Source organism: Cryptomeria japonica, chromosome 2 (genome assembly GCF_030272615.1).
Source record: "Cryptomeria japonica chromosome 2, Sugi_1.0, whole genome shotgun sequence".
In the NCBI taxonomy this organism is placed as follows: Eukaryota; Viridiplantae; Streptophyta; class Pinopsida; order Cupressales; family Cupressaceae; genus Cryptomeria; species Cryptomeria japonica.
Genome location: NC_081406.1, coordinates 660,968,269 through 661,040,357, shown reverse-complemented (window position 1 = coordinate 661,040,357; position 72,089 = coordinate 660,968,269). Strand labels below are relative to the sequence as shown.

Sequence of the window (72,089 nt, the reverse complement as noted above, 5' to 3'; positions counted from 1 at the left end):
GGTGTTAAGGCATATAGATTGATGGATCCTGAGACACATGAGGTGTTCATTGAGAGCAGTGTTCACTTTGAGGAAAACTGTCCTAGCTTAGCCTCTCTACCTCCTCCACCTTCCTCCATTGTGGATAGTGATGCTAGTGATTCATATGATGAGACTCCTTCAACTTCGACTCGCAGGGTTACACCTCCATAGGGTCCACTTGTAGTTGAGGAGCCTTGTTCTCCACCTCCACCTAGACTTCGTTGGGCTCGACAGACACTTGGGTCTGCGGGTTCTCTTGTTGGGGATCCTTCCGATACATAGAGAACTTGATCACAACATTAGGATCTTCCACATGCATTCATTGCTACCGCTTCTGATCCATAGACATTTCAGGAAGCATCAGGGGTTCCTGAGTGGGACCAAGCTATGTAGGAAGAGTATAGTTCCTTGATGAGGAACAACACATGGGATTTAGTCCATCTCCCTAAGGGGAGAAAGATGGTTTGATGTAAGTGGATCTATCGAACCAAGTATACAGCGGATGGTAGTGTGGAGAAGTATAAGGCTCATCTTGTTGTGAAAGGTTTCTCTCAGGTTGCAGGTGTTGACTATACTGAGACCTTTGCACCCATAGCCAAGATGAACTCCATTCGCTTAACACTTGCTATTGCTGTAGCTCATGGTTGGGCTGTACATCAGATGGATGTGAAGAGTGCTTTTCTTCATGGTGATCTTGATGATGAGATTTATATGGAGCAGCCACAAGGTTTCATCGAGGATACTTCCTTGGTTTGTAGACTACTAAAATCTCTCTATGGCCTTAAGCAGGCCCCCAGGGCTTGGTATGCCAAGATGGATTCCTTTCTTCTCTCAGCAAGGTTCACTAGGTATCATTCTTATCTGAATGTCTACATTTTGTGACAGGATGACTCTCACTTGATATTTGTGCTCTATGTTGATGATTTGATCATTACAGTGAGTACCACATCCATCATTAGTAGGGTCAAATCTGCTTTGCATGATAGATTTGCTATGGCTGACTTGGGTCTTTTGCACTACTTTCTCAGGATAGAGATTTCACAGTCACCTTTCGGTATTACACTATTGCAGTCCAGGTATGCTCTTGACCTACTTGCACGCTTTCATATGGCTGATTGTAAGCTTGCACCAACTCCCTTTCTTTTCAGAGTTAAGCTTGAGGCTCAATGTTCTTCTCCACTAGTTGATGCCACATTGTATTGTCAGCTTGTGGGTAGTCTCATCTACTTGACTCATACACATCCTAATATTTCATTTGTGGTTGGCATGGTTTCCTGCTTCATGCAAGAACCACATGAGCTTCATTGGAAAGCCGCCAAATGCATCCTTCATTACATCCAGGGTACACATCACTATGGGATTCACTATGTAGCAGGCATAGGACTTCACTTGGTTGGTTACATAGACTCCGATTGGGCTGGCGATCTTGATGACCGTAAGTCTACTTTAGGTTACAGTTTTCACCTTGGTTTGGGCCCTATTTGTTGGCAGAGCAAGAAGCAACATGCTATTGCTCTCTCTTTGACTGAGGCTGAGTATCGAGGTGTTGTTAACGCAACGACTAAGACCATTTGGCTTCAACAGATTCTCTCAGAGATTGTGGGTTCACCACTCCACGGATGATAGTTCTACATTACGACAATTAGAGTGCTATTGCTATCTCGAAGAACCCGATCCCGCACCAGCGAACCAAAAACATCGAGATTCATATGCACTATATCCGAGAGGTGATTCAGGAGTAGGTCATTGTTTTGCAGTATTGTCCTGCATATTCACCAAACCTTTCATCGAGAGTAAGTTCCGATAGTTGCAATCTCTCTTGGGGGTGTGAGATGTGTCATTAGGGGGGTCAGGTGACTTCTCATTCCTCTCTTATGGGGGGGACTTTTTCCTCTTTGAGGTTTTGTCCTTCTTCTTTGAGAGTCTTTTGTACTTTCATCTCTCTTTTGGGGGGGAGTTTTTTCCCACAGGGTTTTCTCCCTTTCTCTGTTTGTGAGAGATTGCATTGCATAGTTTTTCTTGCATTTGCATGTTGTACATGGGTACCTATCATGGTCTAGTAGTCAGGACTCATCTTGCATTGTTGACTTGAGTCTTCATTCCTCAAAGTTTCACTTAAGGGGGGTGTTGGTGTAAATAAATATTCATTATGGATATTATTAAACTTTACTTAAGTTAACTTAGGATAATGCATCTCTTCATAGTTTGGATTTGAGACACTTAGGGAAGTGTGCACATAGGGATAGAGCTTGTAGGAGAAATTCCACCTTTTGTGGTCTTGTTTTGTTGTTACACTCCACATTCGGTGGGTCATCCACCTCTTGTGGAATATTATATTATTTCTCCTACCTACCCCTAGTATTTCTTACCTACCCTTGTTTCTCATTGAGCCACATGTCATGATTGTGTGCTTGTACATCCATATGGACTTGCCTATATAAGCAGGCCTATATTCATTGTATTGGTGAATCCAGTTGATCATTTGCTTATTGATGAGAATACAGTTTGTTCTTGTCATTCTTTTGCCTCTATTTTATACTTTTCATTGTGCCCTTGATCTTAGCAAAATCTGACACATAGAGCATTTGAATGCGGGTTTGTTATACACAACACTGGAAGATAACCTCAAAGGAGTCAAGGAGTTTTTCCTGAATCCTCTGTGAATCAGAATCCAAACCGGTATAATGCCTATGACCAACAGTCAGGTGGTGGTGGCTATCAAGGAGCAATCGGTTGGAGAGAAACCTATTTGATTTGCCATGGAAGCGGTCACATTGCTGCAACATGCAGGAGGAAGAATGGTAGAATGAACAATAGACCATGGAGAACACCTGGAATGGTATGATATCATTGTAACAAACTGAGACACCCTGCCAGAACTTGTAGAATGAGAAAGAACATATCAGATGATATACCGGTCACTCCAGAAGGAAATATTGATGTCGAAACTGTTCAAGTAGATATGAAGACAACATTAAATAAGAAACCTGAAGAAGTGTCACAAGAAAAACTGGTTTCCGCACCTAGTGCGGGAGTCGCTGAACTGGTAAACTAAGCTTTAGAAAAGCTTAGGGAGAACAAATTGGTGAAATGTTACGAACCCCCAATTAACATCGGTAAAAGACCTTAACCAGTATGTGTTACCTATCAATTGGTAGAAGACCAGAAACGGTAAAAGGAAAAATTAGGGTTTATAATCTAATGGTGGAGCATTTATTATGATAGGTGAAGAATTTGTTTAAAAGGGATTTTCAAGTCATTTTCACTTATCAATTTGCAAGCGAAGAAATTCTCAAGTGCAAAGCGACTAAAGGTGATTTGTTTTAAGATTCAGAGAGATTTCAAAAACTTTGAAGTAGAATCCAGAGATAGTATCAATCAGTCAAGTGAAGAACACTAAGTGGTGTTCCAAGAAACCGAAGTGGTGTGTTGCTAGCTACAGTATCAAAGCCCTAAATCTTGATTCACGAAGGTATTTTTTGAGCTTCTTTTTATCATGGCTTCTGCATCGCACTCCAGTTCAAGTGCACCCAGTGATTCAACAGATTTCATACAAAGGAAGAAATACAATGCCCTATCCCAGATACCTGCTGGTGTTATAGTTGAGGAAGGTATTTCAAATTATATTGATTGCAAAATAGAAGACCTAGGATCCCTAGTGATCCATTCTCAGTGAATTTTATTCTGCGGGAATGACAAGAAGATCAAACCAAAATACAACATCCTGGAAAGAAAGAAACTTCACAATGCGGTCTATTTTCTCGAAGAATTTACAGAAGATCACATCCACATCATCCTAAGAAGAGTGCATGGTGAAAAAATGTATCTTGAGAGGACACATGACATCACACCAAAAGCGATTCATGCTATCACTGGCTTTTGTAAATTTGGAGAAGTACCAACCCTAAGGAAAGTCATTAAGACAGAAATGACCAAGCTCACTGGTTCTGTGAACGACCGTTAACACCATCAAGGATGATTTGGTCAAGTATTCTTGCATGGTGATCGGATACCAGACATTCTATGCTAGCAGAATAAACTCTGTCTTTGTAGTTGCGATGAATGCAGCCTATAGAATGATCATGGAAGATGCATCATTTGATCTATGCACCTGTATGCAGAGGCAACTTCTGGTAAACCTGAAATCTATCAAATAGGATAATGCCTTAAGATTTAAAATTGTACAACTATTAGTAGGTTTGTTTTTCTATTTTCAAGGCTATTTTCTAGGAGTCGGTGATATACAATGGTCTGCTGACCAACCGGTTACCAACAAAATAAGAGAAAGTCTTCAAGCATTAGGAACCGGTTATCCTGAAGTCCTAAACAAATACTTTGATGAATTCAAATGCAAGATGAGCCAGTGGATGACAATATCTAGCAATATTGTCAAGAAGTATGAAGAGGACATCTTCTTTATCATCAGAGTAGATGAGTGCATAATGGAGGTGGTTGAGCCTAGAAAGGAAGAAGTGGAGCCCATGGGATATGAGGTGATGTATGACATGCTCGATGGGTATGCCTCTACCCTACTTGCCTTGCCTCTTGATCCAAAGAAGAAGAGAACTGGAACCTACTTTGAAAGGGTAACAATGGTTGAAGAACCTTCAGTGAAGAAAGGAAAGGCAATGACATCAGTATCGACACCGTTTACTTCAGCAAGTCCTAAAGTGACCAAGCGGTCACCGGCCAAGAAGAAATTGAAAGTTGCACCTGCCAAGGTCTTTGAAAGAAAGCGGAAAACTAAGAACACCTCACTAGATTCTGAGGATAAAGAAACTGAGGAACAACCTAAAAAGACTAGGCAAATGAGGAAGAAGACAAAGATAGCCAACAATGAACCGACATCATCAACACCGGTAAATATAGACATTTCCTCTTACAAACCATTGACACATTGTCAAAGAACTATCAAGAATATTAGGAGAAAAGTGATAAGTGATTTAATAGATCATTTTCATGATTTTAATGACAATGAAAAGGAGGAAGGTGAATAGGAAGTTATTCAATATTTATGTATTAATGATCGGTCGCCATCAGAAATTAGATCTGTAACACCGGATTCTTTATATAATTCTTTAGATAACAAATGGCGCATTGCCATAAAAAAGGAATAGGAAATAAGAGAGGAAATTTTGGCACAATATTTTCCTGATGTGTCAAATTCAGAGCTATATGAAGTTATGGATAAATACAAAGGCCTCTTCTTCATGAGAAGAAGAAGACTCTTGTTACTAGAAGGCAAAGTCCCTAAGGTGGTGAAAGATACACACTCACATGCCAAAGATGCTCTGAGGTTGCACCAAGTGTTTGAAGCCAACAAGAAGGCTGAGCAAGAACCGAAAATTGAAAAATCGAATGAGGTATATGATAGTGAAGGAGAACCAGTCATTGAATAGATGGACACAATTGACATTGATGCTTTGGATGGTGAAAATGTCACTCCGGATACAACAAAAGAAAAGGCTGATAAAGTGAAAGAAGAGAAAGATAAAAAGAATCAAGAGGAAGAGAAGAGGAAACAAGCAAAAGAGGAGAAGAAGAAAAAGGAAGAGGAGAAAAAGAAACAAGTAGAAGAGGAGAAGAATAAAAAGGAAGAGGATAAAAAGAAACAAGAAGAGGAGGAGAAGAGAAAACAAGAAGAGAAAAGGAAATAGGAAGAGGAGAAGAGGAAACATGAAGAGGAGATGAAGAAAAAGGAAGAGGAGAAGAGGAAACAGGAAGAGGAGAAGAAGAAAGAAGAAGAGAAGTAGAAGGAAGAAGAAAGGAAGAAGGATGAAGAGAAGAAAAAGAAAGAAGCAGAGGAACAAAAGAAGACAGAAGAGGAAAAGCAAAAAGATGAAGCGAAGAAGGAAGTGGCAAAGAGCACACATGTGGAGACACCAAAGGCAACCAATAGTCAAGCCAAATTAGCTGACATTACCAGTCCCATTGACCTCCAATCTGCAAATGAATCAGAGCTTCTCCAAAGCATTAAGCTTTCTTAAGAGCGACTGGAAGCTTTAAGGAGGAAAAAGGAGCAAGACGTTATTCAAACTATGGTGGATACACTTACTAGTTTGATTCCCGATACCAACCTCCCCAGTACCGATTCCTCTTTGGCCCAGCTAAAACTTCTATGCACAGTTGTGGAGGACTAGGTACAAAGCCTGGAAGAGGTTGCTGAAGCTAATGCACAGAAGAAGCATCAAAAGGCACTAAACACTGCCTTAGTGAAGAAATTGAACGAGCTCTGGTGCGAACTTTAGAAAGAGCAGAAAGACATAAGAGATGCTATGGATGAGAGGAAATTACTACTCAGTAAGATAAGTCAACCCCATCTATTCTGTCATGATGTGCTTGCTTAGAAGGAAAAACTACAATATGATTTTTAGGCATTTATAAGCACCTTCAAGACGCCCTATGATTCCTTTACTACATATGAGCAAACTGTTCACCGGTTTCAGCTCCAGTCTACCAGAATTGAGTTAGAGATCAACAAACAAACCAGAGATTTGCCAGAAATTCAACTGGTTCTACTACCCAGACTGTAAATACTTCATAAATGCTATCTCAATCTGGATGCCTTAACGGTCACTCAAGAGATGAGCACAATAGATTCCATGGAGGAACAAGTATCCTAGATGCAAACAAAAAGTGAGGTGGCTACCTCATTAGTTGAGTCATGGTCTTTATCCATGAAGACCTTAATGCAGAACTTTAAATCGATTTTTGATAAGTTTCACTCATTATTGTCATAAACTTATATTATATTAATGATAATGAGAAACATGGGTTATTCTGCAATACTTTGTCATTGTTGGCAAAGGGTGAGTAGTATTTTGTATTTTAAAATTTTGATGCATGTATACTTTCATGTTATCTCGTTAAGGGAGTAGTATACATTGTATTTTCTGCAAAAAAAGATAGTGTATATGCTTAGGGGGAGTAATTTTGATTATGGCATATTTTTGTTTTAAAACACTTAGATGTCAAAACTTTTCCTAAGGGTTGCCATCAATGCCAAAGGGGGAGATTATTGGCAAATTTTTGATGATGATGTTGTGATTGTCATTGATGGACACGCACTTGCTTCAAGATCAATTTTTGCATGTATGAGTTATGCTCAACTGGCATTTGTTCCAACCGGTATCATGTATTATAGTCTCTAGACTATCGGTGTTTTGCAGAAAGTGTTTACTGATCTCAAGCGGTATGAAGACCCAAAGCGGTTCGAGAGACCCAAAGCGGTTCGAGGATCCCAAAGCGGTACGAAGGATCAAAGCGGTTGTTATCATTTTTCCTAGTCTTCATTTTGACAAACCAGTAATTAGTACAATATGTGAACCGGTAATCGGTTAAATGTATGAACCGGTATTACTCTGTGATGAGTTACCAACCAGTATTATTTTTGTGATGAGTTATCATCCATCGACACTTTGGTGGTGATTCTGTGTCGTGTTACCAAATGTGTCCAGATGCACTGAACCTAGGAACTTGCAATGTAATCCTATTGGACCGACATGAAATCTGATTCCTTTATAAGGACATCATGTCTAGGGTTTTAGGTGTTGTTAGGGTTTAAGGTGATTGATGAGGTTTTTGTATGAGCGATCATAGAAGAGAAGATTAGGTCTATGTGAAGAAACAAAGTGTGGATATATTGAAGACTGAAGTAATGTTGAAATGCATTAACAATGACCTATCAAGGATCTAACCAAGCATACTGTGCTAGTATTTAGATCACTCACTTGTTTATTACTCACATCTTCGACAAGTCTGAAACCCTTAACCGGGTAGGCATGGCAAAGCCTTTGTAAATCCTCTAATAAGGTGGTTCACAACTATGGATCTAAAATCCTCTCACAAGGTAGTCTTTAATCGGACTTATCTCCTAACAGAGATCGAGATTCCTAACAGGATCTATTCTGGTGAAGAACATTGTATGACCTTAACCGGTCTGAACTTAACCGGTTTGGTTTCTATTCTGCAGATAGTTACTTGTGAGTTTCATCTCACCGTGGTTTTTCCCATTTGGGTTTCCACGTCAAAACCTCTTATGTTATGGCGATTGTGCTCTTGTGGGTGAATGCCTTATTTGTTGTTTGGTTTGCATTTGTTTTAATCTGTTTGTTAGTAAATGTGTTATACCGGTTTACTACTAAATTGTTTAAGTGTTTGAGTTCAGCAAAGTGCTATCATTAGATGAGTATTGCTTACCTAGTATATTATTACTAGATTAATCAAGTGATACTTGATAAATATAAAGTACTTGAATTCCATTTTATTGACACTTGATAAATGTATGATTCTAGAGGTAGTGTATCTATACCATTTTAACCAACTTAACCCTTAGACTCAAAGGCATATTTTTATTCAAGATAGGTGGGGTTTTTGATAGGTCCCTAACCATGTTATAGTATAAGAAGAACAAAAATACAAATCAAAATAATCAAGCACCCAAAAAAAGAAACATGATATCAAGTCAAACCAATGCTTGATCTAGACCTACACAACTCTGCATCCAAAGGCTTGGCATATGAGAGAGAATCCAACTTAGGAAGACCTTTCATCCTCCTTTGAACAATTATTCAAGAATATTTATCATCCAAATCTGAATACTTAGGACAAGAGGGGAGAGAAACACATTTAGAAGGCGTAAATAATTGCATAGCACCATTTGAAGAACTATGACGAGAAGATGAAATAATATTATAGGAACTTTGGTATCTAAACGTAATTAAATTTTGAGCATCAATATTCTTCTAGTAAAATAAACACGAGGAACTCACCATGTACAATATGAAGATTTTATAGAATGGGAAAGGATGGCTCCAAATATTTTGAATCAACAATCAAATCTTCAAGATACATTGCAAGATAGTTAGGAAGAGCATTTTTCCACAATTGCAAAAGACAACTTGTAAGAGCCACTAGAACAAGTAGAGGCCAAGTGTCTAGTAGAAAAATGAAATCTACATTGAAAAGGAATTGTTTCATAATCAATAATTTGAAATGAAGACTAGTCATTTACTTCTCTTTACAAACCTCACCAAGAAAAGATTTTGATAAATCAACTTCCATAAAAATGTGAGTGAGAGAAGTATGGGCAATTTATTTTGAAGCAATGTCCACCTTTTGGAAATGATCAAGAGAATTACCAATGGCCTCATGGGAAGAAGTACACCAAAACTACAAGGGAGGATAAGGTAATTTCACCCAAACAAATACAATAACAATAGACTCCTTTAAAGGATTGAAGTAAACCAAGGTCATATCAAAAGAGGATGAATATCTCACATCTAGATATCACCATCAAACATAACCTATATATCTTCAAGAGAATAAAAAAGCCTTAAAAAAACCTCTAGCATAAAGATAAATCTCTATCCTACCCTCAACCAAAGGAGTCCAATTTCAAAAAATTCAATGTATAGGTTTGAGAGAATAAAAATGATGGAAAATCCTACAAATAAAACCCTTAATTTTAAAGTAATTCTTGTAGTCAATAACGTATCCCACTCTAGAGACAACATAGGAGAAACAATATGGGAAGAGACAAAAATTGTTATCTTTGATCATGCCAGGTTGAGATTCACATTTTTTTACTAGGGTTATAATAGGTTTTGTAGGAACCTGAAACCCTATACAAACAAATTTTGTCAAGATCCAAAACCCACTTACAAAACCTTGCTAGTAGATAACACATAAGAAAATTGCAACCAACCAATAGTAGAAAACAATCCGCCCATAAGATAAAAAACTAAGTAACTAATTGTTATAACATCAATTCTTTGCAATTAGATGAGTTTTGTTTGATAGAAGATCACATTCTCTGCAATTAGATGAGTTTTGTTTGTGAGCAAATAGTGTCATAATTTGTAAAAGAAAAAATTATAGCTAAAATATATTTTCAATTTGAAAATAATTAGGTTCATATACCACCAATATTTAACTCAAATAATAGATATCTCTCATTGTTCCTTGATCAACATTTTGATTTAGAAAGGCTAATAATGATTTCCCCAAACTAGGTGTAACTAATACTAGAGGATTCAAAATATATTGTTTCACTCAAAATGTTTTTGATAGTCTTTCTTCAATGAAGTACAATGTCTTTCTTGAATATATTTGTCAAAAATTGATATTTATCTACAAGATATGAGATAAATCTAACAATTTCTTTGATTTCTCTCTAAAATATAAAGTTTCAGATTTTTTTTATAATTCCAATTTTAAGTGGATCTACTTCAATACATCATATAGACAGAATAGATCCTAATAATTTTCTCGTGATAAGATCAATGAAACATTTTTAGATATAAAAGAACTTTATATTCTTTTAAGTCTTTCCAACTTATGAATAGTAATACAAGAAAGTCTAATAGAACTATCAGCAAATAGATAACCCTGACCGTGAGTCCTAGTGCGTGGAAAATCGATGTGCTTCACCGTTGAAAAGTCAACAGTCTAAATTAGTGGGAAATCGATGAAATTCATCGTTGAAAAGTCAAAAGCCTCTTGAATCGTTAGTGCTACAAAAATCGTTGAACTTCAGCCATGGGAGGAAGAGATTCCAAATTCAAGTGTGACGTCACAATCTAACATGGTGTAACATATGCTGCATGAACATGTTTCTAAAAATGCTGTCATGAGGAAATAAATAAATTACATTTAGGGAAGGTCATTATCCTTATGTTTTTTATTTGAAACTACTAATTTTTTTTGAAAATGATGGAGATTAAGGGTTTCAAAAAGGGGGCCACAAAAAGTGGTTCTATTTTAATGCAAAAAACATAACATAGCATTTGTTGTGGCCCCCCTAAAATGTTAACTTTTTAAAAAAATTTTTAAAATCGCTTCAGTGAGAAATTAGCTAACACTTTGTAGTTTACACCAGATTTTTCAGCTAATTTTTTAATGAGTATATGATTTTTTACTAATTTTCAAAGTGGACACATCCTGAAAAACATAAATTTGAGCATGCTCCCCCCTAAAATCATTAAAAACAAATCAAAAATCATTTTTTTTTTAATTGTGTATAATGGAGTCTAGTTTCTAAAAATGTAAGCTTTTTCAAAATCTGATGAACATGTAAAAATCTATACCCAAAATAGTGCATCTTGGTTTTTGACAAAAAACGGACACACTAACAAAATAAATTATAGATGAAAGACTTAACGAAATCAAAATTTGAAATAAATTGCATTGTTGGATAGCTAATAGGGAGCTCAAGTTTACCACGGTATTTTTTTTAACTTAATTGAAACACGTGCAAACCTGATGGAGAGCACGACCAAAAATATGTCAAAATTTTCAATGTTCGGATAAAAACATGTCTCTAGCTTGAAATGGTCGTCCAAACCTCTGGGTTGGATGCCCAAGGAAAATCCAAACCATAGGTTGGTATTTCCCAAAGCGGGCCATTTGGCGCACACCAAATATGGCACTCGCCCTATTTGGCGTGTGCCAAATGTGATGAATGGATATTCCATTTGGCGTGTGCCAAATAAGGATGAAGAGGGAGATAGCTCGAGGGATAGGAGAATAATAGAATTGTGAGAGCTAGAGAGGGGAGGGACAAAGAAGAGTATGTATCTATAAGAATGAAGAGCCCGAGAAGAGGTAAGGGGAGAGAGAGAATATGAGATCTAGCTCATAGAGAGAGATGGAACTATGAGGGAAGGGAGATAAAGAAGGAAGAGGTGAGATGGGGGTTTCTATGTACACATTTGGTGCTCTCCCTATTTGGCTCACACCAAATGTGGAATATGGACCACATTTGACCTCTTAGGACACCACAAGACCTCTTAAGACACCATACGACCCATAACGACACCATATTGTGTCCTAAGGGGTCATATGGTGTCTTAAGGGGTCATAACACACCATAGGACCCGTTAAGACACAATATGATCCCTAACGACACCTAATATGGTGTCCTATGGCTCCATAGGACACCATATGAACCCTTAGGTGTCCATATGACCCATAATGACACCATATTGTGTCCTAAGGGGTCATATGGTGTCTTAAGGGGTCATAACACACCATATGACCCGTTAAGACATAATATGATCATTCCTATAAGTTATTCCTTCTAGAGGCTTTGTCTTCTTCCTCACGACCTTAAGCACTAACGCATCTACTATATCCCATTCAGGGAGAATCAAAACTCCTACTTCTGTAATCATTTTCCTCCCTTGTTCTGGGGTGATTCTCCCAAATTCTATCAACATTTCTTTCTTAATGTCCGCTTCAAGTGCAGATGCATCTTTGTGAGGATTCTCATTTATTCTTTTCTCACATCTTGCCTTGAATTGGCCTATGTTTCTCCTCCAAACAAACTGCAAGAAGGACCCTATTTTGATGAAGCTATCATTTTCCAAAAAATCTTCACTGGCTGGCTTAATGACAGAGTCCAGTTCTTTTCCTATGAAGTCTTCTGTAGTTAGGTCCATTTGGGCACTTGCCGGCTCCTCAGGAATTCCTTCTTGCAACTCCTCATAAGTGAGGGCAATTTCCCCAAGGCTTTCTTATTTCAGTAGTTGTTCTGCTACTACATGTTCATCCCCTACATGGACCGGGGATTGAGATGGAGAATACAAAGGCTCATTTTTTTGTACCTATTTCCTTGCCCTTTGCCTTTTAGCAGAGTCTTGAATCTCAACTATATGTTCCAATGCCCTTTTATCTTTTTAAGTAGAAGGCTCTTCCCTTATTGGCATCTGTACACTATACTTTGACCTTTTTTGTATTGTGTATTTTCCTAGGGATATCACCTTGGATAAGGAAGGGTTAGCTAAAGCCAATTTGGCTTTTTCAGGGTTGGCTTTCACCACAACCTCCTTTTCCTTCAGGGTTTGCATTAGATCCTCAAATTAATCTATCAAAAATTTAATCTTTTCTTGAAAATGATGAAAACTGACAAGGAGATCATAACCACTATCAAAATAATGAATGAAATCCAAAATTTTCCTGAAAGCTAACCATTTTTCTTTCCTAACTTCTTGCTCAGCAAGATTGAACTCATTCCTTATTAAATCCTTCAGGAAATGGAAATGGTGTGTCTTACCTCGGCATACGACTCTCTTCTTAAACATACCATTAAAGAAGTCTTCAAGGTCAGCAAACCTTGCCACTATAGCAGACAACCTGTATGGCCGAAAGAAATCATCAAAATGTGTCCAACCACCCTTGGTGATTACAAATTGATGTGCTACGGTGACAGTTGGGAAGATTGTTCCTTTTCCTCTATTTGTCAATTTTGCTTCTTGCAAACCTCCAACTTGCCTTAGGACGTCTGCAATTCCTATCTTCAATGGGACTTGATAGGGGAGCAAATATGGAGTTCCTCTGAAACCAAACACTCTAACCACAGTGGATACAAGGTACAGATATATGTCACCCCAATTATGCACAATTTTTATATCTCTAGCAAATTCCTTAGGCCTAAGGAATTCAAGGAGAGCTTTACGAATTCTAGAGTTCTGTGGGCATGAAATGATTCTAAGCCTAGATGCAAAGCATCTATAAAAATTTAAGAAACTTGCATCTTCTTTGTTCCAAGACAAACTTGTGCTCCACAACTGAGCTGGCATCTCCTCGCCATCATTTTCCTTGATTAGGTCCATTTCATTAGCAAAATATTCAGCACCCTTAAATAAAAACACGTTCATGACGAGGGAGTACCATCCAAAAGGTCTTTCCACCTTAGCATTTTTTATCCTTATCAATCCCTCATGAATGGAATTAGTGAGGTAAGGTGCAAAATCAAAAGTCACTGCCAGAGATGCGTTCAAAATTTGTGCTATCATGAGCATGTAGTGGGTTGGCATAGTGGTTTCTTCATCCTCCCCAAAAATATGACATAAGGACCAATACATCCCTTTATCCCTCAAAGTGAATAAGTTTAATGAAAATAGTTCCATGGTGCTAGGGCCTACAACTGTTAATCCTCCTATTTTGGCGAAGAATTCCTTCAAGGGGCCATTTCTGAGGTGGTCTCTTTGTGCACTATATACCTGTGCAAGTGTTTCAAAATTGATGGGCTCTAAATAATTTGACACCTCACTAAGTCTGAACACTTTCCTGAACTCATCATCATTTATCTCAATTAGAGACTTGCCATTTACATTCTTTATTGTCTGGGTATTGGGGTCATAATTATTTGCAATTTGGGTTAATAAGTCCACGCCCATGAAAACACCAGGGACTATGAGCTTCCCAACATCTAGTTCCCATATACTGTTCATAGGAGCAAGGGAATTTCTCTAGCCAAAACCCACTTTGAAAAGTCCCAAACCTGATATTTGTATCTGGGGATCCCTCAACCAGCTCCCTTTATCATATAGGCCATCGCCAATTCTCAGGTGGGCAACTTTAGGGACCAATTCTTTCATTTTACTTGGAGCATTAGTAGACCTAGTCAACTATTCTAAAAGGTCATCACAAATGGCTCTCTCCTGATAATTTACCTTCCTTGTGAAATCTCTTCGTGGTGCTATCTCAGAATTACAGTTGTTTCAATTAAAACTTAGACAAACTTATGAGAAATCAAGCACCCAATGATACCAATTTTAACTATAACTGTCAAGCAATACGCAGAAACTTACTTGTTGCTTGAAGAAATTCGCTCTATGCACTGTTTCCTCTGCAAGACTCTTCAAAATGACGCCAAAGTTTCAGCTGATGTGAAGCTTATTATGGCAACTGAGCATTGACTAGAAACATTTAAGCCACATGCTTTAGCAATCAATTTGTAATTGAATTCGAAAAATGGCTCCAACGGACCACAAAGAATTTTCTAAGTGTCTTGCCTTTTCGTTGCTTCACGAAAGATAAAAACCTCGCATCTTTTCATTGTGAAATAGTGCCATCCATCAGATCCTGAAAAATCTGCACGTTCTTTACCTTACCTGAGTCATCCTGCTTAGGAATGGGTCGTGCCTTCCTTTCATTGCTTTGCGAAGGATAAAAAATCTTGCATCTTTTCCATGCAAAACAATGCTAACCGTTGGATCATCCACTATTTTCTCAACTGTTATCCTCCACAGCGACTGCTTGTCTATTCAACGAACCATGACCGCCACTGCTAGTGGTTCTTTGCTGTTTCGCGAAAGGTAACCATCTCGCATCTTCACCATGTGAAATAGAACGAGACATTCAATCAACTTGAAGTTGATCGGTCTTTAGTCTTCGAAGTGGGCCCTCTTAGCAAACTCACTCATCTACAAAGCCCCTTTAAGTATCTTCCACGTGGCTCTCACTAATTTGTCCAAGCGATCTGACAGTCACCACATCCGAACTGCCATGTGTTTCACTGTATCATGCACTTTATCAACACCACGACTTTTTGAAACAAACTGATCCTGAAGATCTAGTTGGAGCCACATGTCCCATTGACTAATCACCTTTTAAAATAGTCATGCCTCCAACTATATCACCACCTAACCCACCACATCAGAGCCAACTCCTTTTTGCTGCTTCACGAAGAGTAAATTTCCTATTACTTCGGGCTGTGAAACAATGCACACTGTTGGATCTCCTCAGACATGCACATTCTTTAACTTGCAAAACACCCTTTCATTGGGCCCACTGCCTTTTCGCTTTTTCACGAAGAGTAAATAGCACATATCTTTACCATGCAAAATAGCACCGACCGCTAGATCTTTTCGAAGATGTTCAGTCTTTAACCAAGGGATCCGCTTACTTTCGGGGACCACCTTCCTTTCGCTGCTTCACGAAGGATAAAATTTGCTCGTCTTTTCATCGTGAAATAATGCGGACTGTTGGATCATACCAGATGTGCACTCTCTTTACGAAACTCAACGGGTAAAGATAAAACGAAATAAAATTTAGGAACGGGGCTTAAAATTAAAAGAAATTTATATCCCGGCTAGGCAAGAAAACTAAAAGGAACCCCTCTCTAACGATGGACCGACCCTTCCATTTAAGTGGAAAAAGGTAATAGGAAAATAGAACGCAAGATTTTCAAGATGGACACAAAAAGGTAATATTGTAAGAACCCTAAACACTTCAACAAAAAACCCTCAGAGGCAAAATGAAGAAACTAAGCCCAATTTTTCATATTTTAGCGGATTAAAGAACAAAAATCACCCAATAATCAAAATAGTGATAACAACAGCTCTGGTTGGGGATGGTTGGACATGAGATCAACACAAGAACACAAACAACTTTGGAGAACAGACGAAAAAACAAGCCCAAAAGAAACCAACAGAAGCAATCCTAATTATATACAAACTACAACCTATTGTGCATGGACTTCTGAAACTTAAGAGAAGTAATGCTTCAGGAATTGTCTATGCACTGGGAATTCTTGTACCTCACCATTCATTGTCTGCAAGAAGTATGAGTCTTTTCCATTAAGATCATAAACAATAGAAGGGCCCATCCATAATGACTCAAATTTTTTGTGCTTGCCCTTATCTTCTCCTCTTGCATTCCATTGAAGAACCATGTCACTGATTTGAAACTTCCTTAATGTGGTTCTTTTGTCAAAAAGATACGGATTGCAATTGAATCCTCAAATTTCTTTTATGAGCCATAGTCCTGATTTCTTCCACTTCCACCATCTGAACCATTCTGTCTTCCACGGGTTCTGACAACTCCAACTCCTCAGCTTGTAGGAACTTATATACAGGAAGAAGGTTATTGACTGGAACCCTAGATTGTGTGCCATAAACCAATTGAAATGGTGATACACCAATTGCTTTCTTAACCTGTCTGCCCATAAGGCCAATTTTAGTTTTTGATCCCAAGACCTTTTGTTCTCCTGAAGAATTTTCTTAATAATATTCAAAAGGCTTTTATTGTTGGATTTTGCTTGGTCATTGCCTTGTGGGTGGTATGGTGAAGAGTAAGACATGATTATTCCAAGGCTGGTACAAAATTCAGTGAATTCTTCTGATCTAAAGCTCATGGCATTATCCATTATCAATTTCACAGGAACACCAAATCGTGTTATGACATTATCCATTGGAAATTCAATGACAACTTTACTTGTGGCTCTCTTAGTAGGTATAACTTCAATCCACTTAGTAAAGTAATCAGTGGCCACTATGATCCATCTGTGACCTCTTCCTGACTTCTCAACTATCTCTTCAATAAAATCAATGCCCCATTGAACAAAAGGGGCTTCCACTGTAACTGGGTTAAGGGGCAAAGCTCCTTCATACTTTAACTTGGAAGAATTTTTTTGGCATGGGTCACACCTTTGGACATGCTCATGGGCATCCTTGAACAAAGTAGGCCAATAGTATCTAGCCCAAACTACCTTGCTAGCTGTGGTTTTGGCAAGGTAGTGGCCTCCACATACTCCATTATGCATTTCAGTTAGCATCCTTCTAGCTTGGGATTTATCTAAGCACATCAACAATGCTCCATTTCTATTTCCCCAATATAAATCACCCTGAATAAGGACATACTTTTGAGACTTCAATTTCAATGTCCTTCTCTAGTTAGGGGTCATCCCCTCTGAGTATGTTGCATCCCTCAGAAAATGTACTACTTCTGAATACTAGGGTTGTGTTTCAATACTTGTGACCATGACATTCTCAATTTCTACATTGTTAACTCCAACATCAAGGAAATTTGATTCGGCCATCAACTTAGCAAGACCTAACCCTCTTACCAATTTTGTAATTTTGATTTCTAAATCACTCTTGAATTCTGGTTATCCACCTACACCTCTTGCCAGTGACCTCAGACTGAGATAAGATGTCCTTAACAGCCGCATGTGGGACATAAGCAACAATTTGTGCATTTACAAGATATGGCCTAAATGCTTTTATAACTTTCACTGAGACATATGCTTGCTTTTCCATGATTTCATATTTCAGCTCTACAGCTTGTAGAGATTTTCTATAAAAAGCAATAGGTGTTAGTGTAGGTTTTTATTTTCCTAGTTGGGTTTATTATTTTTCCCTTTTCGTAGGTTTTTCCTACACTTTAATTAAGCTTCCTTAGGTTAATAAAGCATGTTTACTTAAGAAAAGTGGGTATTGAGGTGTCAATATGCTATGAGGAGGTGCATTTACTATGTTTAGACCATCATGGTGGTCTCTCCTCATTGGCCGATATTGCCACCTCCACCCCTCTCTTGAGTCTATATAAGCATTCTACCTTGCTTGTATTTACACATAGTTGGAGATAGTAATCTGATGCTATTTTGCCTTGGAGCACTTCACATCACTTTTCTCTCAGTATCACTATTATGCTGTTTATTTCATTTGCATTTACAGTTTATTTGATCTATCTCTTTCAATTCAATTCTGGGTTGTAATTTGTTTCTCAGATTTTAACACGGTATCAGAGCCTGTTTTGAAAGATTAGATTATTGTAGAGATCTTGTAAAATCTTGTTGTGTTTTATTTTGCATTTTGCATGATCTGAAAAACTAGCAAAAGTTTACGAAGATCTGGTAATATTATTTTACATGTACATTTTTTTGTAAAACAAAGTTTTTGAAGCTTAGATTTGTGAAGAAACTTTCAAATAGTGTGTTTTCAGGCCTAACCAACATTTCCTTTGTGTTTGGAAGGCCCAAAAACCTCTATTTTCATATAAATTTTGTGCAGATCGGACACTAGAAGCTTGCATGTCATTTTTTCCTTGTTGAAGGCATTTTTTTAACATTGTGGCCCCATCTTTGGAAAGTGATAAAGAAAAATGCTTTCTGTGTTTGTTTTGCTGCTGAAAAAAACCATCTGGGTCATTGTCAGATTTGTTATTGGCTCAACAAATATTTTAAAAATCGCGTCGGAAAGCTTCAGCCAGACCCCTCACCATTGCAGTTTTCAATTTTGCATCTGATCTTCAAATGAAGTTTTCTCAGTCATACGGAGGTATTTTTCAGTGCAAGTTTTTTTGAAATGGGGTATTGTTTCGTGCTCTTTGCAGTGGTGCAATTAATTCTTTCTTATAAGTTACCAATTTTCCAGAAATTAAGTTTTATCAGCATATCTGAAGGGCAGTCCCCATTTTATGAACTTCAAACCACTATAACTTTCACATATGATCTCAGATTCAGGTCATTTGTTTTTTGAAAGTGGATATTTTTTCAATTAAAATATATTGATGTTGGTTTTATGCTCATATTCTGAGATATTATTTTTACCTTAAGTATTTGTGTCCATTTTTAGGACTTTGTGAAACTCTAGAAAATAACTCCAGCATTGTAAATGCACTAAATTATAAAGTTCCACCTTATAATATCTGGAGGGGGGTGATTTGTGATCTAGTACAAAGCGAGGGTGGTACAGTGTGTTATCTCTAAAGTTTTTCGTCTCTCTTTCCTACATAAGCAATCTTACTTTCTGCATTAAAATGGATCAAAGTACAGTACCAATACTCACACCTTACAACTAATATGAATGGAAATAAAAAATTACAATATATCTTAAGAAGTTGGGGTTGTTTAGAGTAACTATGAGACTTGAAACTGAACCAACACGAATTGCAAAAAAACCAAAATAGTTTAACAAATGTGATGAAGCTTATGGTACTCTATGTATGTCTGTATCTTTTGATCTTCTTTTTCATGTTGAATCTGTTACAACTCCAAATGATGTATGGACAACATTAGAAGGGTTTTTTGGTAAAGAAGATGAGTTAAGGGGACACTAATTGGAGAATGAGCTAATAGGGATAAATCCATGTAATTTTGATATAATTCAAGACTTCTTCACAAAAATAAAGGCTGTAAGATTGCAATTGAAGGCATGTGGGATAGATAAGAAAGATTCACAATTGATTCTAAGCATTCTTTCCAAACTTGGTCCAAACTATTCAATTTTTGTGTCTACTTTCTATGCTACAAAAATTGCCTTAGGAACCAGCTTTAAAATGCCTTCTCTTGATGATTTTGTAAAAGAACTCACACAAGAACAAGATAAGCTGATTCAAATGGGCACAAGTAAGCCCTCTAAATCTCATGCCTTGGTTGCCAACCAAGCTATAAAAGATCAAAATGGGCTTTCTAAGCAAGAAAAGAAACAAAAGAACCAAGGAGAAAAGAAGCAAGAACAAAAGCCAATTACTTCAAAAGCAACTAATGATACATCTTCTTCAAAGGGTGACAAGCCCAAGAAGGAGAAAACTAAGTGTTCCTATTGTAAGAAACCTAGTCATGCTGAACATAAATGTCTAAAGAAGAAAATTGATAATTTGACTCATCTTCTAGAAAAGAACAACATCAAGATGCTTGATTCTGTCAAACTGGGTTCATCTTAGGAATCTTCAAAGGACACAAGTAAGGGGAAAGGAAAGGACAAGGCCCTTGTTTTTGTTGCTTCCCAGCCTAATTCCTGGATTATTGACTTGGGTGGTTTGCATCACATGGCTTCATCAAAGGATAGTTTTTCCTCCTTGGAGTCATGTTCTATGCCATCTATTATGTTGGGTGATGATACTCCTGCTGAAGTGCATGGGAGAGGGTCTGTTGATGTGGACGAAGGAAAATTTCAAGATGTCCTTTGTGTTCCATCTTTGTCAACTAATCTCCTATTTGTCTATCAGATCATTCACACTAGCTTTGGCAAGCAGGCTGAGTTTACTCTAGACACAGTGGTAATTAGTGAGATGCATAATGGGTCTACAATTGCAGTGGGAAAGGAAGATCATCAGTCCAGACTGTATCACTTTTCTCACTTTGTTCCTGATTCTCCTTCACTTGCATTGCTTACTCACTCAGATGAGGTGAGTCATTTATGGCATCAGTGGTTTGGCCACTTGAACTACCACTACTTGCAGCAGCTCAATCAACATGACATGGTTATAGGGTTGCCTTCTATTCAATTTCTTGATGGAGTTTGTCAAGGATGCATTCTTGGCAAGCAACCTGAAGAAAAATTTGATAAAGGCAAAGCATGGAGAGCCACACAACTTTTGGAGCTATTTCATAGTGATTTAGCAGGACCATTTCCAAATCCTTCTTTTATCAGGGCCAAATATGTCTTGATATTCATTGATGATCTTTCTCAATACACCTTTTTATATTTTCTCAAACAAAAGTCTGAGGTCTTTGAGTCTTTTCAAGAATTCAAAGCCTTTGCAGAGAAGCAATCAGGGAAAACCATCAAGGTTTTGCACATTGATAATGGGGGGGAATATGTCAACCTAAGGTTTGAGTAGATTTGTATCTTAGAAGGCATTGATCTTCAACACACAATTCCCTATACTCCACAACAAAATGGAGTTGTAGAATGTAAGAATAGGTCCTTGAAGGAAATAGCTAATTGTATTACCCACTCCAGATCATTGGCACCTCAGTATTGGGCAAAGGCCATCAACTATGCATGTTATATCCAGAATTGAGTTCCTCATCGAGCTGTGAAGGGGGTAACTCCTTTTCAAGTTTGTACTGGTCGGAAACCCACAGTCAAACACTTTTGAGTGTTTGGGTCTTCTGCATGGGCCCACATTCCAGCAGAGAAATGCAAGGCTATGGATCCGCAAAGAAAGCCTTGCATATTTGTTGGGTATCCAGATGGTGTTAAAGGCTACAGGCTTCTCTATCCTACCACACATGATCTTCTCATTGAGAGGAGTGTTTGTTTTGAGGAGGACACTTCCAGTTCTTCTTCTACCACTTCTCCATCTTTCATTCCTATGGAGACATTGCAACTTCAGAATGACAGTTCTTTTGAGGATTTTAATCCTCCTGATCCTTCTGAGGAGTCTTCTTCCCCCACTTCAGATGATGATGGCGAGAATTCATCTTCCTCTTCTCTTAGTCATCCTTCAGAGGGTGATGATTCTCCTCTAGATTCTCCTCATTCTCCAGCTACTGGGCCTCTTTGGGCTCATTAGACATTGGAGTCAGCAAGTGATTGGGTTGGTGATCTTTCAGATGTGAGAATAAAATGCTCACAATTTAACCATGCTCCACATCTCTTCTTTGCTACAACTTCCGATCCACAGACCTTTCAGGAAGCTTCAGGTGTCCCCAAGTGGGATGCAGCTATGCAAAAGGAGTTCAATTCCTTGGAGAGGAACCATACTTGGGATTTAGTCCCTCTTCCTAAGGGAAGGAAACTTGTTTGGTGCAAGTGGATCTACCAAACAAAATTTATTGTAGATGGGTCAGTTGATAAGTATAAGGCTTGCCTGGTCGCTAAAGGATTCTCTTAGGTTGCTGGGATTGACTACTCTGAGACTTTTGCGCCAGTTACCAAGATGAATTCTATCTGACTTGTCCTTACTATTGCTGCAACCCATCATTGGTAAGTTCATCAGATGAATGTGAAGAGTGCCTTTCTTCATGGTGACCTTTAGGAGGAGATATATATGGAGCAGCCACAGGGGTTCATCCAGGATCCTTCACTTGTTTGTCGCCTTCAGAAGTCTCTCTATGGCCTTAAACAGGCGCCTCGTGCCTGGTATGCCAAGATGAACTTCTTCCTTCTGCTAGTTGGGTTCACTCGGTGCCATTTCGATCCAAACGTCTACATTTTACAGCAGGATGATACTCTCACCTTCCTTGTTCTCTATGTTGATGACTTGTTGATCACTGGGAGTCACTCATCTCGTATCAAGGCAGTCAAAACTACCCTTCATGATCGCTTCTTGATTTCTGACCTAGGCCTACTCCATTACTTCTTAGGGATTGAGATCACTCAGTCGCCTTTTGGTATCTTCATTGGACAGCCTAAGTACGCTCTTGATATGGTCTCAAGATTTTGTATGGCTGACTGTAAGCCCACACCGACTCCATTTCTGTTAGGAGTCAAACTTGAGGCTTCTTGTTCCTCACCCTTGGCAGATGCTACCTTATATCGTCAATTAGTTGGAAGCCTCATATATTTGACTCACATAAGGCCTGATATTTCATATGCAGTGGGCCTGGTCTCTAGGTTCATCCTGCAGCCACATTAGCTACATTGGAAAGTAGCTAAGTGGATTCTTCACTATGTATAGGGTAATCACAGTTATGGGACTCATTATACAATGGGCATGGATATTCACTTGGTGGGATATACAGATTCAGATTGGGTAGGTGATTCTCAGGATCGCAAGTCCACTTCAGGGTATTGCTTCTCTCTTGGTTCTGGTCCAGTTTCTTGGTTGAGCAAGAAACAATCTTCTATTTCTCTTTCATCTACTAAGGTTGAGTATCGAGGACCAGTTAATGCTGCTACTAAGGCCATTTGGCTTCAAAACATTCTCACTAAGTTTGGCATTTCCTTTCGAAAGCCTACAATTATCTTTTGTGACAACCAGAGTGCTATTCAGATTTCTTGCAATCTGGTCCATCATCAATGGACCAAGCACATTGAGATTCACATGCAATATATTCGAGAGCTGATTCATGAGCATGTTCTTGATCTGCAGTACTATTCGACATCAGATCAAACTGCAAACATCTTCACCAAACCCTTCACTGAAAGCAAGTTCATTCATTTGAGATCTTTTCTTGGGGTGTGACAGGTGTTTTCTTTTGTTGGTGGGGCTTCTTAATTTGTTTTTCCTCTCTCTCTCTCTATTCTGAGGGGGTGTACTCTCCTTTGTTGGGGGGAGTTTCTTCTTTGTTGCGGGGGAGGACTATGTACATGGGTACCTTATCAGGCTTCATTTGCCGGGACCCATATTTTCACCCACCTAAGCTATGCTTAAGGGGGGGTGTTAGTGTAGGTTTTTATTTTCCTAGTTGGGTTTATTATTTTCCCCTTTTCCTAGCTTTTTCTTACACTTTAATTAAGCTTGCTTAGGTTAATAAAGCATGTTTACTTAAGACAAGTGGGTATTGAGGTGTCGAAATGCTATGAGGAGGTGCATTTACTATGTTTAGACCATCATGGTGGTCTCTCCTCATTGGCCGATATTGCCACCTCCACCCCTCTCTTGAGTCTATATAAGCATGCTACCTTCTTGTATTTACACATAGTTGGAGATAGTAATCTGATGCTATTTTGCCTTGGAGCACTTCACATCAGTTTTCTCTCGGTATCACTATTATGCTGTTTATTTCATTTGCATTTACAGTTTATTTGATCTATCTATTTCAATTCAATTCTGGGTTGTAATCTGTTTCTCAGATTTTAACAATAGGGTGTTCATATCCCTCGACATCCTTTTGAAGAAGGACTGTTGCCACTATGTGATAAGAGGCAAAAGAGAAAAATGAAAAGGGCTTATTGTAATCAGGGGACTTTAACACTGGTGCCTCCTGAATAGCCTTTTTAATTTTATCAAAAGACCTTGTAGCTTCTTCATCCCAAGAAAACTTTGCATCTTTCTTAAGCAACTTAACAATAGGTTTGACTATCTTAGCAAAGTTAGCAATGAATCATCTGACAAAATTTACCTTGCTTGAGAAAGATTGAATACCTTTAACATTCCTTGGCTCAGGTACATTGTTTATGGCTTTGATCCTTTCAGGGTCTATTCTAACCCCTTCCTCGGAGACAATATGTCCAAGCAATTTCCCTTCAGTGACTTCAAAATGACACTTTTTTGGGTTTAGGGAAACAACAAATTCTAGAGCTTTGCTGAAAACTTTTTCCAAATGACCGCAATGGTCATCTGCCCTTTTGGAAAAACATGTTAAATCATCTTGGTACACAACCATAATGATGTTGATAAATTCCTTGAAAGCTACATCCATTTCCCTCTGAAACGTAGCTCCAACATTTTTAAAACCAAACGGCATTCTCACATATACATACGTCCTCCAAGGGGTAGTAAAAGAAGTCTTAAACTGTTCAGGCTCTTTTACCAAAACCTGATTGTACCCTGAGAATCCATCCATCATGGACAATAATTCACAGCCAGTTACTCTTTGTAACATTGCCTCCATATTGGGGGAAGAATAGTTGTCCTTCAAAGAAGCAACATTCAAGTTTCTAAAATCAACACAAAGCCTTATGTCCCCATTCTTTTTTCTAACACAGACTAAATTGGAGACCCATTAAGAATGTCTTATAGGCTCAATAATCTCTCCCTCTCTCAACTTGATCAATTTTTGTTGCATCTTAGTCTCTAAAAGAGGGTTAATAGGTCTTTTCTTCTGTTGAAAAGGCTTGGCATCTGAATGCAGAGGAATTTCATGTTGAAATAGGTCCTGTCTATATGCCTTTAGGTCCTCATAAGACCAAGAAAAAACATGTTTGTATTTTCTTAGTAGATTAATAAGGTTGGTCTTAATATGGGGAGAAAAGCTCTTCCCAATATATACCAACTTAGGGAGTGATTGAGTCCCCAAGTTCACCTCCTCCAATTATTCTAACTTGGTGGTTGACTGTTGATGCAAATGACTATCACTGTGACTGAACATACTTTCCAATTCTACCAGTCCTTTGGGGATTTCGTTGGTTTCCAACTAGACCATGTCATTTCCAAACATAGTTTCTCTATCATCCACCACTTCTACCAATGCATTGCAATCAATTTTCCATCCATCATAATCATCAATGCACTGTATGAATCTAAGAATATCTTCATCATCCGCAAACACTTGCTAGTTATATACATTATAAGGGATAGCAAGCCTAGCTTTTATCTCAACAGTAGACACACCAGTCAATGTTACATCATCATTCTTTAATGCAACATTAGCTAAGAAATCAGCCATGATCTTCTTCAATCTTTCTATCCAATTAATAGAAAATGCACAAAAATGCTCAATCACATCCCAAACAACATGTTTATATCTTTTCAAATGATCATTTTTGGATGCATATTTAGACCTTACCTGAGAGACAAAAGATTATGAATCCCCAAGTACTTTTAACAACCGAATGCCATGCTTCTTAGCGATCTCCAGTCCTAATAACAAGGCCTTGTATTCAGTTGTATTGTTTGTACATTTGAAAGCCAGTAGGAAAGAGTACTTGAAAGTTATACCTGATGGAGATACAAAAAACACTCCTGCTCTAGACCCTTCCTTCGAGAAAGCTCCATCAAAATACATATGCCATAAGCCTTCTTGTTGAGATTCCAATTCATTGACAATGGGATCCATATTTCTCAATTGAGGTTGAATTGGTTGTACTCTGAAATTGTCAAGATCGACATCAACCATACAATTCAACATATCAGGGTCTATCTTCTCAATTACCTTACGAGCACGTGGTTCTCTATATAACTTAGTTTGGCTTCCATTTATTGGGATTGTTGCATATGAAAGATCTAATTACACGTTTCCTCCAATTGCTATAGCCCATTGTTTGGATAATAGCATGCCATAATGGGGTTTTATGTCAGTTACTATGACATCCATTTTATAGGTTACTTCAGGAAATGATGCTATCTTTACCTCCACATCCTTCATTGTACCTATCACATGTACTTCTCTATTGTCCATAGAATAACATTTCCCATACACATTACTTACTGATAGCCCCAATTATTTCATGACACCATATGGCATCACATTTGCAGCAACACCAGAGTCTATCATACAATTCTTGATTATCCTAATATTGACTAATAAGGTCACATAAAACAGATCCACCTGGGAAGATTCTTGAGTGATTGTTGTTCTGACATATACTTCTGGAGTCTGAAGCTCATGTTACTTTTCATCTTTTATGGTGTCTGTAGGTAAAGTTACACTATTATTTGATATATTAGAAAATAAAGAGAGAGCAACTTCTCTATGTTCCTTTATTTTCAATAGTTCTACTAATGGGATTGTAACCTTCATTTGGGTCAAAGCTTGAGTCATATCAAAAGTGGAACTAATAATTGACTTAGTATTAATTTTAACCTTTTTTGTTTTTTATTAGCTTGCCCTTTTAGCTATAGCAGTCCCTTGTAAATTGTCAGTAGTGTTTTTATCAACACTTCTTGTCACATCTTTGGATTGATCACCTTTTGCATGACCATATTGAGGCAAAGTACTATTACTTGTTGTATGTTTCTGAGATATTTCTTTCATGAACATGGAGCAAGGTTCACCCTGATCTCCATCCCGTTTACTACTTCTTAGATTGTAATTATGCTTGGCTTTGGCTATGGCAGCCTTAGTAAGTTTTTTGACCTCTTCATCACTAGGTCTTCTAAGATGAACTTATTCATCTTCAATGGTTACCACATTTAAAGTAGGATGCCAATCAATTTTTAACTGCCCTTGGTAACATTCATTATAACTTAGTGCATCATACCCACTGGATTCACTTTGTGAAGACTCATTATCACTTTCAACAATAGTGTCAAACATGTTAATATCAGGCTCACCCTCCTTTCTCATGGAATCATCTAGAGCTTGAGCGACAACACACTGATGGGGAGAATGTGGCCCATCACATGCCATGCACCAAGGAGTATTTTCCATGTTGTGTACATTTCCTCCTTTTAAAGGATATGGAGTGTCCTGGTTCTGTGTGCTTTTTAACTTATCATGCTGAGGTTTTCCATCCTTCCAAGTGGTGTTGTATGACATATCATGTAATCTTGGAGGCCTATCTTGCCAATTATAGTGAGGTTTTTCATTCTTACTTACCTTAGCAGTAAGATGTTTCACAACAGTCATTAATTTTTCTATTTTGTTTTCTTCCTTGGCAATTTTATTAGGCTGTTGTTTTGTTTCTTGCCACAACCTACCATTAGTCATCCTTCCCACTTTTCCAAATGCTTTCCTATTACTTTCTACATTAATGGCAATTCTGAAAGCATCTCTCAGACTGTGTGGGTTTTTATCCCTCCTAATGTAGGCCATTTTAGAATCAAAAGCATTATAGTAAGTGTTCAAACACATATTATCATCTAATCTCATCACTTGGTAGAGCCTATGTATTGCTTTCTGAAACCTAGCATTGAAGTCTATGACAATTCCCTTATCAGATTTCCTGATATTGTTGAACTTGTTTATCATAAAACTCACATTTGTTTTATCACCATATTTCTCTTGAAAGCAATTCTTAAACTCTTCCCAAGAACCAATGCTATTCACGGGCAAACCTATGTACCAATCCCTTGCATCATCTACCAAGGATCGTACAAATAATTTCATGATGACATCTTCATCTACAATCTCATATTCATTCACCAGGTCACCAAAATATTTTAAGTGCTCTTCTGCACTTAAAAAATTATTCCCAGCAAATTTGTGGAGTCTATCCCTCAATTCGGTAGGAACATGATTAGGATACCCTGGGATTCCCTCAAAGAAAAGTTGTCTGTATAACTCCAAATTAATGAGTCTTCTCTGGAATTGGTTACCAATAGGATTACTACCCATGTTCATTCTCATATTAAGACCATGATTTAAAGGGACTTGGTTATTTTGGTTGGTAATGGGGACTTGACTAAGTGGACTAATACTCACAGGTAGGGTTGGCTGAATTTTAGCTAGACGGTGTGAGGCATGCTGAGATAAAAGCTTATTTGGGTCACTTGAAGGAAAGATTATGGGAGGAGCCTTTAGATAATTAATTTTTCTTTTAACCTCTTGATTGGGCGCTTCTAACTCAGCTCTCTCCAATTCCCTTTGCAAATCTTCCTTTTCTTTCCTCATCCTTTCTATCTCTATCTCATATGCAAACAACAGATGAGAGATTTATTCTGTAGTCTTAGATCCAGACCCAACTTCCATGCACTTTTGTTTTCCTTTGTCAATATTAGTTCTAATGGGTTGTGGATCACTATGAACCTCCTTACTAGGTTGCACAACAAACTTGTGTGTAGGGTTAGTCTTGACAATCATATTTTCTCGAATAACTAGACACTCTTCCTCACTCTTGGTTTTCTCTTGAGTGAATAATTCAAGATTAGCAATCTGCCTTAAAAGCCTATCTCTCTCAATCAATTTAGCCTTAACTTCCTTCTCCTTATTTATTTCTTTTTGTGTCCTTAGAGAGATCAATTGATGAACTCTTCTATTAAGAGCCTTAATTTCTTGGGATACTTCATCTTCATCGGGGAAAATCTCTTCAAAATCTTACATATTGACTTGATCAATATCAATCAGACTAATATTACCATCTATAGTTCTTGGTATAGAGTCCATCTTGACATTAGAACTATTTCTATCCTTCCTAGACAAACCAACATGAGAAATCCTCTGATTCAAAACTTGGACATCTTCATTATTACCAAACAAACCAGAATGAAAACCCAAAACGTCTTGCTCAGATTCACGGGAAGAAGAATTTGAATTTGCATATATGGGTCTTTCAGATGACTTACCTGTGTGACTACTTTTTTGTATCCAGGCAACATTAGATGGCTCATGTGCCACTGATCTTTTCTGGCCTTTTCGGGTCTGCGGCAATCCCCCTTGCAACGTCTCGTAGGCATTTCTCCTCATGTATGATCTGGCGTTCTTTCCTCTCTGCATCATACTTATTTTCCTTAAGATGAATTATGCTTATTCAAGAGCACTGGTTATTTCATGTCAGAGTCGCCACCCAAAACTATGGGAAAATAAGGAATTAAGATTTTAAAATCACTCACAGAAAATAGTATAACAAGAAAGTCTTCAGAGAGAAAATAGCGAAGATTAGAAATAAGATGACCAGTTACAAGAACCAAATACACACAATCTCGAAAAGACTTTTAGCTAATATAAGCACCAATCTATAGCATAAATTCACACTATAACTATCCTCAACAAAGTCACCACTTTTGTTGTTCTCAAATTCTGATTTCCCCTATCCCCTCTATAAGGAAATTTAAAACCTCTGTTGCATGTGGAGAGAATGATAAGAAAATCAAAATCCAAAATAACATATAACAAGGTTTATACGAAACCTTCTACACTTTGAGCCTATCCTAGGCTTAGGTGGGTATACCTCTTGTGAATACTTTCACAACTGTAATATAAGATACACAGTAAACCAATGTTAGAAACCTGTGAACCTCGTCACCTCAACAATACTGAAAAAACTAAAGAGAAAACATGTATTCATTTTCAATCTTGACCCCAAGGAAGATAGAAGAACTCCATAAATGATATCAGTGGCTATTTTGGGCTACAGAGTCACCCAAACTAAACAAGAATTCCAAATCTGAACATTTACATACATTTCATTGCTTCGACTTTATCAACCTAATATATGCCTGGCATATATATAAGTCTTTTCTTTATGCTAAACCCAATCATCAGATTCAAGCAGAAAACAATTGATTTACTAACAGAAAGGTTTCACATATATTTAATTCCTCTCCTTGAGAGAAAAAACCTAAAACATGTCTGTAAGATTGCCTTGCAAGCCCTATTCAATCAAACAACCCTAGATTATTTAAAAGAAACCAATAAATCAATGAATGCACACAAGAAGATGATAGAGATTTAGGCTCAGAATGTTTTGATCTGTATATTAATATTCATTTTTGAAAATCTTATACAGCTCAAGGTGATTTCTGAGAGAACCAAAAAACCCTAGATATATTTCAGTAGAGTTTCTTTACAAATTCTTGTGATTATTCTTTCAATAGTCCTGGTATCCATTTATAATGATATGGATGCAAACAAGCTTCAGACTCTCCTAAGAATAGTTTGTTACAACTGTAATTTCCTCCAAAAAGAGGTTACAAATCACTTTCACTCCTAACTATCCGAAGGTTGTTACAACACTGCAACACCAATTTCTTACTCTTGATCCTCCGCTTCTTGCACCGTATATTTATCTTTCCATCCTTGAAATGTGTCATCATCAGGCCATGGAAAGTTAATAATTTTCTTTTTTAATTTATTCAATCTTTTATAGGTACTCCTTAACTGCTTGACCTCAGCCTCCAAAAAACCATAACGTGACTTCATATTTTCAATTTGTTCAATTCTCCGAATAAATAAAGATGAGTCATCTGAATTAATTACTTCATTTGTCCGTTGTGAAAATTTATGTCCTAACTCATCAAGCCATACTTTTTCATCTTTCAACTGACTTGAACTAACAAAACCTCCAAGAAATAGTTCAAACTTTTGGTTATCATATTCTTTTTTGTATAGGTTGGCCTTTCTCTCTAAACAAGCTCTTCCTTCTACTAACCTAGACATACCTTTAACCACCTCACATAAGAATTTAATATTGGCATCAACCTCTACCTCTTCATAAGATGAACACATAAGTTCCAAATCTGCTTCCCTTGCAATCCACTTATTTAAAATTGGCTCAAGAGTAGCCTTGTCTTCCTTTAGATCAGTCAACATGCTCAAAACTCTTTTCATATATATGTACACAATAGAAGCTCCTACTGTGTCAACAAACTTCAAAATTGTGCCCCTAATCTTTTCCTCATATTTATTATCAAATATAGCTTGAGCTTGCTTTAATTTCTCTATTTCATCTTGAATAGATTCAGTGGATTGGAAACCGGGGTTTACAGGGGACAAGGGAAACTCAATGATTGGACTGGTAGAGGGAGGTTTGGCTGGAGAAGAGGCAATCATCAAGGTAGAAGATTCACCTTGATGATACTGCCCTGCTATTTGATTCTTCAATTTGACAATCACACTATCCCTTTAAGCTATTTTAGCTTGGGCTCCATTATAGGCTTTTAGGATTGCCTCCAACTTGACCTGGAGATCTACCTTTTCTTTTACCTCTTTCTCAGCTATGACAATGTTGAATTTTGCTGATTCCAAGATTGTACCAGTGGTCTCCACTACCCCTTCGTCTCTTACCCTCTTCACAATCACCCCTATGAGATAGCTTGATTTTGACGTGTCTTTCCTCTTTTTATCCTCTTCCCTCTTTAGTGACCACATAACTAAAGCCACATGATCATTGTTGTAAGTTATTCCTTCCAGAGGCTTTATCTCCTTCCTCACGACCTCAAGCACTAACACATTTGTTGTATCCCATTCAGGGAGAATCAAAACTCCTGCTTCTGCAATCATTTTCCTCCCTTGTTCTAGGGTGATGCTCCCAAATTCTATCAACATTTATTTCTTAATGTCTGTTTCAACTGCAGATGCATCTTTGTGAGGATTCTCATTTATTATTTTCTCACATCTTGCCTTGAATTGGCTTATGTTTCTCCTCCAAACAAACTACAAGAAGGTCCCTGTTTTGATGAAGCTATCATCTGCCAAAAATTCTTCACTGGCCTTCTTAATGACAGGGTCTAGTTCTTTTCGTATGAAGTCTTCTGCAGTTAGGTCCATTTGGGAACTTGCTGGCTCCTCAGGCATTCCTTCTTGCAACTCCTCATAAGTGAGGGCAATTTCCCCAAGGCTTCCTAATTGCAGCTATTGTTCTGCTACTACATGTTCATCCCCTACATGGATTGGGGATTAAGATGGAGAATAGAAAGGCTCATTTGTTTGTACCTCTTTCCCTACCCTTTGCCTTTTAGGAGAGTCTTGAATCTCAACTATATCTTCCAATGCCCTTTTATCTTTTGAAGTATAAGGCTCTTCCCTTATTGGCATTGATACATTGTACTTTGACCTTTTCTGCACTGTGTATTTTCTTGGGGAGATCACCTTGGATAAGGAAGGGTTAGCTAAAGCCAATTTGGCTTTTTCAAGGTTGGATTTCATCACAGCCTCCTTCTTTTCCTGTAGGGTTTGCATTAGATCCTCAAAGTAATCTATCAAAAATTTAATCTTTTCTTGAAAAGGATGAAAACTGACAAGGGGATCATAACCACCGAATGAAATCCAAAATTTTCCTGAAAGCTAACCATTTTTCTTTCCTAAATTCATTCTCAACAAGATTGAACTCGTTCCTTATTAAATCCTTTGGGAAATGGAATTGGTGTGTCTTACCTCTTCATACGGCTCTCTTCTTAAACATACCATTAAAGAAGTCTTCAAGGTCAACAAACCTTGCCTCTATAGTAGAAAACCTATATGGCCGAAAGAAATCATCAAAATGTGTCCAACCACCCTTGGTGATTACAAATTGATGTGCTATGGTGATAGTTGGGAAGATTGTTCCTTTTCCTCTATTTCTCAATTCTGCTTCTTGCAAACCTCCAATGTGCCTCAGGACGTTTGCAATTCCTATCTTCAATGGGACTTGATAGGGGAGAAAATATGGAGTTCCTTTGAAACCGAACACTCTAAAGACAGTGGATACAAGGTACAAATATATGTCACCCCAATTATGTACAATTTTTATATCTCTAGCGAATTCCTTAGGCCTATGAAATTCAAGGAGAGCTTTACGAATTCTAGGGCTCTATGGACACAAAAGGATTCTAAGCCTAGATGCAAAGCATCTATCAAACTTTAAGAAACTTGCATCTTCTCTATCCCAAAACAAAATTGTGCTCCACAACTGAACTGGCATCTCCTCGCCATCCTTTTCCTTGATCAGGTCCATTTTATTAGCAAAATATTTAGCACCCTTAAATGAAAACATGTGCATGAGGAGGGAGTACCATCCAAAAGGTTTGTCCAACTTAGCATTTTGTATCCCTATGAATCCCCCATGAATGGCATCGATGAGGTAAGGTGCAAAATCAAAAGTCACTACCAGAGATGGGTTCAAAATTTGTGCTATCATGAGCATGTAGTGGGTTGGCATAGTGGTTTCTGCATCCTCCCCAAAAATCTAACATAAGGACCAATACATCCCTTTATCCCTCAAACTGAAAAATTTAATGAAAATAGTTCCATGGTGCTAGGGCCTACAACTATTAATCCTCCTATTTTGGCAAAGAATTCCTTCAAGGGGCCATTTCTGAGGTGGCCTCTCTATGCACTATATACCTGTGCAAGTGTTTCAAAATTGATGGGCTCTAAATAATTTAACACCTCACTAAGTTTGAACACTTTCTTGAACTCATCATCATTTATCTCAATTAGAGACCCTCCATTTACATTCTTTATTGTCCGGGTATTGGGGTCACAATTAAGTGCAATTTGGGTTAATAAGTCCATGTCCATGAAAACCCTAGGGACTATGAGCTTCCCAAAATCTGGTTCCCATATAGTGTTCATAGGAGCAGGGGAATTTCTCTAGCCAAAACCCACTTTGAAAAGTCCCAAACCTTATATTCCTATTTGGGGATCCCTCAACCAAGTCCCTTTACCATATAGGCCATCGCCAGTTCTCAGGCGGACAACTTTAGGGACCAATTCTTTCATTTTACCTGGAGCATTAGTGGACCTAGTCAACTATTCTAAAAGGTCATCACAAATGGATCTCTTGATAATTTACCTTCCCTGTGAAATCTCTTCATGGTGTCATCTCAAAATTAGAGTTATTTCAATTAAAACTTAGACAAACTTCTGAGAAATCAAGCACCCAGTGATACCAAATCTAACTGTAACTATCAAGCAATATGTAGAAACTTACTTGTTGCTAGAAGAAATTCTCTCTGTGCACTGTTTTCTCTACAAGACTCTTTGAAATGACACCAAAGTTTCAGCTGATGTGAAGCTTATTAAGGCAACTAAGCATTGACTAGAAACATTTAAGCCACATGCTTCGGCAATCAATTTGTAATTGAATTCAAAAAATGGCTCCACCAAACCACAAAGAATTTTCTAAGTGTCTTGCCTTTTTGTTGCTTCACGAAAGATAAAAATCTTGCATCTTTTCATTGCGAAACAACGCCATCCATCGGATCCTAAAAACATGTGCACGTTCTTTACCTTACCTAAGTCATCCTGCTTAGGAATGGGCCCCACCTTCCTTTTGCTGCTTCGCGAAGGATAAAAATCTTGCATCTTTTCCATGCGAAATAACGCTAACCATTGGATCATCCACTATTCGCTCAACCGTTATCCTCCACAGCGACCACTTGTCTATTCAACTAATTGTGACTGCCACTGCTAGTGGTCTTCACTGTTTTGCGAAAGGTAACCATCTCGCATCTTCACCATGTGAAATAGTGCGAGGCATCCGATCAACTTGAAGTTGATCGGTCTTTAGTCTCTTTAGTCTTCAAAGTGGGCCCTCTTAGAAAACTCACTCATCTGCAAATCCCCTTTAAGTATCTTCCACATGGCTATCACTGATTTGTCCAAGCGATCTGACAGTCGCCACATCCGAACTGCCACGTGTTTCATCGTATCATGCATTTTATCAACATCGCCACTTTTTCAAACAGACCGATCTTGAAGATCTAGTTGGAGCCACGTGTCCCATTGACTAATCACATTTTAAAATAGTCGTGCCTCCAATTGTATCACCGCCTAACCCTCCAGGTCAGAGCCAACTCCTTTTCGCTACTTCACGAAGAGTAAATTTCGTGTTAATTTGGGTTGCGAAACAACTTGCACTGTTGGATCTTCTCGGAGATGCAGTTTCTTTAACTTGCAACCCAGCCTTTCACTGGGCCCACTTCCTATTTACTTCTTTATGAAGAGTAAATAGCATGTATCTTTACCATGCAAAATAGCACCGACCACTAGATCTCATCAAAGATGTTCGGTCTTTAACCAAGGGATCCGCTTACGTTTGGGGCCCGCCATCCTTTCACTGCTTCGCGAAGGATAAAATTAGCTCGTATTTTCATCATGAAACAACTTAGACCATTGGATCATGCTAGATGTGCACTCTCTTTATGACACTTGGCGGGTAAAGATAAAATGAAATAAAACTTAGGAACAGGGCTTAAAATTAAAAGAAATTTATATCTCGCCTAGGCAAGAAAACTAAAAGGAACCCCTCTCTAACGATGGACCGACCCTTCCATTTAAGTGGAAAAAGGTATCAAGAAAATAGAGCGCAGGATTTTCAAGATGGACACAAAAAGGTAATATTGCAAGAACCCTAAACCCTTAAACAAAAAACCCTTAGAGGCAGAATGAAGAAACTAAGCCCAATTTTGCAGATTTTAGCGGATTAAAGAACAAAAATCACCCAATAATCAAAATAGTGATAACAGGAGTATCAATTTAACATCAGTGATGATCGCTCACACTCTACAGAGTTTGTGCAAGGTTGTTTTTAGATATTCTACGATGATTTGGCTAGCCGAGGCATATCATTTTGTCAACATATCATATGGTCAGATAATTGTGCATCACAATTTAAGAACTCTCAGATGTTTTATTGGTTGAGTAGGATGCATAAGTTGACTACTATTCAACATATGTGGAATTTCTCTGAGGCTGGGCATGGAAAAGGGGAGCATGATGGTGTAGGAGCATGTATTAAAAGAGCTTTAGCATGAGAAGAGTTAAAGTACAAAGGGAATGCAAACTTGAAAGATGAAAAATCAATTGTTCAGTGGTGCTATGGTAAAATTGGTCTAGGTAATCAAGGTAAGTCTTCAGTTTGCAGTTTTTTTTGGTTAGTAGATGATACTAACATTGCAAAATTAGAATATTGTTGTACATTGACAGGATCAAGTGAGCTACACTCTTTCAAAAGCTCTAATGCAGGTTCATGGACTATCCATACATGACAGATGACATGTTATTGTTCTTCATGTAGAGATAGTGCCTTTAATGAGTGTGATTCAAAGGAGTGGGTGGACAAATGGTGTATGAGGCCTCTAATCCCACTTGAGACATAGCGACCTCCGAGTGCACTACAACTCACACAGATGGAAGCATCAATTAAATTTGACCATGTGTCAGATTTAGTCTAACTAGGTAAATTATCCACATGCAATTTTTTGTACTTTAATATTTTACCTTAGTTGTTTGCTAAATTCTTCTCACTTTATCATTGTAGGGCATGTTTATGCAGTAATTGCAGCTGAAGACAATGAAGAAGGAACAAATTATTGCCTGTGTCATTGTGTGGATACAAAAAAGAAATTGGATGGCTTTATGGTAGATGGAGAAATATTGAGTACCCCATAGGATCAATAGTTGTTATTGGTACATGGCTTAGAAGGTACCTAGTGAAGAAGTCTAACTTGTGGTTGTTTGAGGACTTTGAGACACATAGGAAGATTCTTCATTATTCTAACCTTGTTGTAGCTTCAAATGTTCATTTGATCAGATATGGGGGTAAACCACTAAACAAGAACCTGTGGAAGGTTCATGAGTTTGACCATGAGGCCATACTAGACATGATAAAGAGTAGAGAAGATCTAGATGGTTCATTGGATTAAATGTAAATGTAAAAAATTGTAATATCAATCTTATTTGGATATATGTACAAGACTTGTATTTTTGACTACTCGAGGCATTGCAATATAAAATTGTGTTTTTGTCTTGATTGATGTGATTTTATGTAAATAATGTCATGTTGGACCATTAGAGATCACATGGGATCATTTTGTGAAGTATACCCTGCTAATATGGTAAAAGATGTAAAAATTGCTGAGTTGTTGTCAATCACTCAAAGTGTGAAAAATTGTCAAAATTCGACATGGTTTTTCTCGATGTTAGTGACATGTAAGAATGATTCATCTAATCCTATGAGATTGTGTTATGGCACTCTAAAAAATCCTCTCTCGGTTTTGGTAGACTCAAATCCAGTGGCTCGTGCCCACACTTTCTCGGTTGCGACAAAAAGCGTCAGATGAGTTCAATGAAAAGTTGCACAATGCTCCATCTTTCAATACACTCGTTGTGGCACCAAACCGTCAGCTCGTACATGTTGGTGTGGCCGGGTTTACACTCGGAATGCCTTCTTTTTTCTCTCCAACTCATCCGATCGTTGCAGGCCACACTCTGGGAGCGAAATCATCTAAGTGCTCAAGTTGCTCAAAGTTGTCAATATTCGACATCGCATTCTCAGCACCCATTAATCATAAGAATAAGTCATTTGATCCTACAGGTTCATGTTATGGAACTCTAAAAAAAAGCCTCTCAGTTTCGGTAGACTCGGATCTAGTTGCTTATGGTGACACTTTCTCGGTTGTGACAAAAAGTGCCAGATGAGTTCAATGAAAAGTTGCACTAGTGCAGGAGCACCTAACCCAAACATACACCAGGAGGTTAAAGATCATGTCATGAATCATTTCACTCATATTTGAGTTTATATGGTCATTTTAATGTATTTTGAGTCATTTTGTGAAGCATTGTAAGACATTTGCTCAAGATGTGTATTTGAGTCCTAATATGGTCTAGGAGGTCACATTGTGAAAATATGCCCATGGAAGGGTAAATAGGATGTAAAAGTTTTTTTTGAGTCCATCTAAATTTATTTCAAGTGCACACGCAAAGATTAGGGGTCATATTTATCAAAATGTCAAAATTGTCAATTGTGTCAAAAATATGTTGTCAAGCACAAATTGCATTATAAAGTTGCAAACCAAGGATGTAATTGGTCTTGGGTAGTTGTAACTACCATATGGATGTGTGGTGGTTATAAAAACCATCATTTGGTCAAATCCAATGGGTGTGTGTAAGATTGGAAGAAGGAAATGAATAACATTTGAAGTTTTTTACACACTCCTCATTGCTTTCTAGGTATAGCAGTCTGATCATTCACGTTTTTATTTATGAAAAATTATTTATATCCATTGGAAATGTATTGGATATGATAATTAAATTAGTTAAATTTGTTTTCTCTTTGGTTTCATTCAATTTCAACCATTTTGAAGCAAGTTATGCAAGATTTGGTGAAAACTGTAATAAAAAACCCTCCAAATTGGGGTTTGTGGAGAGTTTCACTAAAATATTTTGATTGCACCATTGGAAATTGTTGTAAATTTGGTGTTTTATAGAGGGTTGAATTATATTTCAAATTAATTAAGTTTTTATGTGATTGGTTAAGTATTTTATGAGATATTTGATGCCCTAGGCGGACTGGGAATGAAGAATTCTTGTTTTTTTTGTAACAGTCAAAACGGTCTCGATGCAGAGATCATAACTCTTAAATCCATCGTTGGATTGTTATAAAATTTTAATATGGTTTTAAAAACCTATTTTTCTACTACCTCACTGAAGTGATCTTCACAATATGGTCGGGTTGGAAATTTATTAATAATTGAGTATGGGTATATCAGACAGTCATTAATTGAGACAGCAAAATGCATTGTTTAGGTCTTGAATAATGTTTAAAGGGTTATAAATGACATGAAAGGTTTGATATTGGATTGGTTGGTTGATAATAATCTTTTTAGATGCCTCAAACATATCAAGGTTGCAGATTAATGATTATTTTGGGTCATTGAGCACCCTAGGATTGGGACTTCATGGTTGATTTGGGGTTCTTGGTTGGTTTTTCATGATGTTCTGCATCATGCACAATGCCCCATCTTTCAATCCGCTCATCGCGGCACCGAACCTTCAGCTCGTACGCACTGAGGTGGTAGGGTTTATGCTAGAAATACCTTCTTTTTCTTCTCCAACTTGCCCGATCATTGCGGGCCACACCCTAGAAGCGAAATTGCCTAAGTGCTCAAGTTTTGTCAATATTCGGCATCGCGTTTCTTGGTGCCCATTAATCATAAGAATGAGCCATCTGATCCTATGAGGTTGTGTTATGGCACTCTAAAAAATCCTCTCAGTTTTGGTAGACTCGGATCCAGTTGTTCGTGGTGACACTTTCTCGGTTGCGACAAAAAGCATTAGATGAGTTCAATGAAAAATTGCACAATGCCCCATCTTTCAATCTGCTCGTTGTGACACCAAACTGTCAACTTGTACGCATTGGGGTAGCTGGGTTTATGCTAGGAATGCCTTATTTCTGCTCTCCAACTCGCTCGCTCGTTGCGGGCCACACCCTAGCAGTGAAATCGCCTAAGTGCTCAAGTTGCTCAAAGTTGTCAATATTCGGCATCACTTTTCTCAACACCTGTTAATCATAAGAACAATTTGTCTGATCTTGCAAGGTCATGTTATGGCACTCTAAAAAATCCTCTCTCAGTTTTGGTAGACTCAGATCAAGTTGCTCGTCTTTCTCGGTTGCGACAAAAAGCATCAGATGAGTTCAATGAAAAGTTGCACAATGCCCCATCTTTCAATCCACTCGTCGCGGCACCGAACCGTCAGCTTGTAAGCGTCAGGGTGGCTGGGTTTACGCTAGGAATTCCTTTTTCTTGCTCTCCAACTCACTCGATCATTGCAGGCCACACCTTGGCAGCGAAATCGCCTAAGTACTCAAGTTGCTCAAAGTTGTCAATATTTGGCATCACGTTTCTCGACGCCCATTAATCATAAGAATGAGCCCCCTAATCCTACGGGATCGTGTTATGGCACTCTAAAATATCCTCTCTCGGTTTCGGTAGACTCAGATCCAGTTGCTCGTGGCGACACTTTCTCGGTTGCGACAAAAAGCGTCAGATGAGTTCAATGAAATGTTGCACAATGCCCCATCTTTCAATCTGCTCGTCGCAGCACCTAACCATCAGCTCCTATGCATTGCTGTGGCTAGGTTTATGCTAGGAATCTCTTTTTTTTTTATCTCCAACTTGCCCAATTGTTGCGGGTCACACCCTAGTAGCGAAATCGCTTAAGTGCTCAAGTTGTTCAAAGTTGTCAATATTCTATATCGTGTTTTTCGGAACCTGTTCATCATAAGAATGAGTCATCTGATCCTGTAGGGTCATGTTATGACACTCTAAAAACTCCTCTCTCGGTTTTAGCAGACTCAGATCGAGTTGCTCATGGCAACACTTTCTCAGTTGCAACAAAAAGTGTTAGATGAGTTCAATGAAAAGTTGCACAATGCCCCATCTTTCAATCTGCTCATCGTGGCATCGAACCATTAGCTCGTATGCATCGGGGTGATCAATTTTATACTAGGAATGCCTTCTTTTTGCTCTCCAACTTGCCTGATCGTTGCGGGCCACACCCTGGCAGGGAAATCGCCTAAGTGCTCAAGTTGCTCAAAGTTGTCAATATTCGGCATCACGTTTCTCGGTGCCCGTTAATCATAAGAATGAGTCATCTGATCCTGTGGGGTCATGTTTTAGCACTCTAAAAAAGCCTCTCTCGATTTTAGTAGAATTAAATCCAGTTGCTCATGGCGATACTTTCTCGATTGCGACAAAAAGCATCAAATGAGTTCAATGAAAAGTTGCATAATGCCCCATCTTTCAATCCGCTCGTCGCGCATCGAACAGTCAGCTCGTACGCATCAGGGTGACCAATTTTATACTAGGAATGCCTTATTTTTTCTCTCCAACTCGCCCGATCGTTGCGAGCCACACCCTAGTAGCGAAATCACCTAAGTGTTCAAGTTGCTCAAAGTTGTCAATATTCGGCATCATGTTTCTCAACGCTCATTAATCATAAGAATGAGCCATCTGATCCTGTGGGGTCATGTTATGACACTCTAAAAAATCCTCTCTTGGTTTTGGTAGACTCAGATCCAGTTGCTCGTGGTAACACTTTCTTGGTTGCGATAAAAAGCGTCAGATGAGTTCAATGAAAAGTTGCACAATGCCCCATATTTCAATCTTCTCGTTGCGGCACTGAACCGTCAGCTCGTACATATCAGGGTGGTGGTTTTATGCTAAGAATGCCTTCTTTTTTCTCTCCAACTCGCCCGATCATTGCGGGCCACACCCTAGCATCGAAATCGCCTAAGTGCTCAAGTTGCTCAAAGTTGTCAATATTTGGCATCGCGTTTCTCGGCACCCGTTAATCATAAGAACGAGCTGTTTGATCTTGCAGGGTCATATTAGGGCACTCTAAAAACATCTCTCTCAGTTTTGGTAGAATCGGATCTAGTTGCTCATGGCGACACTTTCTCGATTGCGACAGAAAGTGTCAGATGAGCTCAATGAAAAGTTACACAATGCCCCATCTTTCAATCCGCTCGTCGTGAAACCGGGCCGTCATCTTGTACCCGTCAGGGTGTCTGGGTTTATGCTAGAAATGCCTTCTTTTTTCTCTCCAACTCGTCTGATTGTTGTGGGCCACACCTTGGTAGCGAAATCACTTAAGTGCTAAAGTTATTCAAAGTTGTCAATATTCGGTATCAAATTTATCGACGCTCATTAATCATTAGAATGAGCTACCTGATCCTACAGGGTCATGTTATGGCACTCTAAAAAATCCTCTCTTAGTTTTAGTAGACTTGGATCCAGTTGCTCGTGGAGACACTTTCTCGGTTGCAACAAAAAGCGTCAGATGAGTTCAATGAAAAGTTGCACAATGCCCCATATTTCAATCCGCTCGTCACGGAACCAAACCGCCATCTCGTATGCGTTGGGGTGGTCGGGTTTATGATAGGAATGCCTTCTTTTTGCTCTCCAACTCGCCCAATCGTTGCAGGCCACACCCTAGTAGCGAAATCGCCTAAGTGCTCAAGTTGCTTAAAGTTGTCAATATTCGACATCATGTTTCTCGACGCCCCATTAATCATAAGAATGAGTTGTCTGATCCTACAGGGTCGTGTTATGGCACTCTAAAAAAGCCTCTTTCAGTTTTGGTAGAATCGGATTGAGTTGCTCGTGGCAATACTTTCTCGGTTGCGACAAAAAGTGTCAGATGAGTTCAATGAAAAGTTGCAGAATGCCCCATCTTTCAATCCGCTCATTGCGACACCGAACCATCAGCTCCTACATGTCGGGGTGGCTATTTTTATGCTAGGAATACCTTCTCTTTGCTCTGCAACTTGCCCGATCGTTGCGGGCCACACCCTAGCAGCGAAATCGCCTAAGTGGTCAAGTTGCTCAAAGTTGTCAATATTTGGCATCGCGTTTCTTGGCGCTTGTTAATCATAAGAATGAGCCATTTGATCTTGTGGGTTCATGTTATGACACTCTAAAAAAGCCTCTCTTAGTTTTGGTAGACTCAGATTTAGTTGCTCGAGGCGATGCTTTTTCGGTTGCAACAAAAAGTGTGAGATGAGTTGAATGAAAAGTTGCACAATACCCCATCTTTCAATCCGCTCGTTGTGGAACCGAACTGTCAGCTCGTACGCGTCGTGGTGGCCGGGTTTACACTAGGAATGCCTTCTTTTTTCTCTCCAACTCATCCGATTGTTGCGGGCCACACCCTAGCAACGCAATCGCCTAAGTGCATCCATTAGATGAATATAAGTTTATGGGCTATGCAATTTTTTTAGAATAGGTATTGGCACAATGGTGCCTTACATTGTCTAATTTTAGTTCTTTCCATGTTTCCTTTATATAGTCTTATTTCGACTATAACTATTGAATTTGTGTTGATCTCCATAAGCTTGTGTCTTGGATTACAAACACATATTTAGGTTCAAAGATTAAGTAATGATAAACTTTGTGCAATTATTCATTTAATCATTTGTATTGCAATTATGGATAACCATGATAAATGATTTGCATTAACCAAAAAGCTACAAATCAATGCAACATTGTATACTATTAAAACTATCAAATATATCCAATACAAACAAATAGGCTTGCCAAAAGCCATATGGACATAGAATTTCACCTATTCATAAAATAAAACATATGTTCTAAATTGCTATAAAGACGCACAAAATGATATCCAATAAAGTCAAATAGGGGCTTGCCAAAAGCCATATGGACATAGAATGTCACATATTTGTAATACAAAACATATGTTCAAATTTGCCATATAGGCATACAACATAGTATCCAATAAAGTCAAATAGGAGCTTGCCAAAACCCATATGGAGATAGAATGTCACATATTCGTAATACAAAACATATGTTCAAAATTGCCATACAAGCATACAACATAGGACCCTATTCTATTCATTTCCCTCTAGGGGAAGGAAACATATCAGGAGATATCTTTGCCTGTCGAGGGGTTGAAGATGTATATGATGCAGGTATCTTTTGAGTACGTCCACTCGACCTCCTCTCTAGACTTTTTTGTAACTCCACTTGATTCAATGAAAATAATGATGTTAGCATATACAAAAATTGAATTTTAGAATGACATATATAGTCACTTACCGTATACAAATAATCATGATGTTCATCCACAATAGGTGCACGTTCATGATCTGGAGTGACAAGCCCTTCTTGTAAGCATCACAATATAAATTAAACTAAATACAAGTGTTGTTAAAATTTTCAATAACATATTATTAAGATAACAAATGTAAGGCTAAATTTACTAAATTTACAAATATGTCTCATACTTTTGTTAAAGCAGTTGAACTTGCTACTACTGCAGCAACACTGCACTTCATTGACATGCGGACAGTAGGAGGAGTCTGTGATGTCAACATTTGAAAAATTAAACAAAGTATATTGATTAATCGCCAAAACTATCTAGATTATTTAATAACAACATTAAAGATAAATTGTTTACCTGGGTGAAAGATTATCAATGAAATACACTACGAGGTGTTGATGTTGAAGCTCTAGCATCAAACTATTTGACATCCAAAATGAGTAATTAGAAAATCATTCACATAAGGTTCAACTATCTATATATAATAATTATATTTCTTCACTCGTTGTATACCTGTGGAGTCGACAAAGTCATGAAAAAGGGTGTTGCAGAAATGTTGCTAGTATTGTGAACACTTTGACCCTAATTTTTTATCATAATAATTTGCTAATTTAGATATATTATCAAATTTACATATAAGATTTAATAAAAAGAATGAAATGAACTTGTAATGAAATTCACCTGGGTATCAGTACCAAATGTTTTGTTCAACAAAGATTATGTCATGACAATGTTCTCTATAGCAAACTCCGCTCGTGCACATGCATTCTCAGAACTATTAGGATCATAAGTGCAAAGAGAACCACAAGATCGACAAAAATGAGTTGGAACTTGATGCCTAGAAGAATCAACATCATCACTCGCATCACTCTCTACTAGAGGCCTAGCATATTGTATAAGGGTTTGAGTGAGTGAGCTAATCAAGTCTAGAGTTTCAACCTCAATACTCTCCTTCACAATAGAAGGAATAATAACATGCTCCACCATAGGTCTGGCCAATGGTCTTGGTGGGAGATTTGGGTCACGTTGTGCACCCTCTCTATCATGTGAGGAACCCCCACCTCTACCTTGGAAATCTAGAAAATCAAAATAGTTTGGGATCTCATTAAGGATAAATTCACAGTACAGTTTTCTCAAAAAGTATTGGGGTACCTAATGATTATTGCATGGGGGCTAATCAAATACCATCCACCACCTATCCCCAAAATTGTTCTTAATCCCTTCATGATGACACCAATGAATAAGGAATCTCCTACATCTAGGGTGTAAAGGTTGATTTGTTCGGGGGTCTGTCAAAAGAGCACACAAGTCAAATTTATTAATTTTCTTTTTCTTCACTATCGCATATGATAATTTGTTAGCATAAAATTGCTTTTGCTCTTCCTTCTTATTGAACCAAAAATTTATTTGCCCACTCAGAAATTGTATGTGAGATACAATAGATTGCAAAGAACTGGAAAGGTTTGTCCTATGGGAGTTTATTCCAGTGGGATCTTTTAGCCTTGTGATTAAACCTTCAAGCTCTTTTTGGCTATTTTCTATTTGACCTAATAGGTTTTCTTGTGTACCTATGGGATGTCTAGGGATTGTAGGAGGTTCTTGATGTGCTTCTTCTTCAATATGGTCTTCATGAGGAGGTGATTGATGTGCTTCTTCTTCAATATGGTCTTCATGAGGAGGTGATTGAGTGTTTTCAACAATTTCTTGTCTAATCTCATTTCTTGATAATTAAAATAAATTTAAATCAATAAACCTAGTTTAATCTTCAAATTAATAAAAAAATGAAAATAGAAAAATAAAAATGCATACCTCTTCAAGCTCTTCGATGGCGTGGCAACATTTTGATGAGAGATGGAAAACTTAGTGCCCAATATCAAGCTTTTACAAAGGGCGAGCGCAAGAAAATGGCACCCGAAATCGCCAAAACATGGGTTTGGGAATCCAGAATGCATCCAAAATGTGGACTAGGGTTTTTTTTTAAGTTTTAAATGTGCATAAGGTGCATGCCTTATAAGGTGTGCACACTATAGGGCGCACACACTAGCACCTTATAAGGCATGCGCTTTATTATAATTTTTCATTTTGTTTGAAGTGTGGTACCTTTTTGGTACCACAACTTCATGCATATACCCTAGTAATATTGGTTGGAAAGTCATTGTCAAAATATTAAATTCACAAGTAAAATTCTAAAGCTAAATATTAAACTCAAAAGCTAAACCATAACCTTAAAACTATTATATTTTGTCAAAAAAAAAAAGTACCTATTTGACCTTAGTGAAGAGGACTTATTAACCTATTTCATGATGGGTTTGGGGCATAGTCTTTGATGGCAGCTACATTACAACCATTATGAACACAATGGGGGGTTTGTAACAAGAGAAGGCTATGTACGAGACATTTATAGTTGTACTAAGTGCAATGAGGTTTATCATGATGACCAAGTAACACAAAGATCAAGGCAAAGTGCTATCATTAGATGAGTATTGCTTACCTAGTATATTATTACTAGATTAATGAAGGGGTACTTGATAAATATAAAGTACTTGAATTTCATTTTATTGACACTTGATAAATGTACAATTCTAGAGGTAGTGTGTTTATACTATTTTAACCAACTTAACCCTTAGACTCAAAGGCATATTTTTATTCAAGATAGGTGGGGTTTTTGATAGGTCCCTAACCTTGTTATAGTATAAGAAGAACAAAAATACAAATCAAATTAATCAAGCACCCAAAAAAAGAAACATGATATCAAGTCAAACCAGTGCTTGATCTAGACCTACACAACTTTGCATCCAAAGGCTTGGCATATGAGAGAGAATCCAACTTAGGAAGACCTTTCATCTTCCTTTGAACAATTATTCAAGAATATTTATCATCCAAATCTGAATACTTAGGACAAGAGGGGAGAGAAACACGTTCAGAAGGCGTAAATAATTGCATAGCACCATTTGAAGAACTATGATGAGAAGATGAAACAATATTATAGGAACTTTGGTATCTAAACGTAATTAAACTTTGAGCATCAATATTCTTCTAGTAAAATAAACAAGAGGAACTCACCATGTACAATATGAAGATTTTATAGAATGGGAAAGGATGGCTCCAAATATTTTGAATCAACAATCAAAACTTCAAGATACATTGCAAGATAGTTAGGAAGAGCATTTTTCCACAATTGCAAACGACAACTTGTAAGAGCCACTAGAACAAGTAGAGGCCAAGTGCCTAGTAGAAAAATAAAATCTACATTGAAAAGGAATTGCTTCATAATCAATAATTTGAAATGAAGACTAGTCATTTACTTCTCTTTACAACCTCACCAAGAAAAGATATTGATAAATCATCTTCCGTAAAAATGTGAGTGAGAGAAGTATGGGCAATTTATTTTGAAGCAATGTCCACCTTTTGGAAATGATCAAGAGAATTACCAATAGCCTCATGGGAAGAAGTACACCAAAACTACAAGGGAGGATAAGGTAATTTCACCCAAACAAATACAATAACAGTAGACTCCTTTAAAGGATTGAAGTAAACCAAGGTCATATCAAAAGAGGATGAATATCTCACATCTAGATATCACCATCAAACATAACCTATGTATCTTCAAGAGAATAAAAAAGCCTTGGAAAAACCTCTAGCATAAAGATAAATCTCTATCCTACCCTCAACCAAAGGAGTCCAATTTCAAAAAATTCAATGTATAGGTTTGAGAGAGAATAAAAATGATGGAAAATCCTCCAAATAAAACCCTTACTTTTAAAGTAATTCTTGTAGTCAATAACGTATCCCACTCTAGAGACAACATAGGAGAAACAATATGGGACGAGACAAAAATTGTTATCTTTGATCATGCCAGGTTGAGATTCACATTTTTTTAATAGGGGTAAAATAGGTTTTGAAGGAACCTGAAACCCTATACAGACAGATTTTGTCAGGATCCAAAACCCACTTACAAAACCTTGCTAGTAGATAACACATAAGAAAATTGCAACCAACCAATAGTAGAAAATGATCCGTCCATAAGATACAAAGCTAAGTAACTAATATTGTTATAACATGCCAACTATCAACAAAACAACCAACAATCCTTAAGATAAAAATCTAAGAAGTCAACTGATACAACATCATGGCCATAGACATAAAACAAATGTACTTAGATAAACAATAATAATGATCCCAAGAGGAATCGAGGTTAGCATTAAATACAATAACATTAGAACCACTTTTTCTTTCTATGTAGACACAAATACCCTCCATAGTCCACAAGTTCCATCTCAAAAGGAGCAACAAAAGTAGCTCAAAGAGATTATCCAAAGTCCACCTCAATAGGATAAAAGGAGCAGGGTGATGAATAAGGGCAACAATAGCCCCCTTGTAGTGCCTACCATTTTCTTTAGACATGTCAGAATCCACTCCAATAGTAGACAAGACCATCTTTAAAGGAAAAACTGTCAAAGACCAAAGATATAGAAAATTTATCACAGCCCAACCCACCATCGCATTCTCCACCTCCATAGGAGACTGATGGGCCAAGTCAAGAGAAAGGGTAGCTAAAACCCCCTTGAAGTAGCTCCACTTCTTTGACAAAAGGATATACAAAGTACCCACCAGTCTTGAATTTAGGGTTCCTTGAGAGGATTTACATAGATAGAACAACACCTATAGAGTAGAATCCTAGGTAAAAATAGAAGGAACAACAAAAGAAACCCCTAAACAAAAACCAACTCAAAAGTTGGCCCCACCCTCTTAGTGGCTATAAATGCTATAAAAAGCGTAGAGAAGACCACAAAATCCCCTTCAAGGGCCAAGGGTAAATAATCTTCCATCCTACAAACCCAAGGGAAGAAGAATGAAGAAATGGGTATTAACAGAAGAAAGCAAGAAAGCTTTGTACCCATCCAGGCCCAGATCCCAAGCCATGGATATTTGCCCAAAACTAACAAAGGGTTTTCCAAACCAACCACAAACATTCTTTTTATATAGGGAATAACCACAAAGAACAACCATCAAGAACCAAAATAACTGCTATAAGTGTTAGAAAGTAAATAACTGGTGCAAAATGTTGATTTTAGTGTCAAGTTTAGCCAAAAAGTGTAACCTGGTATTATGGAATCACCCTTCTCATAGTCAATAATGTATTCCATTCCAAAGACACCATAGGACCAACAATATGGGAAGAGGCAACAATTGTTATCTTCGATTGTGCTATGTTGAGATTCACATGTAAAGGACATGTTGAGATTCACATATTAAGGCCATTTGAAGTTGGATCCATGAATAACTTTATCTTTAAAGAAAATAATAAGTTCATTTATTTCTCTAGAAAATTATAAGCATCTTTATAGTTCTTTAGGGATGAACATGGCTTATGAGACTTGACTATGTTCCCTATCCATAGGTTTCAACACCTTAAAATGACATGGGCCTAACGTTATGAGTTAATCTAATTAAAGTAAAGAAAGCAATCAATATGAAAGAAAAATATTTTAATTTAGAAATTCATCGACAGTACATATATAAATCTCTTCAAATTATTCTCCTTGTAATTAGTTATTTACCAATATTAATTAACCCCTACTTCTCAAAAAGCAGAAGACGGTAGATCTTTCAATTTTTTAGAATTTTATTCCAAAAGAATAAGAAACTTATTTATCAAAATGAAATGCTATCACTGATACAGACCCAAATCATGGTTTACTACTGTGTTCCCTCCATCTACCACAACATTATGGCCACTCACAAACTTGGATTCCTCACTGGCCAGATACAAAGCAGCCTCCGCAATATCCTGTGCCCTAAGAGTATGGTCCTTTAAATTGGCTATCTTGTTACAAAATGCCTCCCAATTGGCCTTGAGCTCTTCTGGACTGAGACTCATGGGAAAAGAGTTTCCGAAGAATCGTAACACAATATCTGTGGCTAGGGGACCTGGGGAAACACAATTCACTCTGATACCATATCTCCCCATCTCAGCTGCTCCTTGTTTGGTGAGGCCTATGACTGCATGCTTAGAAGCTGTGTATGCATAAGGACCCATTCCACCCACTATTCCTGCCATACTCGCTGTAGAAATTATGCATCCATTTTTCCTTGGCACCATAACACGTGCTGCATGCTTAATTCCATGCATTACTCCTTTTATGTTTACATTTACCACACGCTGAAACTCTTCCATGTCATACTCCATTGCCTTACGATTCTCCTTATCAGCGACTCCTGCATTATTAAACATAATGTCCAGTTTACCATGTTTCTCCATGGCCAAATCCACAACTGCACTCACATCTTCTTCTCTGCTGACATCACAATGGGTGTATGTGACATCTGGGGAGAAGGATTGACCAAGACCAGCCTTTTTAGTAATGTCAGCGACAATGACTTTGGCTCCATGTTTTGTAAACAGCCCAGCTGCGGCTTCTCCTATTCCTGATGCCCCACCTGTGATTATGGCAACCTTTCCTTCTAATCTGCACATAATAACATCAGTTATAACTTATCATATAAGATTATTGCAACCTTTCCTATCAAAACCAGACAAGAGTATAACAACTGAATAAAAAAGTAATGACAGAATATGAAACATGCAATCTAATTTATGCAGAATGGTTGGAAAAAATACCTTCTGCTTAGATTAGCTGCTATCGTTGCCATTGCGATCTTTGGTTGCAAAATAGCTCAACACAAAAGATTTAGACGAGCTGAAATGTGATACAAAGAAAGAGAAAACTTGTCTTTATAAATCCACTCCAGAAGGGCTTTCAACTATTTTTTAATGTAAGACAAATATCACGTTTGTAATACTCTCGAACGTGCGTGGAAAATCGAGCGCTCCACCGTTGAAAAGTCAAAAGTCTAAATTAGTGGGAAATCGAAGCTGTTCATCGTTGAAAAGTCAAAAGTCTCTTGAACGTGCTACGAAAATCGTTAACTTCAGCCTTGGGAGGAAGAGATTCCAAATTCAAATGTGACGTCACAATCCAACATGTGTGACGTCACTATCTAACATGGTGTAACATGGCCAGTGAATATCCCGGCGAAAATAATAAGTTGGATCTATAGATAACTTGATCTTAAGGAAAATAATTTCATTTATTTCTCTAGACAATTATAAGTATCTTTATAGTTCTTTAGGGATGAACATGGTTTATGAGACTTGATTATATGTTTTATTAATAAGTTTTTTCATCAGTTTAAAATGACACGAGTCAAATTTTATGGGTTGATCTAATTGAAATGAAGAAAACACTCAATATGAACGTAAAATATTATAGAAACTCGTCAATGATACACATATAAATATGTCTTCAATATAATTCTCCTTGTAGTTCGTTATTTATCTTGAAATTTAGAAAACAATAAAATTTTGTCAATAATTGCAACTACCTAAGATTGTGACATATGTATTTGTTTTCATCTGACTTTGGAATCTGACTCTAAAGTCAGAAGTTCAACGATTCTCATAGCACGTTCCAAGACTAATTAACACATTTGACTCCTCAATATCTTACTCTCAATGATGAAGCTCATTGATTTTCCAAGGACGTTCCAGACTATTACAAACGTGATATATTTGACCAACAAAAATAGTTGAAAGCCCTTCTGGAATGTATTTATAAAGATAAATTTTCTCTCATCTTTGAATCACATTTCAACCTCTAAATCTTTTGTGTTGAGCTATTTTGCAACCAAAGATCGCCATGGCAACGATTGCAGCTAATCTAAGCAGAAGGTATGTGTTTTTCCTAGGTCTTTGATTTATGCATAAATTAGATTGCATGTTTCATATTGGTTATGGCAATCCATGCCATTACCTTTTTTCTTCAGTTGTTATACTCTTGTCTGGTTTTTATAGGGAAGGTTACAAAAATCTTATATGATACGTTATAACTGATGTTATTATATGCAGATTAGAAGGAAAGGTTGCGATAATCACAGGTGGGGCATCAGGAATCGGAGAAGCCGCAGCTGGGCTGTTTACAAAACATGGAGCCAAAGTGATCGTGGCTGACATTACTAAAAAGGCTGGTCAATCCTTTTCCCCAGATGTCACATACACCCATTGTGATGTGAGCAGAGAAGAAGATGTGAGTGCAGCTGTGGATTTGGCCATGGAAAAACATGGAAAACTGGATATTATGTTTAATAATGCAGGAGTCGCTGATAAGGAGAATCGTAAGGCAATGGAGAATAACATGGAAGAGTTTGAGCGTGTGGTGAATGTAAACATAAAGGGAGTAATGCATGGAATTAAGCATGCAGCGCGCGTAATGGTCCCAAGGAAAAATGGGTGCATAATTTCAACAGCGAGTATAGCAGGAATAGTGGGTGGAATGGGTTCTTATGCATACACATCTTCTAAGCATGCAGTCATAGGCCTCACCAAACAAGGAGCGGCTGAGATGGGGAGATATGGTATCAGAGTGAATTGTGTTTCCCCAAGTCCCCTAGCCACAGATATTGTGTTACGAGTCTTCGAAAAGTCTTTTCCCATGAGTCTGAGTCCAGAAGAGCTCAAGGCCAATTGGGAGGCATTTTGTAACAAGATAGCCAATTTAAAGGACCATACTCTTAGGGCACAGGATATTGCAGAGGCTGCTTTGTATCTGGCCAGTGAGGAATCCAAGTTCGTAAGTGGCCATAATGTTGTGGTAGATGGAGGGAAGACAGTAGTAAACCATGATTTGGGTCTCTATCAGTGATAGCAATTCATTTTGATAAATAAGTTTTTTTCTAATAAAATTGAAAGACCCAGGATTTTTATTTTTGAAAATAGGGATCTATCAATATTGAGAAATAAAATAGCTCGAGAAAGCAAGAGAAGGTTGAAGACTCTATGTCAGGCTCATCTATTTGTTTGATAGCTCTATTTGAAAGAAATTTCTTGTATAATTCACAATTTTAATTATACAAAATTTTAATAAAAATAATTTTTATTTTTATGGTAATTATTTAGGGAAAGTAATATTTTAATTAACAAAAGTGAATATAGAACCATTAAAATTATTCAGTTATTGTATTTTAAAAGATTGACAATAATCAAATATTCTTTAATTTTGATTGCAAAGAAGAATACTTAACTTCGTAATTATAGCATATCTCATTCTAAAATGTAAATTCATGTACATTAATTTAATTAAATGATTAAGACTTAAATTCATAACTAGGCTATAAGGATATTTTAAATGTTGGCAAGGTGATACTCAAAATTTGGATGCATGCAACTAAATAACTTTGTAGAAGAATCTATTGATAGAGGTGAGGCACTCGGTCAACTAGAAAGAAAGGTCCCTTCAACTAGAGAAGATCTTTCCTCGGGAACTATCTATATAGAAAGAACTGGCTGGCCAACCGGCTGGCCCCATTGAAGGCTGGTCGTAGCTCACTCGGATGGACAAACTGCTTTCTCATTGAACTGGCAGGGAACATTGACTCCTGGATGGATCTATTTGTTAGGCTAGGAGAGAAACTCTTGTCCATCCTTCACTGCTCAACTATAATCTCCCTCCACACCCCAACAGAGTGAACAAGTCAAAGTTGATGAAAGTGTAGCTACATCAAATACCTAGATCCTTTTCTAAGTTATGATCAAACAAATCCAATTCAAGGCCAAAAAAACCCAAACTAAAAATATGAACTATAATAAATCCTCTCATTTTTACGGTTTCATTATTGGTCATATTGACTAAGTTGATAACCTTATTGAAACCATCACAATCAAACCCATAGATTGCACAATTAAAAGTAGGCATACCAAAATCATTTCCTAAGGACTTCTACAACTACTCCTACAAGAAAATATAACCTTATTGAGTAGCTTGAGAAAACTCTTGCCCAAGTTTCTACCCTCTTCGAGATGTCAACTTCTCATGAGGACATATTTTACGAACTCCTTCAAGAGTCAAAACTCGCCAACAATATTCATCAATCTAAACTCCAATCTATTATTGGTCAACTATATCCATAGAATCAAATTACCTTTTACTAAAATGTCATCCTACCTATTGATCCATCTCACAATCTCCCTTTGTATATTGAGGTTGTTGTTACCCACTATAGAGTGCAATGGGTAATTAGAAAATAGATTGGGATTATATATTTACACTTTGACACTGCTGAAGCATCTTGAATTTTTTGAAGCATCACTAGATCCAAACCCCATTACAATAAATTCATATGATAACATAGAACACCAACTAGTAGGTACTATCTAGCTTCTTATTATGTTTGGGCCTATTACAGAACAAAATTTACTATATGTTGTTGATCTTTATCTCCCATACAACATTCTTCTTAGTAGACCATGAATTAATGTTACACAAACCACTCCTTCCACCTTCTACCAATAGATCAAATTTATATATTCAAGCATATAAATTACCATTCCAACTGATCCTGAGCCCTTTGAATATTTTTAAATTTAAGTAAGGTGATATTCTAAAACCAATTTAAGTCATATTATTGAAGATGTTGCTACAATGAAGAAAGTGACTTTAGATCCAATAAAGTCTTCATACTACATAGACCCAATCAATATCCTAGACATTTTTAAAGGCCCACCTTGAAAATCCAATTTCAAGATCATTGATAAAGGTTTTGGAAAAAATAAGTTAACGATGCATTTTTAAAGAAAAGTTACCTTCTTTCATCTAAAATTTATGGGAGACAAGACAATATAGATAAGAAGACAAGTCAATAAGCCATATTTTGGGGAAGACTTCTTTCATATAGTTCATTTTTTCTTATAGATGAAAAGACTAGAAACATAAATTATTTTTATTCTGTAAATAATAAATTATTCATCTATTTCAACATAAATACTATCCTAAAGAAAATTAATTGTGTAAGACCATGAGACACAAAGAAAAGGACTAAGCCTTTATGAACAAGAAATCACAAAAACTATATATATACAAGAAAATAAAAGAATTTGATACAAATCCTCTTGTGTTCAGCAGGGAAGTATTTATACTTTCATTACTTCCTAATGAAACTTGTTTCAATAATGAAACTTGTTTCAATAATGAATCTTGTTTCAATATTGAAATATGATCCTTTCATGTCACCTACAATGATCTTCCTACTATAAATCTTTGTAATGGAATTATAGTCTACCACCTTAGTAAATTTATGAGATTAAAGATGTTGTCATTAGACAAGCCAATATGGATAAGACGACAAGTCAGTTAGCCATATTTTTGGAAAGACTTCTTTCATATAGTCAATTTTCCTTGTAGATGAAAAGACTAGAAGCATAAATTATTTTTATTTTGTAATACTCGGTGGAATGAGTCCTTATGCATACACAGCTTCTAAGCATGCAATCATAGGCCTCACCAAACAAGGAGCGACTGAGATGGGACGATATGGTATCAGAGTGAATTGTGTTTCTCCAAGTTCTTTAGCCACTGATATTACTTCTCTATTCTTTAGAAAATCTAGAAAATCTAATCCCATGAATCCAGAAGAGCTCAAGGCCAATTGGGAGGCATTTTATAACAAGACAGCCAATTTAAAGAACCATAATCTTAAAACACAAGATATTGCAGAGGCTGCATTGTATTTGGCCAATGAGGAATCAAAGTTTGTAAGTGGCCATAATATTGTGGTCAATGGAGGGGACACAATAGTAAACCATGACTTGGGTCTGTATCAGTGATAACATTTCATTTTGATAACTAACTTTTTTAATAAAATTCAAAAAATTGAAAGACCTAAGGTCTTCTTTTTCTCGAAAAAGCTATAGAAATGATTCAAAGAGAAGGGAACTCCCTCCACTACTTGAAACCACAAACAGTACATATATAAATATCTCTTCAAAATATTCTCCTTGTAATTAGTTATTTACCAATATTAATTAACCCCTAATTCTCAAAAAATAGAAGACCGTATGTCTTTCAATTTTTTGAATTTTATTCCAAAAGAATATGAAACTTATTTATCAAAATGAAATGGTATCACTGATAGATACCCAAATCATGGTTTACTACTGTGTTCCCTCCATCTACCACAATATTATGGCCACTTACAAACTTGGATTCCTCACTGGCCAAATACAAGGCAGCCTCTGCAATATCCTGTGCTCTAAGAGTATGGTCCTTTAAATTGGCTATCTTGTTACAAAATGCCTCCCAATTGGCCTTGAGCTCTTCTGGACTGAGACTCATGGGAATAGACTTTCCGAAGACTCGTAACACAATATCTGTGGCTAGGGGACCTGGAGAAACACAATTCACTCTGATACCATATCTCCCCATCTCAGCCGCTCCTTGTTTGGTGAGGCCTATGACTGCATGCTTTGAAGATGTGTATGCATAAGGACCCATTCCACCCACTATTCCTGCCATACTCGCTGTAGAAATTATGCACCCATTTTTCCTTGGCACCATTACGCGCGCTGCATGCTTAATTCCATGCATTACTCCTTTTATGTTTACATTCACCACACGCTCAAACTCTTCCATGTCATACTCCATCGCCTTACGATTCTCCTTATCAGCGACTCCTGCATTATTAAACATAATGTCCAGCTTACCATGTTTTTCCATGGCCAAATCCACAGCTGCAATCACATCTTCTTCTCTGCTCACATCACAATGGGTGTATGTGACATCTGGGGAAAAGGATTGACCAACCCTTTTGCTAATGTCAGCTACAATGACTTTGGCTCCATGTTTTGTAAACAGCCCAGCTGCGGCTTCTCCGATTCCTGATGCCCCACCTGTGATTATCGCAACCTTTCCTTCTAATCTGCACATAATAACATCAGTTATAACTTATCATATAAGATTATTGCAACCTTTCCTATAAAAACCAGACAAGAGTACAACAACTGAAGAAAACAGTAATGACAGAATATGAAACATGCAATCTAGTTTATGCAGAATGGCTGGAAAAAATACCTTCTGCTTAAATTAGCTGCTATCGTTGCCATGGCAATCTTTGGTTTCGAAATAGCTCAACACAAAATGTTTAGAGGTTGAAATGTGATACAAAGAAAGAGAAAACTTGTCTTTATAAATACATTCTGGAAGGGCTTTCAACTATTTTTTTGGGGACAAATATCACGTTTGTAATACTCTCGAACGTGCGTGGAAAATCGATTCGCTTCACCGTTGAAAAGTCAAAAGTCTAAACTAGTGGGAAATCGATGATGCTCACCGTTAAAAAGTCTAAAGTCTAAACTAGTGGGAAATCGATTAAGTTCACCGTTGAAAAGTCAAAAGTCTCTTGAACGTGCTACGAATATCGTTGAACTTCAGCGTTGAGAAGAAGAGATTCCAAATTCAAATGTGACGTCACAATCTAACATGGTGTAACATGTGCTACATGAATGTGTTTCTAGAGATGGCTTCCTAGGAAATAAGTAAATTAATCATTTAGGGAAGGTCATTATCCTTATGTTTTTTATTTTTAAAAAGATTTTTGAACAATATTTAAAAAATATTGGAAAAACTAAAATAATAAGGATTCAATGGAAGTAATTTTTTTTGCATTATAATGCAAGAAGTTTATATAACCTTAACTATGTATGAGTAAAGTGAATATAGGTAAAAATTAATTATAAAAGCTAATTTACAATTTGAATTTGATTTGTATTTTCTATTTTTAAATTAGAGTGTTAAAGATAGAATAAAACAATACTATTGGTTTAAAAGTCATTGTCAAAACTTTAAACTCGCAACTTAAACTTAAAAGCTAAACCATAACCTTAAAACTATTGTATTATGTCAAAAATAACCTATTTGACCTTAGTAAAGAGGACTTATTAACCTATTTCATGATGGGTTTGGGGTATAGTATTTGACGGGGGCTACATTACAACCATTATAAACACAATGGGGGGTTCGTAAGAAGAGAAGGTTGTGTAAGTGACATTTATGAAGTGGTACTTAGTGTAATGAGGTTTATCATGATGCTCAAGTAACACAAAGATCAAGACAAAGTGTTATCATCAAATGAGTAGTAGTCACCTAGTATATTATTACTAGATTAATCAAGTGACACTTGATAAATAAGTACTTGAATTTTATTTTATTGACAATTGATAAATGTAAGATTCTAGAGGTAGTGTGTTTATACTATGTTAACCAACTTAACCCTTAGACTCAAAGACATGTTTTTATTAAAGATAAGTGGGGTTTTTGGTAGAGCCCCAACCTTGTTACAGTAGAAGAAGAACAAAAATACAAATAAAATTGAACAAGCACCCAAGAAAGAAACAAGATATCAAGTCAAAATAGTGTATGATCTAGATCTACATAACTCTACATCTAAAGTCTTGGCATATGAGAGATAAAATCCAACTTAGGAAGACCTTTCTTCCTCCTTTGAACAACTATTCAAGAATATTTATCATCCAAATCTGAAATTTGAATACTTAGGACAAGAGGGGAGAGAAACGCCTTCAGAATGTGTAAATAATTGCATGGCACCATTTGAAGAGTAATGAGGAGAAGATGAAATAATATTAATTGTAACTTTGATATCTAAAGGTAATAAAGTTTTGAGCATCAATATTGTTAGTAAAATAAACAAGAGAAAAACACCATGTCCAAGAAGAGGATTTTATAGAATGGAAAAGAGTGGCTCCAAATATTTATAATCAACAAACAAATCTTCAAGATACATTGCATTCTATAGATAGAGAGAATGGGCTAGAAATAGGGGAGGGCATTTTCCCCTTCACGATGAGCACCAACATCAACCCCATCAAATGTAGCCTCCAATGAAAAAGAGAAACCCATAACAAAAAAGAGATGTAAAGAACCAACTCCACAAAAACAACAACCTCCACTAAGGAAAGAGCTAAAAAAAACAAAAAGTAGAAGCCTCCAAAAAAGACTTTGCTCTCAGCAACCACAAAGCCAAACTCCTCAATAGACACAACCACAAGGCCAAAGATGCCAAAAGGGAAACTTGTAGCAAAATCCATGCACGTGACTAGCTGCAAAGAAAGCTCCAACAAGACAAAGAATGCATCCATTGCTTCACAAAGGAAGGCCCACCAAGAAAAGAGAGTCAACTACCCTTGTCTTTAGCAACTAGTACAAAAGCCCATCCCTCCATAACAACACCTTCATTGGAATCTGATTTAGACTCTCCATTACCCTCCACAACTCCCTCAAGTCATCCCAAAATCATAATGGTTGGACCAATCTTCCATTCTCATGCTCCATTAGATTCATCACTAGACGTTCTTGAGATTCACATATTAAGGTCATTTCTAGTTGGATCCATAGATAACTTGATCTTAAGGAAAATAATAAGTTCATTTATTTCTCTAGACAATTATAAGTATCTTTATAGTTCTATAGGGATGAACATGGTTTATAAGACTTGACTATGTGTTTTATTCATAAGTTTAAAATGACACAAGTCTAATTTTATGGGTTGATCTAATTGAAATGAAGAAAGCACTCAATATGAACGTAAAATATTATAGAAACTCATTAATGATACACATATAAATATCTTTTCAATATAATTCTCCTTGCAGTTGATTATTTAGCTTGAAATTTAGAAAGCAAAAAGAAACTCAATGTGTATCATCTAATAATCATTTTTTAAATCATAAAAAACATTGGTAAAATAAACTTACATTAACAAATTATATAGGCATACAATATTATATGCTAGTAAAATCATATTATATGTCTATGAGAATACAACGTTACATTTTCGTAATACAAAAATACATGTATAATAAATCCATATAGACATAGAACAAAGTCATATTGTAATCAATCCTCTTTGGACTCGGATGGAAGATTTGATAACCCTTTGAATGTTAAGTCTTTTTTAACTTATTTTTGAAAGTCCATTTAATACAATAAAATAATATAAACATTAATATAAAAAAAATCAATTATACAAGAAAATATTCATTTACCAGCAACCATAATTGATCTCAATCAATTGCCACCTCTATCCATTAAGAATTTTGCAGCATTTGAAGGAAATATTGGTTGAAATTTTAAATTTTAAGAGGATATTTGATTATTCAACAGCTCTATGATTTGTGAAGATTTGATGCGAAATAGAAAAGAAGTGTAGAAAGGCAATTGAAAAGACAACTGCCGGATAGTCATCAGAATATTATCTAAGGAATGAAATAATCTAACAAAAAACAGCTTGACTTTATTGTATTCAATATTAGAATGTTTGAATAATAGCTATTTTAAGATTAGAATGTTTGAATAAAAGCTATTCAATATTAGAATGTGTGAATAATTGCAACTACCTAAGATTGTGAAATATGTATTTGTTTTCATCTGACTTTGGAATCTTTTCCTCTAAAGGCTGAAGTTCAACGATTCTCATAGCACGTTCCAAGACCAATTAACACATTTGACTCGTCAATATCTTACTCTCAATGATGAAGCCCATCGATTTTCCAAGCACGTTCCAGAGTCCAGACTATTACAAACGTGAAATATTTGACCAACAAAAATAGTTGAAAGCCCTTCTGGAATGTATTTATAAAGATAAATTTTCTCTCATCTGTGAATCACATTTCAACCTCTAAACCTTTTGTGTTGAGAAAATTTTGCAACCAAAGATCGCCATGGCAACGATAGCAGCTAATCTAAGCAGAAGGTATGTGTTTTTCTCAGGTCTTTGATTTATGCATAAATTAGATTGCATGTTTCATATTGGTTATGGCAATCCATGCCATTACTTTTTTCTTCAGTTGTTACACTCTTGTCTGGTTTTTGTAGGAAAGGTTACAATAATCTTATATGCTACGTTATAACTGATCTTATTATATGCAGATTAGAAGGGAAGGTTGCGATAATCACAGGTGGGGCATCGGGAATCGGAGAAGCCGCAGCTGGGCTGTTTACAAAACATGGAGCCAAAGTCATTGTCGCTGACATTAGCAAAAGGGCTGGTCAATCCTTTTCCCCAGATGTCACATACACCCATTGTGATGTGAGCAGAGAAGAAGATGTGAGTGCAGCTGTGGATTTGGCCATGGAAAAACATGGTAAACTGGACATTATGTTTAATAATGCAGGAGTCGCTGATAAGGAGAATCGTAAGGCAATGGAGAATAACATGGAAGAGTTTGAGCGTGTGGTGAATGTAAACATAAAGGGAGTAATGCATGGAATTAAGCATGCAGCGCGTGTTATGGTTCCAAGGAAAAATGGGTGCATAATTTCTACAGCGAGTATGGCAGGAATAGTGGGTGGAATGGGTCCTTATGCATACACATCTTCTAAGCATGCAGTCATAGGCCTCACTAAACAAGGTGCAGCTGAGATGGGGAGATATGGTATCAGAGTGAATTGTGTTTCTCCAGGTCCCCTAGCTACAGATATTGTGTTACGAATCTTCGGAAAGGATAATCCCATGAGTCCAGAAGATCTCAGGGCCAACTGGGAGGCATTTTGTAACAAGATAGCCAATTTAAAGGACCATACTCTTAGGGCACAGGATATTGCAGAGGCTGCTTTGTATCTGGCCAGTGAGGAATCCAAGTTTGTAAGTGGCCATAATCTTGTGGTAGATGGAGGGAACACAGTAGTAAACCATGATTTGGGTCTCTATCAGTGATAGCATTTCATTTTGATAAATAAGTTTTTTTTTAATAAAATTGAAAGACCCAGAATTTTTCGACTTTTTTAAATTAGGGATCTATCAATATTGAGAAAGCAAGAGAAGGTTGAAGACTCATGTCAGGCTCATCTAATTGTTTGATAGCTCTATTTGAAAGAAATTTCTTGTATAATTCACAATTTTAACTATACAAAATTTAATAAAAATAATTTTAATTTTGATGGTAATTGTTTAGGGAAAGCAATATTTTAATTAAGAAAAGTGAACATAGAGCCACTAAAATCATTCAATTATTGCATTTTAAAAGATGGACAATTACCAAATATTTTTCAATCTTGATTACAAAAAAGAATACCTAACTTTGTAATTATAGCGTATCTCATTTCAAAATGTAAATTCATGTATATTATTTTAAATAAATGATTAAGGCTTAATTCATAACCTAGTTATAAGGATATTTTAAATGTTGGTAAGGTGATACTTGAAGTTTTGATGCATACAACTAAATAACTTTGTAGAAGAATCTATTGACAAAGGTGAGGCCAAAGTTGATGAGAATGTAGCTACATCCAATATCAAGATCCTTTTCAAAAACATGATCAAACAAATCCAATTAAAGCCAAAAAAACCCAACTAAAAATATAAACTATAATAAATCCTCTCATTTTTACAATTTCATTATTGGCCATATTGACTATGATAAAAACTTTATTGAAATAAAAAAAAAACCCATAGATTGCACAATTAAAATTAGGCATACCGAAATCATTTTGGACCTTCTACAACTACTCCTATAAGAAAATATAGCCTTATTGAGTAGTTTAAGAAAAATCTCACCCAAATTTCTATCCTTCTCAAGATGTCAACTACTCATAAGGACATCTTTTACAAATTCCTTCAAGAGTCAAGAGTGCCCAACAATATTCATCCATCTAAATTCCAATTTCTTATTGTCACCTCTATCCATGGAATCAAATTACCTTTTACCAAAATGTCATCCCACCTATTGATCCATCCCACAATCTCCCTTTATATATTGAGGCTATTGTTACCCAATATAGAGTACAATGGGTAATTAGAGATAATAGATTGGCATTGGATATTTATATCCACTTTGATACTGTTCAAGCATCTTAATTTTTTTGAAGAATTACTGGATCCAAACCCATTCCTATAAATGCATATGATAACATAGAGCACCAACTAATAGGTCCTATCTAGCTTCCTATCATGTTTGGGCCTATCACACAACAAAATTTACTATAGGTTATTGATCTTTAACTCCCATACAACATTGTTCTTGGTAGACCATGGATTCATGTTACGCAAGCCACCCCTTCGACCACCTACCAATATATTAAATTTATATATTCAAACATAGAAATTACCATTGCAAGTGATCCTAAGCCCTTTAAATATTTTTAAAGTTTAATATGATGATACTCTAAAACCAATTAAGTCATATTATTGAATATGTTGCTGCGATGGAGAAAGTGACTTTAGAACCAACAAATTTTTTATACTACATAGACCCAATTGATATCCCAGCCATATTTAAAGGTCCACCTTAAAAATCCAATTTCGAGATCATTTATAAAGCTTTTGGTGAAAATGAAGTTAAAGATGCCCTCGTTCACCTAAAATCAATGGTAGACAAGCCAATATAGATAATAAGACAAGTCAATAAGCTATATTTTGGTAAAGACTTCTTTCATATAGTCAATTTTCCTTGTAGATTAAAAGACTAGAAGCATAAATGATTTTTATTTTGTAATACTTGGTGGAATGAGTCCTAATGCATACACAGCTTATAAGCATGCAGTCATAGGCCTCACCAAACAAGCAGGGACTGAGATGGGACGATATGGTATCAGAGTGAATTGTGTTTCTCCAAGTCCCTTAACCATTGATATTACTTTACAATTCTTTAGAAAATCAAATCCCATGAATCCAGAAGAGCTCAAGGCCAATTGGGAGGCATTTTGTAACAAGACGGCCAATTTAAAGAACCATATTCTTAAGACACAAGATATTGCAGAGGCTGCAATGTATTTGGCCAGTGAGGAATTAAAGTTTGTAAGTGGCCATATATTGGTAGATGGGGGAACACAGTAGTAAACCATGACTTGGGTCTCTATCAGTGATGACATTTCATTTTGATAACTAAGTTTTTTAATAAAATTCAAAAAATTGAAAGACCTACGGTCTTCTTTTTCTTGAAAAAGCAATAGAAATGATTCAAGAGGAAGAACTCCCTCTGCTACTTGAATCCACAAAGAAACAAATAGAACGATAGATCTCAACAAGAAATAAAATTTAATTTCCAACCAAACGCAAATATTAAAATCTGCAACACATCTTATACAAATATTGCCTTTCAACGGCGTCAATCCCTCACTACGCATTCAGACTTCATACTCTGCAAACCTCCTCTTTTTCCATTACACACACCCCTGCACAATGTTCCTATTGGGTCACTTCTATATTGCGCACCCTCTCTCCCTCTTGATCTGCAACCACACTCACTACCCTACTTGGTTTCCTTCCATCCTGCTATTCCTCTCCTGCCTTGAATGTTATAATCTATTATGGTTACCAACGTTTCATATTCTATTTCTCCATCGATGTCTATTCAATTCGCCTTTGTCCTTTCAATTTTTAATCACCCCTCCACCGAATTCTGATTATGGGGTCAATGCTTCCCCCACAACTGTTGCTCTTTGATATTTGTCCTCGATGACAAAAAGGAATCTGCATCTTAATCAAGAATACTGACATGATTTGTTGGACAGGTTTATTCTTTCTTGGTTTAGTTTGACACCTGGTGAGTTGTTGTCACACACTTGGATATATTCACTTTCAAATACGACGTGTATCTCAATAGTCTTGTTGCCTAAGTATCATACCTTGAGATGTTTTATAATCTAATTTTTATAAAGGCAAGTTCGTTGATATAAGCATGTGGTTATATTTTATTGTGAAAGTCTTTCTCACGGGCCAGATTGGTGACACGGATACATTGAATAAAGTTGACTTGGCATTTAAAATGAATGATAACTTTGGTTAATATGGTGGTTAATGCTCTTACGGACTAGCAGCATATTCTTGGAATATATTGTTCACTTATGCGACCGACATAAATCAAAAGCTTTTGGAGCATCTCTTTGTTTTGTTTGTTTGAACAAAGTTTATTTTTCGAATGAAGTCCGTTAGTAACCCTAGCCGCCATGAGAAATGTAGCCGCTGCAGCAAAGGAGCACGAGTTAGTTTCTTTTGTCGGGAAGGATGATGCAAGGGTGGACTAAACAATGAGCTCAATGTTTTTCTGGTCAGTTTTTCTCTTTCAGTTATCAATGAGGTTGCGTATTACAGGTAATATTTTTGTTCAACTGCACATAAAGAATCTAGTATTTCGAATTTGGGGTTTCAGCCATGAGAAATGGAAATAATGAAAAGGGTTTAGTTGTTTTCTATCATGTTTTTCAGATTTGGGAAATTCAAGAATTTTACGTTATTTACTTCATTTTTTAAAAAGGTCAAAATAGAGACAATAATATTGTCTTTCAGATTTTTCTGTTGCACAGTTAAGTGGTTATTTTCAGTTTGCAAAACAAATCCTAGTGAGGGTTTGGTAACCCTATACGAGGGTTATTCTTGAAGACAGTTTTGAGAACAGTTTAAAAAGAACATATTGAAATACACAGTTTTTCGTGAGCGTGAAAGAGGGAGAAAACAGAGAGGTTTGAAAAAGAAAACAGAGTGTTATGTGTAAAATAAAACACAATAGAACAAAATATTATCAGACATTTGATTGTCAAGGGTTCTAGATTATTACTCTGTTTTGTTGCAAAGTACATGTGGCTACAGTTGTTGGAATTATCTTTGTTGTTCAGAGATTGAGTTTTCTCTCTGATAGTGTTTAATCTTTAAAGAATGTTATCATTCTTTGTCTGCTATACAGAGACATGAAGAATATTGTTGCAAAATTATTTAGTGAGAACCATTTGCACAGATTGATATATTATACTCGCTCTAATCATTGATAGTTTTGTGCCTGCAGAACTAAGTGCAATCATAAAGCTACCAGTGACTGTAGCTTGAGTTGGATTTTTTTTATATTGGATAAGACAGAGGGGTTGGTGCTCCTTGAGGCTTTATGGCTTCTAAATTTTGTGTACTGAGTTGGTGCTCTTTGAAATAATATAAGGAATCTTTTACCGAGTGGTTTTTCTACCCCAGGAGGGTTTTCCACTCATGAAAATTATGGTGTTATGTGCCCAATCTTGTCTCAGTTTGTCTTAGTAGTCAACGCTCTGATACTTCATGTCTTTTGCTCTTTTTACTTCATACTCAGCTTTGTTTGAATTTATGTGATGTAATCTTTGCAATACACTTTTAGCTGGTTTATGTTTTGTAAAAGAATCAAAAACATCTTGTTTTCTGAAAAGCATAAATCAAGTTTTTTTTATCTGTTCTTATTTTTGAATGATCTGTTTTACTTGCTTCGATAACAGTGTTGTTTTAAGATGTTAAGTCTCATTTGTTCAGATTTACAACTCACATTTTCACTGTCATTCATCTGTACTTATTGTTAAACAAAATTGTCAAGTTTTAAGGAGTTCTTATCAAAATTGTTACACTCTGATTCACCCCCCTCTCAGAGTGTCTCCACTTCCAACAACAACGCCTCTTTTTTCATTACTAATTCGTATGTCTTCTTATTTTCTGCAATTAGCCTACCATTTTCTTCTTCTGTGCCGAGCTCAATCTACCATTGGCTTGTCCGTTCTATCATATTGCTTAACTCTTTGCCAGCGAATAGTCTACAGATTAATCGGCTTGATGAATTTGTCTTGTGCTCCTTGGTGTCAAAACCTTTCCTACAATCATTATGTTTCAATTATGCTTTGATTGATGTTTATGCAGACTGTAAGGAAGCTATCAACGGTTGTGGAATTTGGCCTGCCAATTCATTTTCTTGTCTAAAGACTTTTCTTTAAATTCATTTTGTGCATATCTTGCAATCATTGCAATCCACGGGTAACATTTCTTGTTAAGAAAATTAACAAGTGCAGAAATTATTTCTTCGATTTTATGTAGAAAAACTTGCTAAAAATCTATCATAAAAAAATGGGCAAAGCAAATTATCTTTTGTATTGATTCTCAGGAATTAGAGAGTTACAACAATCTTCAAAAATTGTACATCAAAACATTACTTTGAGCAGCTTAAAACAATCAAGTTGCAGATTCTTACTTGAAGACAACTTACTAAATATAGTATGACTCTAACAACTACATGTAAAACACATTTCGGAATTAATATTTATATTAAGTTTCCTAACAAACTTTCTATTTATAGTAAGTCTCAAAAAAAATTGTGCCTCAAGCAGAACGCCTAAAGATGTGTCGCTTAACAGCGAGCGTCTAATGGCGCACTAGCTAAGAAGATCATGATGACTCAACCACTGCTATATGACTACTACTAGATGAGAACCCAATTTAGACTTCACATTCCAACATTTCTTTGAGGCATTCTGTTAAACAGTCCTCATGCCATGTCTGTGCTTCTATGAATGTCCATACCCTGTTTCAAAGCTGCTTTGCCTGTGTTTCCACATTTTACATAAATTTCTATCAGGGTCATTGCAACTGCAACATCTAACAAATTTATATTGTATGATTTAATCCCTGAATCAGAACTCAAATTTTAACTTGCTTATCATAGCTAATCAAACAGAAAACTGTTTCAATTATGCTTCGATTGATGTTTATGCAGACTGTGAGGAAGCTAACAAACGGTTGCGAAATTTGGCCTGCCAATTCATTTTCTTTGTCTAAAGCCTTTTCTATAAATTCATTTTGTGCATATCTGTAATCATTTCAATCCACGCGTAACATTTCTTTGAGGCATTCTGTTAAACAGTCCTCATACTCTATCTATGCTTCCATGAATGTCCATACGCTGTTTCAAAGCTTCTCTGCTTGTGTTTCCGCATTTTACATACATGTCTATCAAGGTAATTGCAACTACAACATCTGACAAAATTTATATTTTATAATTTAAGCCTTGAATCAGAGCTCACATTTAACTTGCTTATCACAGCTATTTGAACAGAAAATTGGAGCCGACAATATGGAGAGAAATGAACTTTTGGAAAACTGATAAGAGTGAAGTCAGACCAAACTAAAATCAAAATTTGAAACAAATTGTTTTTGGTGGTGCTGATTGCTCGTTGATCCGTGTACTCCTGCACCAAGAAAGCAAGAGAAGCTTCAAAACTCAAAGTCAGGCTCATCTATTTGTTTGATAGCTGTATATACTATTCATAATTTTAACTATACAAAATTTTAATAAAAATATTTTTAGTTTTAGTAGTTATTTATTTAGAGAAAATAATCAATTGTAAAAATATTTTATGTCGATGAAGAACATTCCTCATAATAACACGTGGTTTTGAAGAGGAGAGGCAGACCTATTAGGAGATATTTTGTGCATGATTTTTGCATGGGGTTGATGAAGCAATCCAAACGATTCATAATGCCCTTCATGAGTGCTATCTCCTTAGATATCGCTGAACAACCCCTAGGAACTGCTCTTATCTGCTGTCATAATGCTTACTTTAGTTCGAATCTCTGCTTCATAACATAATTTTGCCATTCCTCTTTTCTGCATGATCATGTTTGAGATAACTGCAATCCCTTATTACAATGAATGACTAAGTCTTTGTGTTTTCATCCTTTCAAAATGGAGGAAAGATTTGATGTTTAAACTTGCTCTGAAACAGCCTGTCTACCTCCTTGAATGCTGATAATATCTTTGAACCACACCTTCCTTTTTCTTATAACTGGAGATGAATACTCGAACCATGCATGGATCTGTTCTTTGGGCTCCTGATGAAACTCTTAGAAGTCTCAGCCGCCATGAACCATCACGGGCCAAACTTAGGGTTCTCCCCTTCTTGCTGATTTAAACTTTGACTTTAATTTTTCAATGTGGGGTTACATGATTTTGGAGACCTTTTTCTTTTCAGTCATATTAATTAAAGAAATGCTTTAATTAATTTTCTCTCTTGTTATTTGGCAAACTAAATAAAAGGCTTTGGCATTTAATATACACAAATCAAGCTAACCAAGGTCATGAAATAACTAAGGAGGCTATTTCTGACCTGGAAGTCAAAAATAGGTAACAAGTACATCAAAGAAATCAATCAGAGTTAAGACAGTGCTGAAGCAAACAAAGGAAGGTAGAGTTTACACCACAGAGCAAAATCTTCAAGCTCCACAGTCTATCAGTGTAGCAGCATGAGCAGTCATCAGCAAAAGGGCATTAATGCAGCCTTACAGATTTGAGAAACTTCATGACGCCAGTTACTAATGATGAAAGATGAATACAGTAATGATCTCCTAGAAGATAGTATCATACAAAGGTAAGCACAAAGTATACCCATGAGCAGGTCAAAGGCCATACAGTCATTGAAATCTTCAAATAAGCTCATGGACAGTGATGTAAAGTCATGTAGCAACCGTCACAAAAGAGTGCATTCAAAAACCACATAATCAGCAGAGAATGAACTGAAGACAGAGTACGTACACATAAGCCAGTACAACAGAGATACAAAGGTCATAAAGGAAAATAACTATCATAAGTGACTAATACATAGTGACCGTCCGTAGGACAGTCAACACAGGGGAATCATTCTAAATTGGGGCATCACTATTATAATATCTATTTGTTGTTCATAGCACAAATAATGGAGATGCAGCCTTATTACACCCAGGACAATCCATTAATTGAAGCCAATGCAAATCACAGTCATAGACATATCACTGTCAAATAAGGCATAAGATTTTGAAGATGGTACACAGTAAGGCAATAACAGAGTCTCTGTCAAGCTAGCAATGGTCAAAGGAGAGCTGATACAAAAAATACAACAATATGGGACAGTCAGCAGAGAAAAGGACTCAGAGTTGACATTCATAAGGTGATATACAATCCAAAACCCTTACTCTTAATAGTGTTATAACCCTAGGGTAGACTCCTCATGAAAGATAAAGTAGATGGTATCAAAGGCTATTGACAGGATTTTAGGTCTGTAGCTATCATGTGCCACAAATGAAAGTTTTAGTGACAAATCCCCTTTAAATTTATGTCAAAATTGTGACAGTCTTAAGGCAATAGAGATCACCGCAATAGCAGAATTCAGTCACAGAAAAAGAACAGATTACAAGGTCTGAGATATATGTACAAGAATAACAAGTAAAGGGTCATGAGGCCACTGTCAATACACAAAGCTAAGAATACAGTTATCCAAGAGGATCCATTTTGATCAAACCCTGAAGAGGAATTAAACTGTAGTAACCTTATTGTGAATAGAATTCAAGGATGACCTCGAGCTCTATGTATACCCTAATTTGGAATATATTGGAATTGAGTTATGTCAGGTTCGTATATGTATTTCATTTTTAAAGCTGTCAACTCAGCCTATTTGCAGTGTCTTAGTTGACTTTGAGTATTGATTCCATTTGACAATCTGTGTTCTCCTATTTCTTGTACAACAGGTCAAATCAGGATCCTTGTTTGATAATATTTTAGTGTGTGATGACCCTGATTATGCAAAGAAGTTAGCAGAGGAGATATGGGAGGTCAATCTTGTTGTTTTGAAATCCTCTCTTGTAGATATTTTAGCTGATTGTGGAGCTTTAGCTGAGTGTAGAGTTGGTCATTGGTCACTGAAATCCTCTCTTGTAGATATTTTAGATAGTGATGTGATGTCCTTAAACATTGATTCTTTGTCATCAAATATTTGATTTTGTATTTTGTAGAAATGTATGTTTATAGGCTAACATAGAATACATGGTATAATTATTCTTTAAAGGGTGCTAGCTCAAATGGAAGAGCACCTCCTTTACAAGGAGGAGGATGGTGGTTCGATTCCATCGTGCCCTAATATGACTAAATATATGATTACTTGATGGAAAAAAAATGATTAAAATGACTAAATATACTACCAATTGACAACAATTAATGACTAAATAAATGACCAATTAACAACAATCAATAACTAAATTAACGACTAAATCAATGACCAAATCAAGAACTAAATAAATGATTGGTCAACAACAATCAATGATTAAATTAATGACTAAATCAATGACCAAATTGATCAATCAAAACAACCAATAAATGACTAAAATTTGTTAGTCATAAATTTGGTCGTGTTATAAATGACTAGCAATAAACTACTAATGGTCACCTTACCAAGATTAGTCATTTATATGCAATTTTTAGTAGTTTTTTTAGTCATATATTGTTGTGTTTGTACTAGTGTGCATCAAAGGCTATGCCCTAACTCCATCATGTAACAAGTTAATAGTTACCTTTACTAAGATCAAATAGGGTTGTTTTCCCACAAAATACAACAATTTTAGGGTTATGGTTTTTACTTTTAAGTTTTAGGTTTTGGTTTTTGAGTTTAAGGTTCAGCTTTTAAGTTTAAGTTGTGAGTTTAAATTTTTGACAATGACTTTTCAACAAGGAGTGTTCTGATTAATATAAAGCAGGTTAGGCCAGTACCTTAACATATCCGCTAAAAAGCGCCACCTAGTGCGCACGAGAAGTGCACACCTAGCAAAAAGAGTCCAAAGACATACAACAACAAAAGACCACTAAACACAAAAAGGACTTGAGACAAAACTACCAACAAAAAACCTAGAACTACACCAGAACCAACCAATCTCCATAGACACAAAGAGATGGCTTACTGATCGATGGCATTACTTGCTTGCCAATCCTGTAGAAATTGGGGTACCTGAATCAAGAGTATTTTTAACCATGAACACAGGGGGCTCCATAGACCTAGAAGGGGAAAGAGCGTGTCTCTTTTGTTTGGCTTTCTTGCAATTGGTCTCCTCTTGTATGGCCTTCAGGGAAGCCGCATTTTTTAGGACCATCTCTTGACTTCGATTGTACATTTCCTCAATTTTTCCTTTCAAGATCTCCTGATTTTCAATAAGTAGTGTTATTCTATTCTATCTTTACCATTCTTCTACAAATCAAATTCAAATATTAAAGTGGCTTTTATGGTTAATTTTCACATATATTCACTTACTAATACATGGTTAAGGTTAAACAAGCTTCTTGCACTATAATTCACAAACATTCGCTTCCACTAAATGAACTTAATATTTTAAGTTATTTTAAATAAAGCTTTGAAAAAAAAAGGCTGGCTCCAGAAACGCCAAATTGCACACCGTGTTATTGACATGTTAGTCAATTGCAACCGTTGTTTGCAAAATCTATCATGTAAAATGTGCAACTAACTTATGTGTTATGCACACCATACTGTCGTTTTGGAACCAAAATAGCTGCGTCCAAAAATAAACATTGCTTAAAGTTTCAAAAATATAAATACAAGACCAAACAATTCAAGATAGTTCAATTATTGTTTTGCAATCCAAACTCTCCTCTACAATATAAAAATCTATACATGATTCAAGATAAAATCAATCCCCATTCACATTTATATAAACACATTGTATGAGTTCTAACATGTTTTCCTACCAAATTAGCTCCTTTTTAAAAAAAATAAAAAATTAAGTATAATGACCTTCCCTAAATGATTCATTTATTTATTTTCTTCTCAATAAGGCCAAACACGTGACACCAACATTGACCGCGTGCATGAAATAATCTAACGAAGAACCCACTCGAATTTATCATATTTAATACTAGTCATTCATTTTCTTAGCACGTTCAAAAAGACATTTGAATTTGGATTCTCTTCATGGAGAAACGTCAAATTTGACCTAAAAATAGTTGAAAGCCTTTCTGGAATGTATTATAAAGAGAAGTTTTCTCATACCTAATATCACATTCAGCTTCTCTAAATCTTTTGTG

At 36.7% G+C, this 72,089-nt stretch overlaps 7 protein-coding genes across 7 annotated transcripts in view; 5 read left to right on the top strand and 2 right to left on the bottom strand.

Moving 5' to 3' along the window:
* Positions 1–49,183: 49,183 nt before the first annotated feature.
* LOC131061386 (short-chain dehydrogenase reductase 2a-like) lies at positions 49,184–50,329 on the bottom strand. The gene is made up of 2 exons (XM_057995033.2): positions 50,250–50,329; positions 49,184–50,097 (listed from the first exon to the last, which is right to left on the bottom strand). The coding sequence occupies exons 1-2, from the start codon at positions 50,279–50,281 to the stop codon at positions 49,299–49,301; spliced, it is 831 nt and encodes a 276-aa protein (XP_057851016.1). The 5' UTR covers positions 50,282–50,329; the 3' UTR covers positions 49,184–49,298.
* An 893-nt stretch (positions 50,330–51,222) lies between these two features.
* On the top strand, positions 51,223–52,464 carry LOC131061397 (short-chain dehydrogenase reductase 2a). The gene is made up of 2 exons (XM_057995041.2): positions 51,223–51,359; positions 51,537–52,464. The coding sequence occupies exons 1-2, from the start codon at positions 51,328–51,330 to the stop codon at positions 52,327–52,329; spliced, it is 825 nt and encodes a 274-aa protein (XP_057851024.2). The 5' UTR covers positions 51,223–51,327; the 3' UTR covers positions 52,330–52,464.
* Positions 52,465–54,914: 2,450 nt separating this feature from the next.
* Positions 54,915–55,286, top strand: LOC131870119 (short-chain dehydrogenase reductase 2a-like). The gene has a single exon (XM_059215808.1). It carries the CDS (start codon positions 54,915–54,917, stop codon positions 55,284–55,286), a length of 372 nt encoding a protein of 123 aa, XP_059071791.1.
* Positions 55,287–55,428: 142 nt separating this feature from the next.
* LOC131061696 (short-chain dehydrogenase reductase 2a-like) lies at positions 55,429–56,603 on the bottom strand. Its single transcript, XM_057995515.2, has 2 exons — positions 56,530–56,603; positions 55,429–56,377 (listed from the first exon to the last, which is right to left on the bottom strand). Exons 1-2 carry the CDS (start codon positions 56,559–56,561, stop codon positions 55,585–55,587), a joined length of 825 nt encoding a protein of 274 aa, XP_057851498.2. The 5' UTR covers positions 56,562–56,603; the 3' UTR covers positions 55,429–55,584.
* Positions 56,604–60,119: 3,516 nt separating this feature from the next.
* Positions 60,120–61,302, top strand: LOC131061375 (short-chain dehydrogenase reductase 2a). Its single transcript, XM_057995024.2, has 2 exons — positions 60,120–60,226; positions 60,403–61,302. Exons 1-2 carry the CDS (start codon positions 60,195–60,197, stop codon positions 61,187–61,189), a joined length of 819 nt encoding a protein of 272 aa, XP_057851007.1. The 5' UTR covers positions 60,120–60,194; the 3' UTR covers positions 61,190–61,302.
* Positions 61,303–62,977: 1,675 nt separating this feature from the next.
* LOC131061592 (short-chain dehydrogenase reductase 2a-like) lies at positions 62,978–63,307 on the top strand. The gene has a single exon (XM_057995365.2). The coding sequence runs from the start codon at positions 62,978–62,980 to the stop codon at positions 63,305–63,307; it is 330 nt and encodes a 109-aa protein (XP_057851348.2).
* An 8,763-nt stretch (positions 63,308–72,070) lies between these two features.
* LOC131061366 (zerumbone synthase-like) overlaps positions 72,071–72,089 on the top strand; it is a 2,122-nt gene continuing 2,103 nt past the window's right edge. The window contains exon 1 of the mRNA XM_057995015.1: positions 72,071–72,089. This exon is cut by the window's right edge and continues 70 nt beyond it. The gene's annotated coding sequence lies outside the window, so the exon portion shown is untranslated.

Coding starts and splice junctions, on each gene's coding strand:
- LOC131061375 (XM_057995024.2), top strand. CDS start 60,195: ATGGCAACGATAGCAGCTAATCTAAGCAGAAG. Junction 60,227..60,402: donor GCAGCTAATCTAAGCAGAAG/GTATGTGTTTTT, acceptor TATTATATGCAG/ATTAGAAGGGAAGGTTGCGA.
- LOC131870119 (XM_059215808.1), top strand. CDS start 54,915: ATGAGTCCTTATGCATACACAGCTTCTAAGCATGCAATCATAGGCCTC.
- LOC131061592 (XM_057995365.2), top strand. CDS start 62,978: ATGAGTCCTAATGCATACACAGCTTATAAGCATGCAGTCATAGGCCTC.
- LOC131061397 (XM_057995041.2), top strand. CDS start 51,328: ATGGCAACGATTGCAGCTAATCTAAGCAGAAG. Junction 51,360..51,536: donor GCAGCTAATCTAAGCAGAAG/GTATGTGTTTTT, acceptor TATTATATGCAG/ATTAGAAGGAAAGGTTGCGA.
- LOC131061386 (XM_057995033.2), bottom strand. CDS start 50,281: ATGGCAACGATAGCAGCTAATCTAAGCAGAAG. Junction 50,098..50,249: donor GCAGCTAATCTAAGCAGAAG/GTATTTTTTCCA, acceptor TATTATGTGCAG/ATTAGAAGGAAAGGTTGCCA.
- LOC131061696 (XM_057995515.2), bottom strand. CDS start 56,561: ATGGCAACGATAGCAGCTAATTTAAGCAGAAG. Junction 56,378..56,529: donor GCAGCTAATTTAAGCAGAAG/GTATTTTTTCCA, acceptor TATTATGTGCAG/ATTAGAAGGAAAGGTTGCGA.